Genomic DNA, 72,089 nt, shown 5'->3' with positions numbered 1-72,089 from the left:
AAATGACAGCGTTAAAAACGTACATTTTATATTTGTTTAATGAAAAAAAAAATTTTTTTTAATTGAGTTGAATTCGGAATTTATTTTATAAAGTAGTTTGACAAATGAATATTAATTGTCGACTGAGAAACGTTAAGAAAATTTCAGAATTATCCATTTAACAACTTATAAAAAATTAAAAAAAACTCCAAATATATATTTTTATCAATATATATTCAGTATATATATATATATTTCTTAAAAAAAAATAAGAAAATTTGTTAAAGCATTAGTTTTTCCTAATTTTACAATTTTGAAAAAAAAAATGATTGAAATTAAAAAAGACATTGTAAAAATAATTGTAAATAAATTGAATATATTACAAAAATAGCCTAAGTTAGAAAATAATAAGTGATGCTTTAAAAATTACCCCACGATTTTGTTATAGAAAGATTTATTATCTTAAAGAAATTCTAATAATGGTACCGAATGTGAGACAAACCACGATCATTTAATACCAATATATTTTGTATTGTAAAGAAAATACATTTTTATACCAACAATTAAACGTAACAAATATTTAAACGTTAAAGTGGTATCTTAAAAATTAAGAGCTTATTCATTTCTAATATATTGTCAAGAACAATGAATAAAAATAGTTTAACGATGCAATTAAAGCAAAAATTCCCACCATAAAAACTACGTTTTTGATTTGCTTCAGAACAATCTACTGTTTTGTCCTACAACCACATATGAAAGTGTAAAGCAGTTTTGCCAAATTTCCAACATGTACACAGAATTTTTGATTGAAAAATAAAAGAAATATCATATTTATCTACATTAGCCAAAGCCTACATAAAAGGTAAAAGATTTTATTTATTTCTAATTATGTATGAGTTTGACACCCCCCCCCCCTGAGGCTTTGAGCGGGGGTTTATTCCCTCTCATGCCCCTTTGGCTACGAAACTGGCCACAACTACTTAAACAGTCAGCTGTCATTAATTTTAAAAATTTCCCAAATGAACAGTATTTAAATAATATTAAAATAATTCTGAATAAAAGCGTATACTTTACATTGGAATCTTTTCTATCTGAGTACTTTTTATATCCTTTTAAAACTACGTACACGTGCATAAAAATAACATGCATTAATAAATAAAAGCTTGCAGAGAATAAAATTCTATTCATTTTCAAATTTAAAAAAAAATCCAAAGGCATAAAACAAGTTCACTAGCCTAAATAAAGTCCTCAATAATGTATAAATTTTATTCTCAAATCAAATCAATTCCGATTCCAAATGTTAACGAATAATAAAAACATGACCTTTTGTTATTGAAGTTCTCTGAAAAAGAAATTACATTTGCAAAAGACGAATTTAGAGAAGGGGGGGGGGCAACAAATACAAAGTTGAGCAGTCGTCATGGCAACATCTCTCATTCATCTATTTTTGGTGAGAAATCGATAGTAAGCGACAGACCACCGTACTCCGCCCCATTTCACCGTTGCCAAAAAAGAAAATTGCAACTCTCCAGGGAGTTTTTCCTTATCCATTTTTTCCGGGAAGGAGAAAGCTGGATATTTTTGTTTTTGTCATTCTAATAAAGTCTGATTTCACTTGAGATTGATCGACAAAGGAGAGTTTCGTCTTTTGATGTTTTTCTCTTAAGGTCATATTTTTTTTATTTTTAATCTTATTATTTTGAAGTAATATAAAATTTTATTTGAACATTTTAAATTTCTGTAAAATAATTATTTAAATTGGGCAGAAAATATTTGAAAAAAATTCTGCGCAACATCTATTTTTAAATTAATTTTAGCACGACAACTCTAATACACGACAATTAAATAACTCACATACAAATTTATTCCATTTATGCCAAACCACAAACATTAAAATGATGTGAAAAATGCTTTAACGAAATAATTTATAGCACATATCACATGCAACATACAAATTAAGTGAATAGTTCGTGCTATTAATTACCACTTTAACCTTGAAAAAGTACTTTTTACTGCAGTAATAATCCAATACAATTAGGGCTGAATTATATATATATCTGTCTCTCTGTGTGTAAGGAAATTATTTCATAATTCATGATAACTTGCTTTCGAGAATATTCAAATAACTATTACGACCAAGATTTTTTAAACAATTTTTAACTTATATATGGGGCTTTTTTAAACCTTAAATGAACAGTTTATAAATAAGAATAGTAGAGTTTAGCATCGACGCAACAGCCTATTGTGGGCCAGTGGGGTCATGGAAGTTAAGGCTCCACAATTTCGTGACTGATGGTATGATGGTGTCGATGTGGTAATCATTGCGCACTGGCCGCTTTCCACTCAAGCTGGTACCCCAAAGATCTGAAGTTGGGGGCTTCAAGCAGCCACCAGTCACTGTCCGCAGTCCAATGCCTTAACTACTGAACCATCGTGGCTCAATTAAGAATAGTAAGAGTTTATTTTATTCCTTACCGAAACCAGCTATAAATGAAATGGTTTTGCAACTGTTTTTTCTTCTTTTCCGTTTTACTTTGAGCAATTATTCTACTCAATATAATTATTATATGATAATGAATAACATAGGGGGGTCCCCAACCCTATGCCCGCGGGCACCATGGCGCCCGTCGATCGATCTATGTGCACCCGCTGCTTGTGCCCAACGATAAAATATTTCAGTTCTCCATTTTCGCAATAAATGCTATGCAAATACATACTGAGGTACGATGGCTCAGTAAAGGTATACTTGATAGATCAGGTACTTGATAAAGGTACTTGATAGATTTCTACATTTAATTGGAGAAATAAAAGATTACCTTGCAGCCAAAAATCAAAAATTTTTAGAACTAAGAGATCCTTTTTGGCTAGCAGATTTGTCTTTCATAACGGACATAATGGAAAAACTAAATAATTTAAACTTGGAGAAGCAGGGAAAGGACAAACATAAAGCAAACATGATAGAGGCTATAAACTCGTTCAGAGCTAAACTAGTTTTGTGGACATCACATTTGAAAATGAAGTCGCTTGTGCATTTTCTAAACATGAAAAAAATGATAGGTGACAGTGAAATTGACTTATTAACATTTGTCATCAACCTCCAATTGCTTCAAGATCAATTTAAAAAGCGTTTCCAACAATTTTATATCATGGAGCCTTTGATAACTTTTTTATTAATCCTCTTACCATCCAAATAAACGTAACCGTAATAGCAACATACATTTCAGAATTTCTTCAAGCAAAGCGAGAAAAATTGGAGATAGAAATTGTGGATCTTCAGAATGACATTATCCTCAAAACTATTATATCACATGAGAAATTCTGGAATATAGTTGAAGGAATAAATTCCATTCTTGAAAAGAGCATCATATTCTACCAATTACATAGCGCTCGCCAGCGAAATGCCATGCCAAACACCACATTGATTGTATTTTATAAATAATTTTTATACTTCGTACGTTTTGAGAGCAATTTAGTAATCATTTATTTTACACAAGAATATTAATATTAATTATATTCATATGTTAAATTAATTTTTAAAATAAAATTTTTTGTGCACTAGTGTGTATGTCTACCAACTATAAATTTATCTTGAAAAAATTAATGGTGCCCGCCATTCGACCGATATTTTGGTATTTGCCCTTAGGTACAAAAAGGTAAGGGACCCCTGACATAGAGTTACCACAGTCTGGAAAAAAATTTTAAAAAAAAGGTAGAAAAAATAGGGGAAACACGGAGCTTTAATTAATTACTACCGGCCGAAAAGCATTTGTGTAATTTAAATAAAATATGCAGAATGACCAATTGAATTTCTAAAATTTAAGTAAAATTAAAGCTTATAAATTTTCCAACATTCTCACTATAAAACATTTGTTCAAACTTCTTTTTTTTTCTCCAGTCTGTGGCCATTCAAATATTACGTAAGCAGATTTTCGGCAATTTTGGATTTCTCCTCCCCCTTACCCCTCCCATGCTTAGTTAAGAGATATGTAATCTTCTGCTTCTGGTTTTTGCTTTGACTTTTACTGCAGCAGTCTAGTCTTAGGATTAAATTCAAACAAAAATATGTAACTTTGCGTCAAACAAAGCTTACATTTTAATGCATTTTGTAAAATTTTGATTAGAAATTCTTTAAGAACCTTATGTGTTTTCCTTTTGTGTCAAAAATTGTTGACCTTTTAAATTCTTCGAATATTTTTTTTTATTTATTTATTTTTGCTCCCCGGATTCAATTTTTATTCTATATTTAAAATTTTTCATGTATAATTCTTTCCGAAAATTTTTTAATTTGTTTCTAAATAATAACCGGTAAAAGTGATAACTATTTTTATAGATAGTTCACTTTTATCGATTTACTTGGTTATTATTAATAATAACAGATGATAATTAATATTTATTGATTAGTTACAGTGATGGTAACATATGTTAGAAATATTTATAAGGCGTGGTAGTAAAAATCATTTTAATGAATCCCATTTATTTGAACAAAAATGAGATTTCAAAGGATTAATTTTGCTGCTCATCTTCTTAAAAAATATGCGAAGACTGCTTTTACACTCTGTCTGTGAGATAAAGTGAAAGAAAGTTTACAGCAGGTTAATGTAAATTTATTTTTTAAGATATATAAATAAAAAATCAAATTTGTAAAAAATTTGTTTAACATTTTAATAATTTATTCATATGACGGTGTCTTTTCTTGCTGTTAAAAGTTGTGTTTTCCTAGTTAAATCTTCCAAACAAAGCTTACTTCCAAACAAAAATTTTTCAAATTTGCACCTTCTTTGTAGTTATTTCGATCTAAGAAAAACAGTTATTCGTCATTGAAATTTCTTTAATTTACGAAATCAAATATTGATAAATGTTTGAATATGAATTAAAAAAAAAAAAATTTCAAACTACTTTATTTAATTTTATATATTAGTACAAATTCAATTCGGATAACCTAACATATTTTTTTTTTTTTAGTAACTATTAGACTTTTTTTTAATAATACATATATATGTAATATCTGTGTCAAAAAGTAAAAAGTTCCTTGATTTTCTACGTTCCATAAAAAAGTTCTCCACGAAGGCTAGGTTATACCACTGATTAATCCAGGAGTTCCCTTGTCTTCCTAGTTAGGTTCAAAATTACAAGGTTATGGAGTTGAACATTGACTACGATAAATTCACAAATGGGTCAAATTCTTAAGCCGAAAATAAAATGTTAACTTAAGTCGTTGTTACATTCAAAATTATCAAGTTACTTAAAGGTTCTTTTTGCATTTTATATCATTAACAAGCGTTGTGTTAGCGCAACGTCAGGGCGGAATAGGTAAACATACATTTAATTCTTGGCAACTGAAAGTGATGCTGAGCTGGGAAAAAAACCTCTAAACATCGTAGATTGTTTCTTTTTTATTAGTGAGTTCATATAATAGCAGAAAAAATTTTATTTCTTATCAGCTAATTTGAATAATAAAACTGTAATTTATAGAATTGAAACGGTAGCTAATGGATAAAGTTCCTTTTTTGCTATATTTACTTTTAAACGATGCAAAGATGCGTTTTCCATAGCTTAATAACCTTAAGATTTTTTAATTAATACAAAAGTAGAGGACAAAAAAAAAAAACTTTTGTTAGATTTATGATTGCATATTATCTTTTCTACTTTACAAACCTAACAAAGAAAGAGGTTTTATCATCGCTTTTGGGTTCGGGACTTGTAATGCATTGATTAAATATTGATATCAAAATAAAAATGAATGATGAAAAACAAATATCGTCAACATGACATCATGCAGAGACAGAAATTATTTACCGTGAAGAATTATTATGACAATAGATGGCGCAACAAGTCTGATAGTCTAGCCCATGTATTCAGACACGAGACACGTGCTCATTGAGTCTACTCAGTGAAAATTCGATATTTTTTATTTTTATCTTCCAACTTCCAATCTAGAACAAAACAAAAACAGCAATGCTGTTTTCATTTCTAGGAAATTGATAATTCATTCAAAAATCACATTATGAAAGAATTACAAAATCACAATAGTAAAATGTTAAGAAAAGGTAAAAAATATTTCCAAAGCACTCAGACTAAAATTTCATTAATAATAATATTTTATTAAATTATATTATAAAATGCGCAACAGATATTTTAATTATTTTATAATCTTTTTAACAAATTAAATTATTTTATTATTACGATTATTTTCATTTATTGACATTAAATTCATATATTGGTATTCATATATTTCATAATTCATATAAAAGCTTTTAATTTAATTCCATCATAATAATTAAAAGTCTTTATTTAAATTTTATTTAAACTTAATCACGAATTGAGTTAGCCTAAGTGTATAACAGATTCAAACGTTAAATATGTTACATCAAAATAACGTTAAATATGCGGCATCAGTTTTCCGGCTATTATTTTTTTTATTTTTTATTCGTGATTTCCTAAAATAATTTTTCATAACAGTTGATAAACTATTAAATTAACAAATTATTAATTGTAACACTCTATGCTAATGTTATCTGTTAACTAATTTACCCGATAACATTATATAATCTGAACTAAGAAGATTTATGGAAAATAATTTTTCATTTTTATTATTTCAGTAGATTTTTAGTATTATTATTATTATTTTTAACTATTTGTGTTCGAAAACTAAACAATTCGTCAGTTGCCACGATTCTCCGATATAATGAGACATTCATGTTACAGTTTTAAAACTTAACTAGATCACTTAACTTGTTGGTATTTAACTATTTGCAATATTAACTTGCTTCACCGATATTGCAGCCATACTTTTATAATAACTTTGAACAATACTGATCAGATCACTCAAATCGTTAGGCTTTAGAAATTCATATAATTAATATTTTGAAAATTATGTTCAAGCGTATTAGCCTTCTAAAAAAATATTATATTTTCTTCCTTTCCAGCCTATTATGTTTGTTCAACAAAAAATAATTCCGACTAGCATGGCAACTGCATAACTGTCAATTTAGGCGCATTTTGGGAAACTTTTTATTTTTATATTTAAAGTGGCAGAAAAATTTATACTTCCTATTTATTTTTCGGATTTAAAAGTTAAATTTAGAATGATTTTTATATATAACCCCCCACAATATTTAAAAAATTAAGTATGTGTATGTAAGTGCCTGAGAATTACCCGATGTTATTTTTGAACAAAAAAGCAAAATGTAACGTAAAGCAAAAAAAGCGAGAAAAAAATCATAAGAAAAACACTTAAAATTACAATAACTTTCGAATAAATTGGAATTTCAGAGAAAAAAAAATAATAAACTCTATAAGTTTTGTAAACAAATATATGCAGCATATTGAATTTCTAATTAGTATTTACATTCTTGCAGCCTGTAAAGGTAATGTAATAACTTCAGACAAGTGTAACAGTTGATAATTCTCGAATTAATAAAAGCCTTTTTTTTTCCCTAGTACTTTTTTTCCTCTGTACATTTTTCTGCAAACTAGCGTAATTTTGAGATTTTAAGTCGTATATTTTATGCGCAGCAAAACAAAATGTTACATCAAGTTGAACACCGAAAACAGCTGAGGGGTAGGACCTTGCGATTTTTTAATACAGAGAAGAACAATAAATTAGACACAATGCTGTTTCGGAGATAAATTGTATCCTATTTTAAATTTTGCAAAAAAAAAAAATGGAACTGGTTTTATTTCGTGTTTTAAATTATCCTTAAAGATGTACCTTGTAATAAAAATGTCCATATTTTATTCTTTACCAGTGTGCAAAACTTCAGGAAGTCACAAACTAGATTAGCACATCTTTGTGGTTAATTCATAGTGCTGAATAACCATTATTATAGGAATAATAGAAATCGAAAACGAATATTTTAGATAAACTTGTAGTTTCATTTTTATGCAGCAATATTTTATTCGAATGAAGTTAGCAGAACTAACTTTTTTTTATATTTTATTTTTCCCCATGAAGATAAAAACCAGGTTAACGTTTCTGCTATCTCTCCACAATTGTTAATAGAAGGAAGAAAATTCCAACAGAAAATGAAGACACCGTGACATTTTAAAAAATAATACTCATTATTATTCAGAGTAGTTGCTTTTCTAAGCGAAACAGGTTTTTTTTTTTCCCACCAGAAAAGAACCTTGGAAAAGGTGGGTAGACGATTTCTTTTCCATTCAATTTCACAGGACTCGAATGACAACATTATTTTCCATTTCTCGATCGTTTGCTTTGTCGTGAGAGTTTAGTTGTAGCCTAAAGACAATAGAACGTCTTAAAATTATCTGTTTTTTTTTCCCTCTCTCTTTGTCTATAAATCACTCAAATTCGTTTTGCTACCGATTTCCACAAAATTTCTTGCTGATTTACGACTTGGAATAGTGAACAGGTCTAAGAAAAATGGTGAGAGTTGAGTTGCGCGGTTGAAAATGGCTTCCAAATAAATCGTGGTTGGTATCAATCATTTTAAGTTTTATATTTTACAGTTGTAAAAATTTCGTTTTGTTTTTTTATTCGCCACATAAGAGGATGACGATTTTGAGTCCTTGAGTTTACGGGGCAATGATTCGTCATTTTGCACGCGATAATGGCAGGTGGATGGGAAAGTAGGGAGGGAGAAAGTCAAGTCATAAATGGCAAACTTCCGTTTTTGGCCGTCAAACGTGTCGTCCGAATGATCTAATAACACGAAAGAACTTTTTCCCCTCTCAACCATTGTTTGAAAACGTTGTTGATGGACCGTCACCTTTTGAAAAGAATGTTTGAAAGTGTTCTTTTCTTTTTGTCTGTTTAGCTTTGATCTCCGCTATCGAACATAAATAGAAAAACTGTGTATCTGTATCTGTTTGAATGAAAAATATGTTTGATAATCACCCGGGAGAGTTAGCACATTATACTGAAAATGTATCCGACCTCGTTTCGAACGTTCAGGATGGTTGAAGTTAGAACAAGAACTACCAACCGTTATGCAATGTGATAAAAAAAGAAAAAACTATCGTTGGAAGCAATGCAATTGTATTTCTTTTGAACAAATTTTAATTCTCGCTGATGTTTCCAGCGATAAAAAAAATAAAAGGCAATTGTTCTACCTCGCGTGAAGATGAATAAACCAGCAAGAAGGCACTGATAACGTATGATATTGAGTAAGTGACCTTTTGACCTTGGAAGACTCAACAACACTTTATTGCGTAATAAACTTTACGAAATGTAGTGTTATGATGATAAAAATATTTTTGTAAAGCTGTATACGTAATATGGAAGTTTCACAATTTCCAGAAATAAGAATTACGTTCAGAAAACATATAAGACATGAATCAATCATGCTCTGACACACCCTTCAATGACCTTGAATTTTTTTCGTAATGAATTGTACGTTTAGGTATTGTTTCATTCCAACTTTCATCCTTCCTTTTAATAAAAAAAACGTAAGTAATACGTCGATATGTATATATTATATCGATTAGATAAACTATGTATCAATGTAATCGAAAAATAGATCTATGAAATCAACCTTGGATAAAATTATCATACTCGAATTAATTAGGCTTAACCTAAGAATGATATACATAAGAATGATTTACATAAGAATTAGGACGATCGAAAGCTTGTTTAGATTATAATTCTTACGATTTGATAAAAGAACACCTCATCTAACATTTTTCTCTTGGATTAAATTCCTTGCATCACAGTGAACTTCGCACTTAAATAAATAAATACAAAATGGCGGCACGTTCATATTTTAATTAACGTAAGTTTCGAAATTTCAAATATATATAAAGACAAAAAGGAATAAGAGAAAAGATAGATTACCGAAGAATTCTATTTTAATACAATGTTAGAATGCACGCTTTTTAGCGGATATAATCATGTGAGATGACTAGTCTCTTTTCCTTATTTTCTTTTCCGGCTTTTTAAGTTTCTCTTTTTAAAATATTTTATTTATTAGCAATTTTTCGACTTCTCATTACAAAATGTATGTATTTTTTTCCATGTCTTCGTATATTAAACTCGTATACATATGCATACACACGGCTTCCAACTACTACTACGATTTTTGCAAAACATTTTTTTAAAGTAGTAGGCAATCAAAGACTGAATCGTTCAAACTTTGCGAACATTTCAAAAGCCTCATCAATAGGGAGCGCTGGAACAAAGTGGTATTTATGTAAAGTTTTTCAATAATTTACTTATAGTGGTGTTGAAAAATAATTTTAAATCAAATTTACAAAACAAAGAATAATACATTAGAAAAACTAAACTTAGAATTCACTGGAAGAAATTTTCCAAATAATCGTAGAAAAATGGCAACGTTTGTAAGTCAATCGGGAAAGTTGGAAACTACTCTTGTCAAGATCAAGTACTGAGTATTCTCTGTTTTTGAAAAAGGTAGTTTCTAAAGACTAAATTTATGTAAATTTTAAACAAAAAAATATATTTATTTTTTCTTTATAATATATACAACATGCCAAGAATATTTAAATCAAATTAACAAAACAAAAAATAATACATTAGAAAAACTAAACTTAGAATTCACTGGAAGAAATTTTCCAAAGAATCGTAGAAAAATGGCATCGTTTGTTAGTCAATTCGGGAAAGTTGGAAACTACTCTTGTCAAGACCAAGAAAATATATTTACTTTTTCTTAATAGTATATACAACATGTCAAGAATATTTAAATCAAATTAACAAAACAAAGAATAATACATTAAAAAAACTAAACTTAGAATTCACTGGAAGAAATTTTCCAAAGAATCGTAGAAAAATGGCAACGTTTGTTAGTCAATTCGGGAAAGTTGGGAACTACTCTTGTCAAGATCAAGAAAATATATTTATTTTTTCTTAATAGTATATACAACATGTCAAGAATATTTAAATCAAATTAACAAAACAAAGAATAATACATTAAAAAAACTAAACTTAGAATTCACTGGAAGAAATTTTCCAAAGAATCGTAGAAAATGGCAACGTTTGTAAGTCAATTGGGAAAGTTGGAAACTACTCTTGTCAAGATCAAGTACTGAGTATTCTCTGTTTTTGAGATAAGTAGTTTCTAAAGACTAAATTTATGTAAATTTTAAGCAAAAAAAATATATTTAATATTTCTTAATAGTATATACAACGTGTCAAGAATATTTTCCCAAAGTTGTAAGTTAATCCGGGTAAAGCTGCATTCTTCTAAAGTAAAATAATTATGATCAGGTCAGATAGAGTTTTCTAAAACAAGTCCAAGTAACGCATTCAACCAGCTTCTCCCAGATAATAATTAAAAAAATACATAGATACAAAGAGGAAAGAAGTACATACATCACTACATTATATTCAAAAAGAACATTAAAAAGAAAAAAAACTATCTCTTTTTTTTCCTTGTATGTATATCAACTTCATCATCATTATTAAAAATCAAAAAAGAAAAAAAAAGTATACATTCACACGACCAGTTATTAAATACATCTCATACTATTAATACCCTACAGCACTCTTCAACCTTGTGAGTGGTCTATTCAAACTCCTGAAGAGTTCAAATGTTTAAACAGGTAACTGCCTTGCTGTAATCGCTTTAGTTGTCAAACTTATGATTTATCTAACGTATCTATGAATTCTGGCATTGCTGGAGGGTTAGCAGATACATATAACTATTTTACTCTTTTCTTTTTAATGGTTGGCATAAAACTTGTGTGGCTGGTTTTTTCTAATTTAGATAAATTTCACCCTTCAAGGCTAGCTGTTACTTTAAAATTCACAAATTCATTATAAGTATTTGAAAATTAGTTTTATAGGAGACGTCGTGTCGCCTGACCTTTTGAACCCTTTGCCTCCATTAAAATTTTCATTATGAATATTGAAAATTTAATTACATTTAGTCAGTGAGTGAAACCGGTTGTATGCGTCTAGTGATAGACCAGCCCCGAAAGGCCATGGAAATTTGAATGGGGATAGAAACTACTCTCCTGTCAAATGTACAGAAAAAAACAGATGACCCCAAATAACTTTTGATCTAATTATCGGATCTAATGATTACACGTTAGGACTCATTCTTAATGGTCCGAGGGGGTGACCTCAAAGAAGCTAATTAATTCATGCAAATAATATTTTAAGGTACAAGATGAGACACAAAAAACGCACTTTATCTGAATAAACATACCTTTTTTTCAACGGATTCGGATTCCTAACCCCAGAAATATAAAGGGTAGCCGCAATCTGGAAAATATAGTCCCCATAGTTTGGTCATATAGTTAGTTTTTTGCAGTTTCGAAAGTTATCAGTCACTGAAAATGAAATTTAAAAATCGTCTGCAATTTAAAATTTTTATATCTTAATATTTTGCAGTAGCTACGTTAATTTATGATTGTTAGTTATTATATGTAAAAAAAAAAAATACCTAGACCCTAGAAATATAAAGGGTAGCCGCAATCTGGAATATATGGTCCCCATAGTTTGGTCATATAGTTAGTTTTTCGCAGTTTCGAAAGTTTGCAGCCACTGAAAAGGAAATTCGAAAATCGTCTGCAATTTTAAATTTTTATATCTTAATATTTTGCAGTAGCTACATTATTTTATGATTGTTAGTTATTATATGTAAAAAATATATATATATTGCATTACTTTATACGATTTATTGCTTGCTTTAAATAGCATTTGAAAGTTCTTGGGTGGAAAAGGGCACATTATAGAGTGAAAACAATGCAATCAATGATGATATTATGAACTCAGTGATATAATTGCATGTTGGGTTATCTCAGATTTGGAAGTACACTAAATAATAATGGACTAAAAAAACTAACGGTTCAAAAGACTTTTCGTGATACGAAGAATCGAAGAAAATAGGTTCTGAGAAGTTCCAATCCTCTCAGTTAACCAACCGAAAATTGTGGTACTAGAGTTTAATCCACAGTTCAAAGATCTGTGATAAAAAAGAAGAAAAAAAGGCGCACGCCAATTTATTCTCCTCTACTTCAGAAGACAATGAATAAAACATACGGTTGAAGGACAGAAGAAAAGAATCATGTTGTAAAACCTTAGTCTAATATGGAAAAAAAAAAGATTCATTCTTTATCCTACATTGTTCTTTTTCCCATTAAAGCACAGCGTTATAGTAAAAAGGGCAAGCCTTTTATTGTATTCCAAAAAATAGTTAAAAGTTGTAAAACAATTATTACGTTTCGAGATAGTAACTATTTCTGCTTGAAATAGTTCTCAAAATGAGATATAGATGGCAGCACAATATCACGTGGTTAGCAAATGTTTATTTATGTAATATGTTGTTTAGTTCTCTCATGGCAATTCCAAAGTTATTGTTTCCCCGAGAAGGATTCCCTTTTATATTTTAAAATATAAAAGGGAATCCTATCCATCTCGTGGAAATGTTTTAGAAGATTTTACATGATCAAACTGTTGGCACAATTTAAAAGATCATGCTTTTCTTTTAGATATGGTGTCCTTTTTAACCCATGCAAAATTTGGATCGAAGCGAGGAAGTTATTAACTTCTTTCTAGCTTTAATATCAGGAATTTTAAAATCATTCTAGTGGATTGCAATACTTATTTTAGAATGTTTTTTACTCATTTAAGTCGTTGCAAATTTTGCATGGATGAAAAGAACACCATTTCTAAAATCTTCAAAGAAGTTCTTTCAAATCGTGCCAACAGTTTTGCCATGTAAAATCTTGCAAAAACATTTGCTGCTAAAATAAAAATTGATTATATAGAGTTAGAATAGAAGCGTTGCCATATTTTTGTTCTATCCATCTATTTGTAAGTCTACTTCTCACTAATTTATTGTTAAAAACAGATGTATTCATTCCTTCCGAAAATCAACAATAAAAGAAATGTTGTCTACCAGTTCATTTTATTTTCTGTCTCACTTTTAGACCTACCCAGAAAAATAAAAAAACTAGTAGTAAAGACAATTTTAAATCTAGATAGGAGTAAAGCAGTAGAAAGTACCACCTATATATAAATTTAATTCATTCATAGGTAGTGGTTATTAAAATCACTCTAAATTTAATATATTAAACCAAGAATGAAACAGATAGGCACGAGTTTTGCTAGCACTTTAAATCTATAAGAATAAAATAATTCGTGTGTGGGTGTCAATGTGTATAATAAATAGATCAACAATCATTATTTAAAGCCAAAAACTTTTTTTAAAAAAAAACGAAACAAATTTGTGAAAAAGCACTTAATATGTAATATTTAAACAAACTGGAATTCAAAAAAAAAAANACAACGGCGTCGGTCGGTGCTTACGATTTTTTAATGTAGAAGACAAAGTGGTAGTTACGAGAAGAAATAAAACATAAATTTATATTTCTTTGATACAAATTTTATACAGATTTTTTAATTTTGATTATTAATTGCTGATCAACAATCCGCAATATTTAAAATAAAGCAATGCAATCGATTCTTGATGTTGAAATAAATAAAATTTGACTGTTAAAAATGGCAAGAGAACAAAAGAAATTCAATTCTCTGAATTGAGACTTCCATAAGGTAACCAGACGAAAATTGTTATACTATAATTTTAATCCATAAGTTCAAAGATCTCTAGAAAAAAAAAATGGCGCACGTCAGTTTATTCTCCTATACTTAAAGACAATGAATAAAACACGTGACTGAAAGACAGTGAAAAGGAGAGTAAATATGCCATAAATTATAAGTCTAGTTTGGAAGAAAAAAATATGCATTCTTAATTCTATATTGTTGTTCTGATCTTTTTAAAGCCGCCCTCTCTGGCAAGTAAGTGCATTATTCGAATTCGAAATGGGTTTTGACATTTGCTCGCCATTGTCAATATACAAAAGATAAAAGCTTTAAAACAATTGAGTTATAGTGAAGAGTTAAATTGAATTATGGGATAGTGCTATCGTAGATATGCCATCTAACTATCGACAAATTTCAACTTATATTTGCTTGAGATCTTTTAAGGACATAGCTTTCGCATTTCCTAAAATGCACCAGAGATTTGTAAATGGTTGTTTCAATATTTATAGAGTTTTTCATGAAGATATGATATAGACTTATTTGTTTGTTGATTTTATTCATGGTTTTAAAATAATAATAATAATAAAATATATTAGATGATCAATATTTTTTCCCGTAGCCATTCATCATTTCATGGTTCAAGTTGAGTTACTGGCAAAATTAAAGTCTTTTTTTTTTTTTTCATTAAGACTTGTTTAATGTATGGATGGAATAAGTTTATCTAAAAAACTTTTTCTGCCATTTTGCAAAATTTGAGAAAAATTTGGTTGTGTTTTCATATCACGAAAAATTAAAAATTCGCATATTAATATAATTACCACCATTTTTTAAAAAAAAACTTAATTCTTACACCTCGCGTTTTTTCTGAGACGTCAAATTTTTTTTAGCTAGAGATAGTAAAGTTTTTGTTTAAGTGTATGATTCCTAGTTTATCAAGTTTGATATCAAATTATATCGCTCACCGCTACAGATAATTTACAAACCCTTTACAAAAAATGACTTTTATCCAGCCATCTTGTGATAAGCCTGTATAAGAGTAGTTTTATAAATTTTCTATCATTTTATAAATTCGGTTTTCAAAAATAAAATAGTTGACATTCAAGGATTTTTAGTGGCGAAAAAATTTTGATAAAGTTTGCCTGAACTATTTAGAAAATTGTTATTTTTATAGGTAAAAGGCACGGAGCTTCCTATTGAAATTTAAGCTCTCTAGGTAGACAGAAATTGGCTGAAATTTTGATTCTACAAGGTGATAAAATGGCTAGAAATTCGGATTTTAGAGATTTATAAAACGATTGCCATTTAGCACAGAGCTCCAGTAGAGATTTAAGAGGACGCTTACACATCGGACGAAACTTTTAATCGCAAATTCTACTTATCCTCTATAAATCATAACCATAACTAATTTAAAATTTAGATTATAGAATAAGGGAGTTCCGGAAAACCTTAAGTAAGAGCCGTTGTGGCTTAGGAGCGCTCGTCCCTCAATGGGGCTAAGCGAGTTCAAATCCTAGCAATGAAAGTTCGATACGAGTTCCGCACCCAGCTCGCACCGACCACAGTGCTGACGGAAAATATCCTTTGTGGTAGACGGATCATGGGTTAGAGTCTCCTTGCCGTCACGCAACCGTATGAGGTTTTCGTGATTTTTCTCCCCATGGAACGCAAACAGCGGCTTAGTTCCATCAAAAAATTTTCCACGAAAATAAAATTTCTCCCAATCCAGGAGTTTCCTTGTCTTCTGGATTGGGTTCAAAATTACAAGGGATCTGCTTTTTAACGACGGATATGATTAAAAAAATAAACCTAAAATAAATCATGAATTGCTGAAATATTTGTTTTGAAAAATGCAAATGAATTATGGTGGAAAAACTGGAAATTATCTTCCCATAATTTATTTTCATTTTGATAATTTCAGTATTTGAAACTTCATGTCTTACTCTAGGTTTAACTGAACTCATTTTTTTCTGTAACTTTGAATTTTTAATTAGAAGTGAAAGAGAATTTGTGATGGAAAGTTACTCCCGTGATGTAGCGTTCTCTTAAAATAAAAACGTCGTAAAAAGAAGAAAAAAAAACTTCGCCTAAGATAAATTTACATATTTGAAGAATATTTTTTTTTTTTTTAGTTATTTAAGCGACACGTAACAGTAAGTATTTTTCTTTCTAAGATAAGGATTTCAAGGTCGCGTCTTCTTGCTACAACTTGAAATAAATAGCCTAGTCTTCAGTTAGTTAACTGATGTATAATTAAGTGGAAGAACAACTTTGTTGTTCATAAAAAACGCTGCTATTATAAAGAGCAATAAAAACAAAGATCTCATAAGTCCTTGAGACGACTGGGACAGTTTTTTTTCTTCTTTTTTTTAGTTATATATATATATAAAATTATTGGCTAACTGTCGCGCTATGCTGCTATAGAACTGGAGCTGCTGGGAGGATACTTGATTTAGGCTAATGCTTTTGCTTACCAGAATCCCGGCAACATTATGTATGTATAAAATAATGGCGATAAATTTTTTCAGCGCTGAGTATTCTAAATTGAAAATATAAATCAATGAGTTTTCGAATATTCTCCTAGAAACTTCTATATTAATTGCTTTTCCCTCTGCTCCTAACTAAAGCCAGAGAGAGAGAGACATTGATTTCACTACGATTTTTATGTATTTTAAAATTTCACAACCAAACTATTGAATAAACACGAAGGCCTTACTTGTAATATGTTTACTAATTTTTAAAAAGACCATCTTCGGCGTCTGTAAACGCGTCTCAAACATTTATGCCATTATCCACAACTCCAATTGATATTTTGTATACCTTGCTTAATAATATTGTAAGAAATTCCAAATTCTTATAAGCACAAGCCCTTGTCTCAAAGATGGATCAAACGGAAAAACCCATTGGATTCAAGTCTGGTGGATAAGATGGCCATTCTCGTGGCGTAAGAGAGTTCGGAAAATGTGTCTTGCACTATTCTTGAGAGTCTTTGATTAAAAACATAAGGAATTACCCGGAAAGCTTTTACGCACGTCAGGACTCTCACTAGTATCAATAATTTACATAAAAAATTTTAATATAATTTTCAAATTAAAAGCTTATTTATTTATTTTTTAGCATTTTAATAGTTTTTAAATTTTAAGGAACTTTCAACTTTATGAAATAAATTATCTTCAGGCAGATTTATTTTATAATATTAATTTCCCAATTGTTTTCACCATATTTAATTAAAAAAAATATTCTAATTATAATAAATTAAGTTTTTATAATTAGTTAATAAAGTTAAATTCTAATAAAGTTCAGCATCGATTGATTTACAAAAATTAGTGCAGGGTGATATCGGAATTATAATATCAATATACATGGAATTATCGGAATTTTAACATATCCGAATGTCGGAATTATAATATCAATATGAATGGAATTATCGGAATTTTAATATATCCGAATCCGAATGTCGGAATTATAATATCAATATACATGGAATTATCGGAATTTTAATATATCCGAATCCGAATGTCGGAATTTTAATATCAATATACATAATATTTCAACGTACAATAGACATCAGAAACTATCAACATGCGCATTTTGCGAAATTTCTAGAATCTAATTAACATTGATGATGTTACCTAATTGAAAATTTTTAACGCTCACAATAATATCGCACTCGATAATGATCGTTATAAATATATAATACTCGCAATATATTTGTATTCATTATTTATCGTTGTCAATAATTTTCACGATGTTATCATTGTAGATAATTAGAATATAAAAGAAAGATATATTACTCACGATACATCGAGAGAATACTTTTTAAAAATTATCGTTATCACGATTCTTAAAAAACATCAATTTTTCACGATATATTTCATACTTTCAGTTGGCCTTGATCGTGGCATTATCGTTGTTAATAATCATCGTGCATTCGGTATTTTTTAGTAGAAAATGATATTCACGACATATCGTGAGAATAATGTAATCGCAATGAACAAAAATATCAATATTTCACGCTGCATCCCAAAACTCTATTCGCTAATGGCATTATCGTTCTCGATAATTTTCGCATTTATTAAAATATCATTGATAATTTTCGTATTTATTAAAATATCATTGATAATTTTCGTATTTATTAAAATATCATATATGTTGTTCATGGTGAGCACACTTTTTAATACATCATTATCACGATGTTTAAAAAAATACCGATATTCCACGATATATATCCCACATTTCTAACTGAGATCTAACCTTGAAACACGAAGTCAACGTACAAAGGAAGGTAAAGTGATCTTATTTAAAGGTGGAGCATGGAAATAGTTTTCCTGCGCATTTTTGATGAAATTCAATTATGACATTCTTTAAGGTAGGTGTTCCGACCGCCAAAATCATTTCATCAAACCGCCAACACTTCCTACATTTAGATACATAATCGCTGCCTATTTTATAAACTACGTAACCGACGACGTCTATTCTTTTTCCTTTTTTTAAGATAGAAAGTGAGTTACGTGACCTCAAACTCAGGTAATTTCAGAGCTGATAGGGTGTGTCCAAATAAATTGCTATTCAGTAAAAGAAGTGTTCTGTTCCATGATTCTGTTAACTAAAAGGTAAATAAAGGAAGAAAAAAAAGTTTAAAGTTAGCTGCGTTAACCTACAGGAATCGGGCGTGTCTTCGATTTTGCTGTTTTCATATGTTTTTTCTCTTTATTTCATCGTACATCAATGTCAGTTACATCAACATAAAAATCGTTTGAGCTCGTGACCGGATAAACCGAGTTGCTGCACTGCATTTAGAATGAAGAGCGCTCACCGGTTCGAAGCAGGTGTGCGGGATAATTAGAACGCGTTTCTTGACCAATGGTCAGATGAAACTTGCTATGCAAAAAAATGTGAATTTAAATTGAATCATAATTATTGGACCTTGAACCAAATCAGAATATCGTTTAATTTTAGTGGTATTGTGAGCGGTAAAATACGGTTGGTTGTTGACTGGTTGCCTAACCAACTCACTTTGCTGACTTCTCTAAATGATTAAGATTGATCAGCACAGCTTACGAATGCCCAGCAATCTAAACTAGTGCTAAAGCTCCTCGAAGGAAGTTTTTTTACATTTAACCCCTAATCTACTGCATTATGAACTGCAGAAATTTTTTTCATAAATATATATTTTTTTCAGCTGCCGTATTGATAATTAAAGAATATACAAGTAAAAAAAATCTCCCCGGTGCAAAATTTAACTTGTTAGAACTAACTAATTAAAGTGGTACTTAAAAGTACCACTTTAATTAATTAGTTTAAAGTGATTGGTACTTATAAGTACCGTCAGTAGACAAAGGGTTAAACTGGACTGAAACCATTGTGAACCGACGTGGCCCTGTCATATTCTATATAGAACAAAGTTCACCAAACTTATAAGGATTTGAGCTACCGTACCCTTTTTAAAATCCTACTGTGTGCTACCGTACCGTTTTTAAATCTTACTGTGTGCTACTGTACCATTTTTAAATCTTACTGTGTGTTACTGTACCGTTTTTAAATCCTACTGCAAGGTACCAACTGAAAAAAAAACTACTCACATTTCTTTATTTTTTTTTTCTAATTTTAATGATTCAAATCTTACGTTTAGTGTATCAACTTAATTGAAGAATCAAGCTTAACGAACCGAAGCATTAAACTACAGAAAATGTTCTCGCAAGCTACTAGTNAGTAATATTAAAATAAACGAATATCTATGCAAATTTTATTTACTAGATAACTTAAGAAATGGCTCATTCCAAGTGAGATCGTTCAAACTAAAATAAAAAATATATATTTTTGCCGTTTTGCCAGAAATAAGCTCCGGTTGACTTTGAGTGATGACGTCACTTCCGTAGCACGTACATCGGCTACTACTACTAGCATGGAACATAGAATTGGTTAAATGATATTAAGAACGAATCTAAAACGATAGCACCTTGCATACCAATAGCTGTGATAAGGATCCGGGCATGGCACGCGACACCATAATTCAAGATGTGAAGAAATAATTTAATGAAAAATACTTTAAATGTACTGTAAAGGAAGGGCCACGGCAATAAAGGTACCTTAGTTCACATCAACAAGAATAAAAATTACACAAATAACGTAAATTGTTACAAAAAAGGCTTTACCCCAATAGAACGTGACAAAATGGCTTAAAAACACTCGAAATGCGATGGTTTTTCTCTAATCGTCATTTTAAACCAAAATATCAGATACAGTAAAAATTGAATGTCACAAATGCACTAAATATTGCTTTGATATTATTTGAAATTTAGTCATTATTAAAAACGACCTTCTAAGCTGAGCCAATTATGATCCAAAAAATATTATATAACTAGACTCCAGAACGATTATGAAACGAGAACTATTACCAGAAAAAAAAAGAGACATTTCAATGCCATTATGAAAAGACAAATTGTGATATAACAACGATTAATTTTGTAAGTTAGAAACTTCAGATATTATTCATCGTCTGCAGACTATCGTGTTACATAGAATTAATTTATAAATCGTTTTATACCTTTCTTTTTACTATTATTTTTTTCCCCTTTTGTTTTATTACGTTTTTCATATCTCGTTATTTTTCCCATATTTTTGCAGTTAAAACTGGTTCATAATGAGTCAATATCCCGGGATTTTTTTCCTTGGATTCACGTGAACTAGTGACTCGTGTTTTTCTCCTTTCAAGTGAGTCACGTTCTCTTCTCATTGCCAGATTTTCCAAATAGTTTATTCGTTTTGACATTTAACTTCGTTACGTTTCCTAGGAGACAGATAATGAGAAAATTTATTCGTCGAATTATGTGAAAATGCAAGAAAAACGTCTCTCGAGCTTCACATAATGGCAAAAAAATATGATTTTTACTTAGAAATACGTAGTTTAAAAGTTTCAAAATTTTGTTTCTTCAATCTTTTCTTACCACTTCTTAAAATTTCCCCTGTTGTGGCCAACCTCGTTAAAAACTCTAAAACAAAAAATGGACACTGGTACTTTTTTTTTAATAAAAAAATATTAGTTTTGTGTTTTCATTTAAAATAATAAACACAAATGCTTAGTTTGAAATATTAAAATCGTGAAATTTTAATTTTTAGTAAAATTTAAGCGGTAAATTGTGCTAACTTTAAATTTTCGAATAGAATGACCTTATTAATAGCTAGTGTTTCAAGAAATATATTTGTTTTTCAATGTTGAGACAACCATATGCCTAGAAGATATTCAATCTGTCATTTCCTGTTTGTTTTACCAACTGACTCAGTTTCCCACATCGAAAACGGAAATATACATGCAGGCGTTACGTCTGCAACCATGTCTGTCTGTCTGAAAACCCTTTTTCACAATGAATCTCATTAAAATAACTTTGAGAAAATAAATAAATCCGTTTATTTGATACCAGCAACTGTTTCAAACGGGCGATTTTTTATTTTTTCAAACATGTAAATTTGTGCCAAAATAATACTTAGTAACCGTTTTTTTCCCAGTGTTCTTATTTCGAGCATTCTTAAAAAAAAAATCAAGCAAAATGGTTATAATCTTTTCCCCTCAAATATATAAATTTGTTGCATTTTGTACTTAAGCCTTTTTCATATGTTTAATTCCGAGCATTCTTTTAAATGTATGGTTATAATTTTTCTCTCTCAAATACATAAATTTGTAGCAAAAAATAATTAACCATTTTTTTTCATTGTTTTAATTCCGAGCATTCTTTTAGTGTTTAGTTATAGTTTTTTCCCTCAAATATATAAATTCCCAACAAAATAATATTTAATTATTTGTTTATTGTATTAATTCCGAGCATCTTAAAAATAAGGTTATAATTTTTTCCTTAATTTTCAAATACATAAATCTGTAGCAAAATAATGTTTAAACCATTTTTTTTTCCATAAGGATCTCGGAATACCGAGATCCTTTAAAAAGCATGATTATAATTTTTTCCCCCAAACACATAAATTTGTAGCAAAATAATACTTTTTTTCACTAAATTTATACCGAGCATTGTTTTAAAAGTATGTTAATAATTTTTTTTTTCTTAAAAAAATGGTAGGGCAAGTGTTACATTTCTAACATTCATTTTTTAAAAAAAATAGAATGTACTGTCTAACCAAAAGATATTAATAAAATAAATATTTACTTTTGAAGTTAAGTAAATATTCATTAATAATCAGTTAGCATTTTACTTAATTTTTTCTTTCAGGATCGTTAGGTATTACGTGAAAAATAATTTAAGGTTGTGTTTATTCGTTAATTTAAATTTTTAATAAATTATTTAAATTTTTGATTCGGTAATTGTATTTTTTAAAACAATTTTTCGCAATTAAATTTTCTATTTAATAATTTAATTTTTTAGCATTATTTTAATTATATAAATAATTTTAGTCCGTTATTTAAATAATCTTAAAGCAGAGGGTTAATATCTATAAAGCTATCTGTAAATCATCAGGTTAATAAATAAAAACCAAAAATATAGTAAATAGTTTATTTAATAAATTAATTTTATTTTATTTATTTATTTTCTATTATTATTTCAAATTTTATTTAATATCGAACGAAAAGTCGATTCTTATAAATTCTTCAATTTCAAAATAAAAATGGATGCAACGCTTTTTTTTTTNTTTTTAAAACAATTTTTCGCAATTAAATTTTCTATTTAATAATTTAATTTTTTGGCATCATTTTAATTATATAAATAATTTCAGTTCGCTGTTTAAATAATCTGAAAGCAGAGGGTTAATATCTATAAATCTATCTATAAATAATTAGGTTAATAATAAATAAAGACCAAAAATATAGTAAATAGTTTATTTAATAAATTAATTTTATTTTACTTATTTATTGTCGATTATTATTTCAAATTTTATTTAACATCGAACGAAAAGTCGATTCTTATAAATTCTTCAATTTCAAAATAAAAATGGATGCAACGTTTTTTTTTTTTCTCTCTCTCTTTTCTTTAGAAATAAAATAAATATATTTTGTTGTAAAACTTATTCCGAAGTTAGAAGATTTCAAAAGCGCAAATACATGAAATTAAAAATAGCCCAGAGCAATTGTATTCTTTTTCCAAAGTCGCCTTAGCAATTTAGATTACAGTTATGAAAAAAATAAATTACATCCACCTTTAAAGCTAGAATGTAATGTGAAAATTGATTTTCTTACATTTCCTTCACCAACTTATTTTCAAAAATTTTTATTTTTAAATTCATTTATGTTCGTAATATAAGTTAAAAAAGAATTCCTTGCTTTGCTCGCTGGTTTATATTTATATAAGAAAAGCTTTGACTTTTTATTCTTTGACTTGAAGTCTTTCATATTTATTTATTTTTCATTTTCTTTTAGAAAAGAATTCAGGAAGAAACTTCAAAGAGAACACAAACCTATAAATAATTTATTTTAATGATTGATGTAATGAAGAAAATAAATCATTTAATTCACCAACTTTTTTTTCTCTCCCATAAATAAATATTCTCTAAAAAACTAATTGAAAATGTACATTTTATTCCCATACATATAAAATCTTTTCTTGTCTTCAAATATAATAATGAATTCACCAGTTTTCAGGGAGATTTTAAATTGTTCTTCCACGGATAGTTGTTTCTTTGTTTATTTCAAATCTTTGTGACTATAGTTTGTCTACGGTAAGAACTCCCCCCGCCACAAAGTCTGAGGCAGTCTGCTGCTATGGAAACAAGAATAGTTCATTCACTTCTCTTCACTATAGGGCTAACACAATAGACCAGAGAAAAATATTCCCTTTCTCTCCCCGACCTTACACCCCAATTTGAAATAGTTATACCCCGTTACCATAGTCACCGCGACTAGTTCAGACGAATGGCTAGGGGAGTTCTTATTTTAGACAAACTACATTATTACAACTAATTTCATTATTCTCCCTAAGCATTTTTTGAAGGGCGGTCCAACCTGCTTGCCCTTTGATCCAAGGAAATCAAATGCGCCCTTTTTGTGAAAATAAGCCACCATCCCTTAAAAACACAGCCGTTTTATTCATATTCCATTTTGAAAATAATTAATTCACTGCTTAAATCATAAATACTCGCTGGTAAAATTGCCTGTGTTCATAGGCTTAATTCTAATTACTGTTACAAATATTTACTTTGCTAGGATTGTTCTCAACTGGTCACTTTTCTACAAATATCTTTTTTCGGAGGAGGAAATATTGATAAATTTTTCAAGAGATTTTAAATTTTAAAATTTTTATTTGCTTTAAAAAAATACGCCTTTAAATGTTCATTTTCTCATACTTTTCAGTTTAAATTATGGAAAAAAGCTTTCAAGTTGTTTATCAATTAATCATTTTTTGTTAGTTCACTTTTTTTAAAAAAATATATGCACAGAGATTGCCTTTTATCATGCCTTTAATTATTTTTATAAACTACAAATTTTTCTCTTATTTTGATAATGAGATAGAATTAATTATCTTTTGAAATAAACACATAAAATAGTACACGAGGGTAATTTAAAAATTGTTGAGGGTAAAATTCAATTTTCGCACAATATTACTCATTTTGATAAATTTTTACGGTGTTAAATTACCCTTTCAAAACTCAAAGTGCCATTCTCAGAACGTAACTTGCCTTGCTAATTTAAATAAAAGGTCTCACATTTCTACAGTATTTTAAACAAGTTAAAAAGTTTTCTGTTTACGAATGTCAATATCGTTGAAAAAAAAGCATCGAGAAAAAAAAAAGGTACCTCGTTATTATTTATATGAATTTCTGGGGGCCAGATTTTTCAGTGAGAATTCAATGTAATTAATTATTTGCACGAAAGAAAAAATATATTTTTTTTAAAAATTATTTATCAGTATTAATTTAAAGTTAACGGAAAACAACTTTCTCCACTGAAATTTTTCTTAATTTCAATAATTACAGTTATTGTATTGTGGTGTAATAAGATACATATATAATGCGTTTTCAAATAGTAGTTTTTTTTTAATTGTATTAATTTGAAATACTTAATCCTATTTTGTCAATAATTTTAGTTCATCAAAAGATTAAGTCCTGAGAAACTACTGTGGAATCAACAGCCCAAAACGGAAAGCACATAAGTTGCCAGCGATATATTCGAAACAAAATATCTCATCATTTTCCATAAACAAACTTAACACATTCGATGTGAAAAATTCTATCATGAAATAAGTGACACTAGTACATTAATGTTTAAATTATCTTAATTATTGCTATCTAAATTTAAAAAATCACTATTCCATATAACAGATCAGCATTATTTTCAGCATTACATCANTTTTGAACTGTAGAAGTTGAAGGTTATGCTTGAGTGTTTTAAGGTTGCATTTTTGTTTTAATTAATGTATAAATGTTTATTCCCATGTTGGCATTTGGAAATGTGTGAAATTATGTTTTTGAAGATTTAGAGGTGCAATAAAAATGAGTTTTAAATGTTGAAAGTTTTCTGTAATTCATTGGATATTTGTCTACTAAATAACCTGGGTAACCGTTACTAAATTTAAATTTTGAGATCACAGCCAAAGGGGTAACGGTACATAAGTTACCCTTTCAAACTAAACTCAAAGTGCCATTCTCAAAATGTAAGAGCCTTGCCTTTCTAATTTAAATTAAAGGTCTCACAATTCTACAGTATTTTAAACAAGTTGAAAAGTTTTTTGTTTACAAATTTCAATATCGTTGAAAAAAAAGCATTGAGAAAAAAAAAGTCCCTCGTTATTAATTATATGAATTTCCGGGGGGGGGGTTCAGCTAGAATTCAATGTAATTAGTTATTTATACGAAAGAAAAAAGATATTTTTTTTTATAAAAATTTATGTGTATTAATGTAAAGTTAATAGAAAAGAACTAGAACTTCAAGCAGCTCTAAAATTATTCTTAATTTCAATAATTACGTTATTGTATTGTGGTATAATAATATACGAAGATTAAATCTTCAAATAGCAATTTTTAAAAAAAAATAATTTATCGGTATTAATTTAAAGTTAACGGAAAACAACTTTCTCCACTGAAATTATTCTTAATTTCAATAATTACACTTATTGTATTTGTGGTGTAATAATATGCAAAGAATAAGTTTTCAAATAGCAGTTTCTTTTTAAATTGTATTAATTTGAAATACTTAATCCTATTTTGCAATGGTTTTAGTTTATCAAAAGATTAAGTCCTGAGAAACTACTGTTGGAATCAACAGCCCAAAACGCCTTGGACCCCTGTGGTTAGTGAATATCATACACCTAGGAAACCTTTCATTCGGAAAGCACATAAGTTGGCAGCCATGTATTCAAAGCAAAATACCTCATCATTTTCTAAAAACAAACTTAACACATTCAAGTCTGATTTTTCACATTGCTTTGATGTGAAAAATTCTATCATGAAGTAAGTGACATTAGTACATTAATGTTTAAATTATCTTAATTATTGCTATCTAAATTTAAAAAAATCAAGATTCCATATAACAGATCATCATTATTTTCAGCATTACATCATTATTTTTGTAATGTAATATATATAAAACATAAATACCTTAATAGGCGAAGCTATTTTGTTCAGAAGAAGAAGAAAAAGAAAGGATCTTAGTATAAATGCCTTACTCTTGAGGCAAAATTATAAATTTAAACTACTATACCAGGGGTGGCCAAGCTCCTTGATAGTCGAGCCATTTTTCAAAATTTTAAATTTTTCGCGAGCCGCAATTAAATACATATTTAAAAGGTATGTAAAAGAGGTATTAAAATTTTTTTTTTTACGTAAACTATATTTATTGAGAACAAAAAGTAAAAGTACAAAATATGTGTATTGAATTTAAATATTAAACACATTTATTATACTTCTTTATAATTCTTTAAAATTTGGTGAATAATTGGTGTCAGGACTTCTCATTAATTCTTTGAGATGCTGGTTAGTTAATACTGATCGGTGTTTGGATTTCACGAATTTTAAAGTTGAATAAAATGATTCACATAAGTACGTTGTTCCGAATTTTGAAATAACTCTACAATCAGCCTTTTTTTATTCAGGATACTTCGATTCTGGTACAAATTTCCAAAATTCAGTAATCGACGTCGACTTATATTTTAATTGTAGAGCTTGATCTTCTTACATCTCTATTAATTCTAATTCTCCAGATGCTTTTTGTGTCATAATTATATTGGAAATGGAAAACTCACCTTGAATTGAACAACGTTGTACTTAGTCTTTCATATTTGTTCTCAGTAAATTAAAAGACGTTTTGAAACACATACGGAACGATAATAATTTTTTTTAAATATAATAGCACAAAAATTAAAAGGGAACTCGGGTACATTTATCGAGAGCCGCATGTGGTTCGCTAGCCGCAAGTTGACCACCTCTGTACCATACAATCTTGCCATAGAGAATTATCTGTGATTTACAACGGACATATAACTCAAATATTTTGAAAGTTATTGAACTTTTTAAAAAAAATCACCAATTTGGCTAGATTTTTCGAACCAGATGAAAAATAGCAACGAATAATTCTCATCCTCAATATTCATGATCTCAATAACTCTCATTCTAATATCGTCTCAATATTTTATGTGCTCAAATAATGCAGCGTTTGAGTCACTTTTTAGATACTAAAAAAAATCGTTTTTACAAAAATAAGTTGCTTTTTTTCACATTGTGAACCAGACTGGGTAAAGATATAGGCTTAATACGTCCAATAGTCGTAAATAACTGTTGCAAACTCTAATCAGGGTTGAAAATTAGCATATTATTCGCAAAAAAAGCTTTATTTCTAGAGACGGCATAGCCTTCGAAAAGCACCTAGAGGCGTAGTGACTGTCTGGTCTGAGGGAGAGCCCGAATCAAATTTTAAAAAATGCGAACGTAGGTTTTTTTTTAAAAAAAAAAATTTCATCAAGTAGGACATGTAACTCCCGATATATCTCCATTTTAAATAAATTTATACCCCATTTTTATTTTGTGATTGCAGCGTCATCTGTAAACAGAATTGCAAAAACCTGTATAAATTAAATTGGGGTATTTTTTTTCCTAAGACATCCAAAACTGCTACAAAAACTTCCCATTGTAGCAAACTCCAATATCGATGTTCAACTTGAACGGATGCATGCAAATTAGGTTATTAAGGTTGGAATTATTAGGTTAGTATGCAAATTGGGTTCGTAGTTTCAGTTTATGCAAAGGGTTTGCAGTTAATGCAATAATTTTTAAATTAGCAGGATGGAAATTAGGTTATTAAGGGTAGATTTATTAGGTATTATTCAAATTATGTTATTATGCAAATTGGGTTAATTAATAATTTTTTAAATAACACCATGCAAAATAGGTTATTAAGCTTGCAGATAATTTGAACCACATTATGGTTCTGTACTGATATTACGGTCCAAGGTTTGATGTCTATGCTTCATCATTTACACAACATCTAAGCGGCTTCATTTACACTTCAAGGGCATTTATGTATTTTAGAACAATTTTTCTCCAAGGATTGCTAAGGGAAACTTCCATGATTAACTTGATCTTTATCATGGCTTGGTATTAATGTACAACTAGAAAAAGCAAAGATGATTTAATTTAACACCATGTGAATTTGGTTACACAGGTTGCACCGAATTATGGTTTAATTTTGAACCAAAGTTTCTGAGAGTTCATTTACACTTAAAGAGCAATTATGTACTTTAGAACATTGTTTCTCGAAAATTGCCAAATAATTTTCTGAGAATGTATTCATTTGTACTTCATTTGTACTTTAAGGGTAATTATGTTCTTAAGAATAATGTTTCTCTTAGTATGCTAAAGTGAAGCTTCCATGAAAGAATTTTCTGAAAGGCTACATTTTCACTTCAAGGGCAATTTTGTACTTTAGAACAATGTATCTCGAAGTTTGCTAGAGTGAAAGTTCATCATTACCTATCAATGAATAAAAATCGACGAGAAATGTTTGGAATTTCTGGACAACAAGGTGAACTTGATAGATTTTTTCTCAGAAATATCTTATAAGATAAGCCAAACGATCTCCAACCCCTACACATCTCAACTCCAAAGTCACGATAAGATAGTAGAATAATCCATTTCAGACGATTATATTAAGGTACATAATAAAAAGAATCTTCTCTATGCCTTCCCGCCCGCCTTTTCCACCCTTTGATTCAACCTTGTTTCGTATTGAAATATACCTTGTTACAGAGCATGGCTGATAAATAGAAGGTATCAGGTCGGAGGTTTTTCCAAGGTTAGTTTCCAATGGAAAAGAATGATTAGCAAATTAAAGAAGAAAACAAAATGAAAAATAAAACTTGTAGCTCTCAAGGACAACCGGGTGCAATTTTGCGCCCGACCAATGTGAAGAAATGCGGTAATTCAAACGTGAGGCACGCGCTGTGTAACCTTTTCTTCTCTGTCTTTTCATTCTTCTTTCTTTTCCCATTTACATTCTTTATTTGTTTATTTCGTTTTGTAATTTTTCCATGTGCTTTCCCTGATCTTGACCTGTCAAAGACATTAAAAAAAAAAAGTAGTGTTAATAAAAAAAGAACCATAGCTTCTAGAAAGAAGGGTAACGGGATTTTGAATAAATGACAAGGAGAAAAACAAAATTGTCTCAAAGGTAATTATTGTGTATTTATTTATTTATTATTTTTTTTTAGAAAGCCGTATCCTTGACAGAGTGTGTGTATTTCATTATTTATAGCTCATTTTCTTTGTCCTTGGCGATTTTTATCTCGTTTCCTGAGCAAAGAGAACGTAATTCGTGCAATCATATGTTCGACAAATAATCGCCATTTTAACAAAGCATTCAGATACATTCTTTTAAGCGGTTTCTATCAACGCGAAGAATGTAATTTCTTTGTTCCAAATATGTTATCTCAACAATACAGTAAAATTTATTTTAAAGGATAATTGCGTAGGAGTTATTGTTTATGTCTTTGGTATGTGCGCATATTGATTTAGTATACACGCATTATTACGTGTATGTCACATTAATCAACTGCCAAAAGTTTAAAATGGATAGTAAAATTATGTTTAAATTAGTAGACATTTTTTTCTGTTAAATATTACTTCAATTTTCAGGGTGCGTAGCGTTTTTAAAAAGTGCTTAAAGGTGCTTATTTTCGATTTTCGTTTTCTAAAAGCTGCTTTTTTCTTTTGCTAAAAGCTGCTTCTGCTTTTTTCAGTGGGTGCTTTCTAAAAAGTGCTTAATTTTCCCTTTCTCAAAATGAAATTTTTCCTTTACTATGTTGATTTTCGCTTCGAATTATGCAAAAAGACACAGTTCACATTGTTCTATTCAACGTTTTCATATTAATTCAACCTCAATCTATTTCGGCGTACTGTCAGTCCGTAGCGTATGAAAACACCATTCGTTTTACATGAATCAAAATTTCATATTTTTTTGACAATTGTCAAAAACAATGCCAAAAGGTTTTTTTTTTTTCGACTTGACGGTTCAAACAAGATAAAACCGTCAATTGTCAAAAACTTTCCAACCATGCCTAATTAGGATATTTTTTAAAGTGCTCAAAAATATTTATTGAGTGCTTAAAAGGTGCTTATTTGTTGTTGAATAATTTGGCTATTCACTCTGATTTTAAAAATTAAAATTTTGAAATCTCTATCAGCTATATTATATTAATAAATTATAAATCACCATTTAAAAGTTAAATTAATCAGCATTATGTATTTTAAAATTTAATCAAAATAATATGATCACATAGTTTGAACAAAACTTAGTTAGAACAACTATCAATTTTAACCATTTCAAAAATCATTTGTATCGTTCGTTAATAAAACACTGGGTAAAAAAAGAGTTACTAGTTTAAACTATATATCAATTTTTTTTTNTTTTTTTTTTTTTTTTTTTTTTTTTTTTTTTTTTTTTTTTTTTGCGTTGAAAGGAAACCTGTTTAAAAATAAGAATGTAACGAAGCTAGAATAGGTTTTCTCAAAATTTAAACCTGTTTTTCACGTTACTTCATTCGTCAACAAATTATTGTCAAAAATGACAAAATGCAGCTTAAAAAAATTTAGATGATGCCTTTTTTTTTTAATCTAAGTTTTTTTCAATCGTCAAAATCTATGAATCCTGGACACTTATTGACTTTTTCAAACTGTTCGAAACATAACGTTTGCACTCAATGCGTTCTAATATTGCCAAAAGAAAGATTTCCTAAGGCTGCTGACTGAATATTTATTGCGCAACCAAATGGACCTGGAATTTTTTTCTGAAAATACAAAAAGTGCTTTTATCAACATAGCTGTAAAATTTAAAGACTTGGAAAAATTAATGTTATATAGTGTAATTAGCATTGTATGTTGTGTCCCCTAATTAATTCAGTATTTTAAAAAAATCTTTCCTAGAGAAATGTCGATTTTTTTTCAGAAATATTACTTGGAATCTCTTCTCCTCTAAATTTCTCAATTATTAATTGTGAGAAAATACAAATTTTACTTACAAAACATTAAAATAATATTAAAACTTTGATAAGAATATTAGGTCAAGTATCAGTATCATTAAACTTAATTGATTTTCAAATAGAAAATCGTGCTACATCGTTATGCATAAACGAGGTTATCGAGAGTTTCCGAAAATTTTAATAGAAAAATCGCTGGGAGAAATTTTATTTGTTAAGGTACATTTTTATAGAAACGTTGTAGGATAGAATTAGAATTATACACACACAAATAATGTGCATTGGTGGTCGCAAATATTTAACTATTTTTATGTTTATTCCATTTTTGCTGCCACACTATTAAAATCTTATAAGAGAACAAACCCTGTTTAAAAGAACAATGCAAATCAAGCTTTTTCAAGAAGGCAAAATATATTGATTTGCATAGTAAGTGAAAAAAAAGTTTTAGGGTATTGCATTGTGATAAAGCAGTGTTTCATCTTCAATGCCGAGAACAAAAAACCATTAAAATCCATTGTATTGAAAGTATTCTTTTTATAGACAACTATGTATGTAACTATTCTAAGTAAAAAAAAAAATGTTTTGAGAGAAAAAAAGAATCCGTATCTGAATATAAAAAGTAATACGATGATAGTAAACTGCATACATTTAAAAACTGAACCTTAAAACTCAAAATGAATTAATTGTATGCAGATTGTTATTGTTTCTTCGTCTGCGCCATTTACAAGAAAGCAATTACACTAAAACCAAAACAAAGTATACGCAACAAAATGATTAATGGCATAGCTTTAGCATCTTTTATAAACTGTTATTTCTAAGTGGTATTTTCGAATTTTTTTTTATTATTTTGTATAAAATAAAACCTCCACGGGTATTTTTATTCAAATCAAAATTAGATAGGAATCCAGCTGCGTTATAAATAATGGAAGAAAACATCTTTGTTTTGAAACAATTTTGATATTAATTTTTTTTTCTACTTGTTTTCTTATGTAGTTTTAAGAGTTCCCGGATTTTGAAGTTCGTGACCTTTTTAGGCTCTGCACAGCAGGTTCACTACATTGCTTTTAATCATTAAACCTGTTCGTATCCGGTCGGTTGAGTACTGGCTTTGAGCCTTTGTATCCTCACTTATCCCCCCCCCCCATGGAAATGTATAGAAAAGTTTTAATTCTACTATTAATGGGGAAGGGTAATGAAAATAAAAAATCATTCGTGATGAATGATATGGTAAAAGTTCAACTTGTTCTTTCTGCTTTTGTTTATCGTTATAGAATTTGGATTCCGCCCCCTCCCCTTAGACACAGGGTTCTATGTATTGGAACAATTTTAGCACTTAATAATATTTTAATTTTTTTTTTCTGTTGGTATCCCTTTACAAAGCGTTTGCCAGTTATAAAGTCTAAAAATATTTAAAAAATAATTGGCTAGTAAAAGCATGAAGAAAAGTTAAAATTTTAAAAAATAACGGGCTAGCAAAAGCATGAATGAAATAAACAAAACACATAGAGATAAACAATAAAATTAAAGCAGACGATAAAATTAGAAGACCTTTTTAGAATAACAGAAAGTTGTTGGTTTTTTTTAAAATATTAGTTTTGTTTTGGAATTTTAGTTTTCAGTTTTCATATAACCCGTTACGGATTTTTCTAGTTTGTTCTCTAATATTTTAACAATCCCGTTACGGGGACTTCATATTTGTTACTGTTTGTGAATAAAAGTTTTTTATAAGAAACAGAACTGTTATTTATATACGTAGCTTGATACGTTACACTGTGTAAAAATATAACTGCAGTTATCCTCATTGTTCAGAGTTTTTAATTAGAATGAAAAATTATCAGAAAGATAAGAAATCCAAAGCTTTTATTGCTCTTACTTATTAGCTGCAAATTTGAAGGGAAAAAAATGTAGATACAGAGCTAAAAAAATATTTTTTCGTAATAAATATAAGTTTGCAAATCACATTTCATTTAACACTAAATTTTTTGTTTGCATTAAAAGAACAGAAGAATATCTCTGCTACAGAATGTTTAAATTGTAAACCTATTGAACAACTTTTTCAAATTTTACATGGCTGTATCTTTCGACTATTGCATAGCCGTATCAAGTTTAGAAAAAGTGGATCATGGTAAATACAGAGAACTGGCCATTAAAATTGCTACAGAATGCAAAACAGCAAGCGTTCAGCGCTAGTCCTTCAATTCTATGCTTCCTCCCTATTTAGAGTGAATTGTTACCTTTCTTTTGCAGGTTTAGAAGTAGGAAACGCAACATCATAGCTTTTTTTTTTTTTTTTGGTGTAAGGGCCTTTGTCCGATATTTCCTACCCTGAAATTTTTCAAGTCCAAATTGTATGAAATTAGTAGACACCTCCGGGTAAAGAAAATTATTTTAACTACTGAAGAAAAATAAAGGAATAAATAATAATATTAAAAAAAATTGATACTAAGCTTGGAAAATGCAAAGCGTCGAAATGCTTTATAGGCATTTTGTTATTATAAAGGTAATATTTTACTATTGACCTTCCAAATTCTGAAATCTATAACGAATTCTGTTTGCTATATTCTTTTCAAGAAAAATACTGACTTGCATAATTTACCTTGCACCACCTAAGGCTCCTATACTATCAGAGCTGACCTATCAAGCAATATTGGAGCAAACAAGTTCGCAAGTTAAAGTTATGTTAGTATTAGCTATGTTATGTGCTTATGTTAGCTCTTTGATCCAAAAATAAATGATAAGTCGGCCTGTCTAATTCAGGGGCTCTAGCACCACCTGCAAAACATATGAAACAATTTACTGCCATAGAGAAGCAGTTTGGTATTTAAGGACAAGCGAGCACGCTTGGTGTTTTATAATCTATAGCAACTTATTGTTAGCTTACTTACTGGCCAGAACTGCATTTTCTAAGGTCCACTTTTCCTAAACCTGATAGAGCTACATAATAGTCGAAAATAAACTGTTGTATCATAAATTGTGACAAAACGCAAGCGAGTCGTATAAGTTAAAACGGTTAAAACTGAACGAAAAATTGAAAAAGTTCAATCGGTTTTAACCCTCATTTGGTAGTATAGTAAACATATTATTTGTATCTCTTTTTCAAGTAAACAAAAAATTTCCGTGTTAAATAAAATGTTTTAATAACAAACTTTTATTTATAATGGAAAATATTTTTAGAGTTGTAACGACTTTAAATTTTTTCACTTAAAATTTATTGAAAATATATCTTGAGAATTATTAATAATAAAGAATCATGTCTGGTGGAAATTATAAACTGCATCGTTCGAAAAGTTTGAAGTTGAACAGTTGATTACATAAGTCGGAACAGGTCGAAGTGTGCTTCACTGTCCTTGTTGTCACAATAACTAAATTATATCCTCTCAGAAACTTCAATGTTCTCTGAGTCACAGTATTTAAACTGTCTCACAAACTTTACTGTTTTCCGTGTCACAGTAACTATCTCTAAAACCCAATCTTTATCTGAGATTTCTGATTTTAAAATGACTCGACCGTCTCGGCACTGAAAATGCTTGCTGTAAGTTGTTAGAACGCCGATTTTTTTTTCTTCTTTCTCTTTTTCAACGCAATATTGATGTTTTTAATTTTCTTCTAAGCATTATCGCCTAAGGCATGATAAAAAGAACATTCATCAACTCTTAAACAACTTCTTACCCAACCCATCTTTATAAATCTTTTTACCTTTTCAAACACTCCTGTAAAAACCTTTGATTAAAAGTATAAAAAGGCATTCATTTTAAACACATCTTTTAACAGCACATAGACTTTTTCATACACCATGTGACTTCCAAATAAAAAAAAAACGAAAAAACATTATTCATATTCAGTGTTGCGTCAATCTTATTCCTTTTTTTATTGTGCGCATGCGCTATCTCATATCAGAACGACATTTTTTTGCTTGAGGCAGAAAACGAAAAAAAAAAAATTTAGATAAATAAAGAATCAAAAAAATATAGGTATATTTCGTTCCAAACCCTTGCGCTGTCTTATCTTTTCTTTTATGTGTAACTCATCTGCATATGCATTTTTTTTTATTTTTCATAAAAATTCTTTTCTTTCTATTTAAACAGTGTCTGGAAAAGACAACTTTCAATACTTTTCTATTTTCTTTCACTCTTCCATCTTTAATGCTCTATAAACGTTACTAGAATAAAAACTTAAAATAAATAAGTCACAACACTCTATGGTTAGTAAATTCGAAACACATGAATGCTCAAATACAAACTACTGCATAAAATGAATTAAATTAGTTAAGAAATATTGTTTACTTATCCTAATTCTGTTTTGTTGAATAAGGAATTGCGATGTTTAATCTATTAAAATTACACTAGCAAAAAGATTTGCTTCCAATAACAACGGTATCATTAATGAATAATATCTTACGCAAATAATATTATAGGTAGTCAGTCATATGTCATTTTAAACGTTTCGCATAATTTATGAAATCATTCAACCTAATATAACTGTTTTTTTCCTTAGGTAGAAAAATAATGAAATGATAGATAACAATTTAGAAAGACATTGTTTTCGTTTCCTGAAAGCACGTGCACAAATTAGTAATCCACATACATTTGTTATTTTATAACCGTCGTTGAACAGCCGACTCAATTTTTGGGTTTACCACTCCTAATGTTCAACTCAGTAGCCTTGTATTTTTGAACTCAATTCAGAAGACAAGGGAACTCCTGGATCAAGTATTGGGAGAAATTTTGCCTACATGGAGGACTTTTCGGTGGAACTAGACCGCATTTGCTTTACATGCAGAGGGAAACCACGAGAACCACCCACGGTTAGCCCGTCGGCAAAAAGGGACTCTAACCCATGATCCGTCTGCCACTGAGGATATTTTACGTCAGCACTGTGGTCGGTGCAAGCCGAAAGCGGATTCGTATCGAGCAGCCATCGCTGAGATTTGAACTCCGTTTAGCTCATTGGAAGGCGAATGCTCTATCCCCTAAGACATCGCGGCTGATATTTTTTATTTGAATAAACTACCACCATTAACAATTAAATAGTGTCTTTTTCTTCTTCTTTGGAATAACAAAATCCACGTTCAGAATATTTAACCGTGCAGACTACTATTTATTCTTTTTTTTAGTCCTCCGACTGAATAAAGTAGGTTTTAAAATAATTACCTTCAAAACAAAAATTGACGTGTTTCCGTGATTTTTAAAAATTACGCTACTTAAAAAGTTATCTAAGGCCTAAGTTATCTAAGTTGCCTAATGAACACATATTATATTTTCAATAAATTTTCGTTTAAAATGATGACAAGGGAAAGTCATTTTACGATAGTGATTAATAAAAACAATAATATTCAATCTATATGAGTTTACAACTTCTTATCAGAGAGAAGTCAAGGAAATTCGACTTATCCTCAGAATTTGAAAAATCCATGTTCGATTAACATTTCTTCCACGGACCGACTATCTTTTACCGACCACTGGTTTGCAGCATGGATGACCTACGCGTGGCATGAGGCACTGATGAGTGGCACCCAAAGATTTATCAAAAAATTATAAAGAAATTGAAAAAAAAATATATATATATATTATTTTAAAAAACTTCGTCAAAATCCATTTTAAAATAAAACTATTATACCTAATATTTATAGAATTTTGAAAATTTGTATCAAAAAGCAATTTTCCAAACATAAAAAAAAATATTAATATTAAGAAATATTAAATAAATTTTAACATCTATTAAAAAAAATTCTGTCATTTTGGATTTTTGTCAAACTAAAATATTCTTATATAAATACAAAGTGCCCTAAATTACTACTAATTATAAGTTGTTTTTTTTAAATAAATGTAGTTTTCTATAATCGCCAACATAAATATGTATTTTTTAAATGTAAGGTACTCCATGGATACTTTTTAAATACAAGTTACTCCCTTAATATATATTTTTAGAATATGAAGTGTTCTATTATCACCACAAGTAATATATATTTCTAAAATTTGAGGGGCCCCATCCATAATCATTACTTTTAAAATACAAGGTGTACCATTAATATATATTTTATGACCATTATATCTGATAAAAATAATTTGATTATTATATCTGATAATGGTTCTATGACCATTAATCTTCTTTTTCTTGGGCACTACAGCCTATGACAGGCCAAGGCCATCTTGATCTATTCTGTGCCATGGCCTTCCAGTTAGTTATTCCTATTATCTTTAGGTCCCTCTCAACTGCGTCCAGCCACCTAGTCGGTGGACGACACCTTTTTCTTGTACTTTCTGGTTAGAAAAAGTTACTTTTTTTTGCCGGGTTTTGGTCTTCAAATCTATAAAGGTGTCCCAGCCATCAAATGCAATTGGCCTTAATAACATGAACTAAGTCTGGTTGTTGATACTTTTTTATATGGCTCATGATTGCAAAGGGTGTGCCATTTGTTATTCTCATAGACTGTACCAAAAATTCTTCTAAGTATCCCGCTCTCAAAAATCAGCATTTTGTTCTCTTTTTTGATTAAGAGTCCAGCACTCACTACCATATAGGATCACAGGCCATGGGAGTGTTTTGTATATGTTAATTTTTGTCTTTTGTTTAAGAAATTTACTTTTTAGTTGGCATTTTAAACCAAAGTAGCATTTGTTCGCCATTGCTAAATGGCTATCGATTTCGGTATTTATGCCATTTTTACTGGTTACAGTAGTCCCAAGATATTTAAATTCAGCAACAGCTTCAAATTCATAATCATCAATATCTGATAACGAAATAAAAAATGCATGTTGTATATTTAATTTTAACATAAATGTTAATATTTTAAAAAAATAGCATTTTATGCGTTAATATTTTTCTTTTTTCGAGTTTAATTACTTCTAATGGGTTATGAAATACACCGATGATTTATCTAAACTATCAGTGAATTTATCATTTTTCTCGTTTTCTTGAGAAACAGGAAAACTACTCAATAACTACAAAGGGGTAAGTGACAACAAAAATGTATATTACAACATGAGATATACAGGACAAAAGGCTACTACAGCTACAACTACAACTACATTCTAAAAGCGTAGATGTCTCTTTTTTTTAACAAGATCTTTTTACAGTTACGGTTACTATTTAATTAACAATAAACGCTGCCATCTATCGGTGGTCCAACAAGTATTTCCACAATATTTGAATGTTCCAAAATAAGTTCTAATATTACTAACACAAAGGGGAAGAGATAAACAGACAGTATGCTGAAGTTATGTAACATAACGTTGCTGGGACAAGTTAATGTGCCATTGAAAATGACTCACGACTCAACAATTAACCGAGAAACTCAAGTATAAATCAGGCGTCGACGGTAAACACTTTCTTCACGCGTCACTTAATAGTCGTTTGCAAAACTATCATTAGGAATACAGTGTTACACTTTTTCAGAACAGATTCTTCTTTTTCTTAATGTTGCGTGTTACCATTAATATTTTTTTTTGTTCGATCACCGCTGCTGTGTTATGGAATTTGCAAGAAGAATAAGGAAAAGATATTATCCGAAATTTGTTTATGGAATGATCAAAAACTGAAAATGGCGATCGTAAATTTCCTATTCGAATGAGTTTGGAAAAATTTCAGGTTACGCGTCAATACACGCTGAGGAAGTAGGGGGAAATTCTGTTTTCATTAAAATGTCGGATTCAGTGATGGGTTTCAAATGTAAGATATATAACGATTGATAGTAACGATTATAGATAAAATAGATAGATAACGAATATAGATGGATGAAACTCACGTTTCTTAATATTTTCTAGGGTAAAAAAACAATAAAAATGTCTATTCTTTTGACGCTTTTAATAATTTTTATACAAACATAAATTGCCTCGTAATCAACGTCATAAAAATTTATATTAAAAAAAATATCAATAAAAAGGCATTTTTTTAAAAAAAATATATATTGCTGCTCGTTAAAGATAATGCTTAAATCCGTTTCTGATAAGACCGAAAAATTATCAAACGTCCCATAAAAAAACGACGATTTAAAAAGTAAATTAAAGAAAAACTGTTTACTTTATTTTGCTTCGGAAATAAAAATTTATTCTCACCAGATTGCGCAAAATTTCGTCAACAGAGGGCACTGCTAAATGAAATAACCATAATCTGCAGCAACAATCAAAATTAACAGATGCCGGTGCTGGTATTTTAATTGGTCTGAGATACATGAGAAAACACAGTAATATAAATTTTCTGTCTGCTGTGTCGTCTGTCGACGAACTGAAATGTTTGTCTTTTTTTGTTTAGTAAAAAAAATGCACTAGCTTTTAAATTTTTTTTTTTTTTTTTGGGTGCAGGAAGTATTTTTAGTTTTTATCACCGATTTAGTATGAAAAAAGTTTTCCACCTTCAATTTACATCTAAATGTATCTTTGAATAATTAATGAATTTTTATTTTGGACCAATACCGCTGAAAGAGATTAAGGTAAATGAAATAGCTAGAGCTGAAGATGAAGCACCAAAGACTAATAATGTTGTACTATGTGCAGTATTTTAACAATCTGTTCCCTAGACAAAGAATATAGAACTAATCCCCTCCATATTCTTGCTCTAATGCAGGGATGGGCAAACTACGGCCCGCGGGCCAACTGTGGCCCGCCGGAAGTTTTTATCCGGCCCGCGGATATAATTTTAATTTGCCGATCAGTGGCAATATACATAAACAATATACATCCATTTTCTTGTCAACTATTTAAAATTATTTCTGTTTTTTCTTTTTTAACAAAGTACTGATGACCTTTTTACTTTCTCTATTTTTGTTCTACAAAACATAAATTGATGGAAATAGTTAACACAGACAGCTTCAATTGGTAAAATGTTGAAAGCAGAAGTTCTTCATAGAATAGTCTTAGATTGGCTCTAACTAGCGTTTGTCTTTCTCGAGGAATCTAATATAGGTAAATTGTACTTCACATTTGGCAGACTACGCATTTTAAGATCCAACGAGCGGACAATCTAACAATCATCTGAAGCAGTTGTTTCTAAATATGCCAAAGTTTTACAAATCATTACCAAAAGCTAGTTTCCAAAATTTAATATTTCATGCCCAGAAAATCAGCTCTATGTTTGCTTAATATGTGAACAAGAGTTTTCAACTTTGAACCTTAGAAAGAATCATTTCAGAAGTGGACTAACAGAAAAGCATTTAGCCTTGTTCCGTAAAATAGGCACATCTCGCTTCGAACCTTAATATAAGGAACTTTTAAAAACGAAATCGCAATTTCATTCATCTCACTAAATATTTAAATTAAAACTTGTATATCGCTTTTTTTTTTAAAAAATTTTGAAAGTTTTATTTGTCCCACCAAACATATTTATTTCTCGATTTTTGGCCCTCGACCAAAAAAGTTTGCCCATCCCTGCTCTAATGCTTGCAAATTTCAAAGAGAGTGGAGAAACACCAGTATTTGGTAAGACCAAAGAAGTGAACATAGGCGAGACGCCGGATTTCGTTTTGTACAAGATGCATCAAATAATAAAAAAGGATCCCGCTTCCAAACTATTTTTTATAATAGTTTGCTCGATGTTTAAAATTTAATTATAAAAAGAGTAACTCATAACTATAAAATATAATACTTTTATTTTGGATTTTTTTTCCTAAATTTTTTTTTAAACAAATCGTGTGTCGATATAAGATATTAAAAAGGTTTACTAAAATGCTAGACAAAATTATTTTTAACAGTTTGGAATAAACTTTTACAAACGACTTATTAAAAAAAAAAAAAAAAGAGTTGTGCTGATGCAGTTTGCAAAATATTCAGTGCTCTCCATAACAATGTAATCCAAAATAAAATCTCAAAAAGTGTCCCAAAGTAACCTCACTTTGCGGATCATAACATAAGAATTTACAGTAAAATAACACAGCAAATGATGTAACAAGCGTAATTAATTATCAAAAAATTTGTTCTCTTCTTTGCTTTATAGTTTAGAAACATGCTTACGAATACAAATTTCATACTGAATAAAAATTTGGTACAACAAAATAATAAAAAATAAAATATATATATATTTTTATGACAGTGCTTTTTTTTATACATACTTTTTACAACATACTTTTTAAACTTTAGAAATATACGTATACAAATATATATCCTGATACAAATATACATTTTAACACTATGTGAAAATCTAATATATAATTTTCAACAGAATGATAAACAACCGTAAAGCAAAAATAATAATTAATTAACTAGAAAAGTCCATCAGTTTTATGTACTTCACAACATTTGTTTAATACTTAAGAAATAAGAATACTTTCTATATTCTCTGAGCGATTTCTTTATATAAAAGTAATTTTTGATAAAATGCGACATTTTAAAAAATTAATTTTGATATTAAATGACTAATCAACTTTCCCAAAAAGAAAGACTTCTGTTTAAATATAACAACGAGCTGAAGTTGATAAATTTTTAAAAAAATTTGAACCTTGAATCAAATTTTTATTTCTTAAAATTTTATTCTCGCTTTTGGGTATTCAGTAATGAAATATAAATAGTAATAGAATTACACGATATGTGATATACTATTTCGAATAAATAAAAAAATATTTTTTTAAGTTCTAAAAATTGCTTTAACTATTTTAAAAACAAAGAGCAGAACAAAATTTAAAAAAAGAAAAGTTTAAGAGAAGTCTTTTCTAAAAATTATTTTTTCAGACTTTATTGCAAAATGACATTCAAAACGCTGTCAAGGTCAAAGTGAAATGAAACACTGCTCAGTCCATTATTAGCCAGGTAAGGAACGCATAAGCGATTTTAAAAAAATAACAATAAAATAAAATAAAAAAATGGCAGCAAAAGGAAAATATAAAGATAAAATAAAAATGGCTGCGGAGGAAGAAAAAAAAAGAACAAAAAATAATAAATAAAATAACAGTTCATGATTACGAAGTGGAACCAACACAGCACCTGGCTTTTCCCCATCATTTTTTTATTTTATTTTTATTTGATTCATTCACCTTTTTCGTTTTCTTCCGAATTTAGTTCTTTTTTTTTCTTTTTTCTCTTTTCATTTTTTATTTTTCCCCTCTATATCTTTCATCCTGGGTTTATATCCATGACCTTTTCATGCATTCCAGTTTAACTCACAAAGATGCAGGAAGTTTTTGCGGAATTTTTTTTTCTACTCCAAAAATTCTCCCTCTCTTTCATCGTGATATGATGCACCCGTCTTCTTGTATAGCAATGTTATGCGCTTACGTTGATTTTTATTCTTCATCCTTCATCATATCATAACTACATTTCAAGGTCAAATAGGACAACAAAAATTCATCGCATGTTGCAACAAGACGACGAGTTTATTCCCTTCTTTCTTTATCTTTTGTTTTAATTTATTTTTTCCTCTCATTATTTATTGTTATTAGGTAATAAAGATTCTCAGCATGATTTATTTAAAATTCTTCATTACAAGAATATAAATATCCAGTAATAATAACATCATTGGATAGCAATGACAATTTTCTGTTTTTTAATAAAATGGACATTCCATTATCTGAGCACGAGTATTATCTGATAAGCAAAGAAAAAAAAAACGAATTACATTCTGTGTCTTAATATCTGGAATTATTTCAGTGTTTTGGTGAAATTTATGTAAATATGCTAAGTTTGAAACGTTATATGAAATTAAATTAATTATGAAAAGTAATTTCATAGCTTTTGTATTTTAAGGTCGTTCAAATATTACGTAAGCATTACGTCAATATTACGTAAATATTACGTAATTTAGGCAATTTTGGATCATCTTCCCTCTTATTGTTGGCAAAAATAAAGAAATCACCAACTCCATGTCATGTTTAGGTAATAAAGACGCGAAAGCTTCCCCTAAAGTTTTTTGCTTAAACTTCAACTTTCACTGTGGTAAACACATTTTAGGATTAAATTTAATAATGAAAGACGTAAATTTGCATAAAAAAATTTACTTTTATGTTTAATTTTATAAAATTTTGAGTATAATGCTCATTAGGAATGTTATGTGTTTTATCTTATTTTTTTCGGTAAAACTTGACATTTAAGACTCCTAGAAGAAATTTTTCCAGTTTTTTCTCTTACCAAATTTAACTTTTAAATTAAATTTGAAAATTTATAGAGCGAGTGGGCTTTAAGATGTTAAGTTAAGGATTGCTCATACCCTTCTTTCCCTTTTGTCAGTAAAAATAAGCAAATCTGAAACCCCTGAATGCTTACGTAATATCTAAACGGCCCTTCTCCTGGTTTTCCGGGGGAATTTTATTTTATTTATTTATTTATTTGTTATTCAAAGTGAAAACAAAATTAATTCTTTCATATTTTACTATCGATTTAATAAAGCTTATTTAAATCTGATTTTATCTACCGCATACATATATAAAAATTATAATTTATAAAGACTGTTTATAAAGATTTGCGCCATTTTCAAATTGGCACAGAAAGTGCTGGCTAAATATGAGATAAACTTGACTTTAACAGTCACGAATAACTGTTGCAAATTCACAGCAGTTTTGAAAACAGCATATTATTCGCAAAAAATCGTTAATGCAAGGTTTACGAACAAAGCCTACAAAAATCAGACTTTTAAAACATACTTTTTCCCGACACGATATTTAAAAGTTCGAACACTTTCGTATACAGTACATAAATTATTCGTTTTAGTAAAAGTTAAATTTAAAAAAATAAATAAATTGTCCTTCGCTTTATTACTTCCAAGAAACAATGCTTTGCCGTTTATGTTTTTTTATTTATCTGTTTAGTTATTTTTATTTTACCTTTTCGATCTTCACGTTTTGAAATAAAACCATTTAAAGTCTACATAAACTATGGTTTTCGAATAAAACTGATAATAAAATATAAAAAATCATAGCGGGGCCAAGATAAATAAAAATGACGTACGGGTTTTTGAATTAACGTCAAAATACGAGTTAGAGTATTGTAATGTGTCTCTTTGAAGGACATGTTCGACAATTTTTACAACTAGAATTCGAACAATTTCCGGTGGGAAACATCTTTCTTTCTTACTTTTACCTATCTTTCGTAAAATTACTTAAAAATCGAACACCACTGTTCATTAAAATTTATTGTTTCGATATTAACTAGTTATTTAAAAAAAATAGCTGTCATATCCCATTTTGTTTAGCTTATGAAGTTCCTACAAATACACTAATATACTATTTAAAGTAATATTTAAAGTTTCTTAATAAAAAAAAAAAAGTTGTTAGTTTAAGACATTTGGCTACAACAATTTAAAAATATTTCCTATTATTAGGTACCTTTTTGATTCTTAACAAATTGTATTCTCATCATTTCAAATAAAATAAAATGCATATTATGGTTGGTGATCCTGAATGCTTGATTTCTTTTAGAAGAATTCTAAAAATGAATTAATTCAGCTACCAGTTTTTTAAGTTTTTGAAAAAAGGTCGTGGGAACGATATTGCCCAATCCATAGCTGCTGGTGTTTGCGGCAATACTATGATGAATGCATAGATAGCACCTTTTGAACTTTTTAAGGAAGTATTTTCTTAGTGGCACTGAAATAACAAAAAAATTCACAATGGTAAGTTGATATTCTTTTAATTTTCTTTTATCATATAAAATGATTTTCCGCCAAATAAGTTCAAATTGTCTATTTGTTGGCGAAATAGTATAAAAGTTAGCAACTATGAGAGTACGTTGGAATCATTTCCTTGTATAACCAAAGCAACAATTTTACCTTGGTCCCAGTTGGGCTCAAAATTGGCTCATTGTGGGTCCCACTACGAATATGCACCGAGGGGCCAATAGTGGGATGTTTAGATTTTTTAATATTGTTCCTAGCATGGCCTACATTGGCCTATTTACAACCTTTTGGCTAAATAATGGATGCAAAATATCGGGTGAATCTGGCAATTCTATATCGGTCCAATATCGGAAAAATAACGGCCCTTTGAACCCTTTTGAACCAAGATTCATAAATATTGGTCCAATAAGGGTCTATAAAGTCAAAAAATATTAAAAAAATAATTGGCTAGCAAAAGCATGAATAAAAGTAAAAATATTAAAAAAGTAACTGGCTAGTAAAAGCATGAATAAAATAAACTAAACACATAAAGAGATAAACAATAAAATAAAAGCAGACGATAAAATAGGAAGACCTTTTTTAGAACAACAGAAAGTTGTTGGTTTTTTTAGAGATTGGTTTTGTTTTGGAATTTGAGTTTTCATATTACCCGTTACGGGTTTTTCTAGTTTGTTTTATAATATTTTAACTATCCCGTTATACGGGTACTTCATATTTGTTACTGTTTGTGAATAAAAGTTTTTTATAAGAAACAGAACTGTTGTTTAGATAGCTTGATGCGTTACAGGCCCAAGTTATTTTGCTGGTAGGAAAGTTAAATCGATTTTACATCATATATGTTGTTTTTGTTTTTTTAAATCGAACCCTCGTCTAAACCAAAATGCGACAGGTATGTATGTTACTAATTTATTTAAATTTGATTAATTTGAAATGATATAAATAAACAAGGATTTTTAATAAATTTTAATTTCACAACTTTTCCCAAAAGATCGCTTAACATAAAGGTATTTTAACACAGTATCCAAGTGTTTAGAATGCATCACGCATTAAATCTCTTAGATTGGAGAGCTGATAATTAATAAAATGCGGTTAAAGAGACAGTTAAAAAAATAAAAACTCCCGAAAAATATCACGATGCTTTATAATCTGTCTCATTTCCACTCGTTACGCAATAATCATGGGAAGTTAGGGTTACGAAAAGATGAAATTCAACTAACCTTGACGTTCGAAATGTTTAGGAAGTAGACTTGCCTTACCTTATTGATATGCAGGATAGTTAGCCATGGATAACTTCTAAATCTAAACCATTCTTTGTTGAGAATGGTTCAGTAGTAGGAATATTTAGACAATGGAATAAGTCTCTTTAAATAATATAACCTCGTATGAGTGTGGATATGTATTGTCCGTACATGTTACTTTCGTAAGAGAGAGCAAAAAGGTGTCAAAAAGTTGTTATAGAATTCGAATATTTTAAAGTGAGAATATATTCGCGTCATCGTCTTACATTTTAGATTGTTCCATGAGACAAAGGAAGGTGTAGAAACGTTTTCGTAGAATTCGAATATTTAAAATTGAAAATAGATTCGTTTAAAAGCTACATTTTTAGTTTTTTATTCTAACATAAACTCGTAAAAAATATATATATGTAAAATATATACACATGTAGTCGGACAGAGCAGGAAAACAGACACAGGACTTTAATGAAAGCAAATTAATTTTGTTTGATCATTTTCAAATGGATGACGAGCGAAAAGTGTAATTTACTCTATCGACGATTTTCTTTCTAGAAGGGAAAATCTTGCAAAAAATCCGAAAATGTCTCTGTTTAGGGAAAAGAGGGAAATCTTAGAAATGACTATTGGTTTATTAAATAGGTTGCGCGATTCCCACAAAGAGTAAAGGGAAAAACGTCTTTACTTTTAATGAATGCATACTTGAGCCAAAAATTGATTTAAGGACAGGGTGAGAATTTAAAAGTGTGAGAAAGTGTTTTGATTGGAATAATAAATTAGGAATTGTTTTACAGAAAAGAACTAACATAAAAAGATTAATAGAAGCTTTTTATGTTACATATTTATAAAAAAATCAAGAAAATATTTAGAAAATGAAAAAAAAAAGCATAATAATGAGAAATGTAAAAATGGTAGTAAGCACGTCAGAGTTTTAAAAAAAAATCCACTGAGTCAATCAGCAATCAGCTACGTGTTTCTGACCGAGCTCTGTAGGTAAAACGTATCTATGCGCTAATTTTTATGCATTATTAAAATTTAAACAGAAAAATTGATTCTTACGTTACCTGTGAACGTTAAGATGCATTTATTCTAACAAAAATACAGAACTGTTTGTTTGTAAAACCTATTCGCTTTTACCATTTCATTTCTTTCCAATTTATAGCTCGAATGGTTTTAACTATTCGTTGAAAGGGAAAAAATAATTTCGTTTTTTTTTTTTTTTGATTATATGCGAATAGTGTTTCATGGAACATCATTTGCGTCCCATAAACTGTAGTTCCCAATGATTTCCTTTTTTGAAAACAATTTATAAAATATGAAAAAAGGTAACTTGCAATTTGTATACCAACACAATTATTTTTAAAAATTAAATACTTATTGTCTGTTTTCAAAAGTAAAACTGAAAACAAATGCCATTTTTCAGACATAAAGCAGACTACATAGTTTCCTAAAAACTGCACAAATACAATCTCATTAGTTCACATGTTAAAAATGCCCATACAAATATACATTATAATAATCTTTACGAGTTTATAAATTTTCTCAGAAACCAAATACAATTCGCCTTAAATAATCGAGCTTTTTGAAATTGTAAGAATGAAATTTTCCTTTTCAATCATTAAAAATATTTCTCCATTTTAAAATGTGCCGCATGCCGCATACACACAATTACTTTAAAGGATTAAACAAATGGAAAACTTAGAATTTAAATTTTTATCCCCCTTAATGAGATTGTATTTCCTCATTAAGGATTTTATTTCATCGAATTCTTCCGTAATCACTTCCAATTTTCGATGAACATTTAAATAATTAGTTGAATTTTCCCAATTTAAATTAAATTTGGAAGGTATTTGAAGTGTTTAGTCTTTCACAATGGAAATTAATTTTAACTTATTTCGATAGATCAAAGCATTTTAAGAAAAATGCTATCGCTGAGTTTAAAAAGATTTTTCGAATTCTTAGTTTATCCTTTAATGAATAGTTACTGCTATCGAAATATTTTTTCTACTTCAATAATTAAAAAGCTTTCTAATAGTTAGGATGTAACATTTATTTTCAGAAACTATTTCGCTATTACTTTTTTTTTAATATTTCTATTCCAATATATCGATCTTCTATTACATATTACAGTGCTGCCAACTGGTATGATTGTTGGAAAATATATTATTAGGTGTTATTATAATCTAACTATATATAAAAATCCAATGATGGTGTCGCACCAGCCAATGAAATCTAAGGTATCACGTGACAGTATGAAAGAAGTAGCCAATCCAAGCGAGGATGCAGTTTTAAGCCAATCAGAAAAGAGAACGCATTCGCGTCAAAGCTTTTTGTTGATTTACTTTGAGTGGGTTTTTGCTGATTACATCTCATCTTATCTTATCATTCTTATGCCTATCCAGTGATTGATATCTTTTAATGTTTACATTTTTGTTGTTTGCTATTATAAAGCTTACTGAGGCTTGCTTACCTTAAAATGGTTAAATTTTAAATCACATTTATTTATTCAACTCATTTCAATCATTTGGAATTTCAGTATAATGTCTGACAGGACAGATCGCGATCGAGAATATCGCAGACAGCGGAGATTGGATCCCACGTTTCGTCAAAATGAACAAGAGCGTCGAAGAATAAATCGACAAAATAATCGAGAGCTTACTAATGCCCGCCAAAGAGAAAATCGAAGTAGGGCAGCTAATCGTCTTCGAGAAATAGATGAAAATCAGTATTTAGGAGAATCGTACAGTCGTACTTATGCTCTGCCGCGCATTTATATCCTTATATAAATGTATTAAAATTTGTTTGCGAAGCAAACAAAAAAGAATTGCGTAGCAATTCTCGGGGGTTGGCGAACGGTAGCGAGCAGGGGGCGGAGCCCCCTAGTAATAACTAAAATATGGATAATTTTCTAAAATTTATTATTTGCCAACACTTAAAAGCATAAATGGTTAATTTATCTTATATACGTAAATGTTTGAATTAGTGGGTTATAATTTTTTAGCATTAGTTAACAGTTTGTTTTTCTAAATTTTAAAACTAAGATTTGTCTGCATACATGAAAACGTAAATAGTTGCTGCTAATAAGACACATTTTTCTGAACGACCCTACAAATTTACAGCCTTGATAATGTGTAAAAATATTTCAGGCTTACGTATTAGATACTAAATATTCAGGTACTAACTATCATATGGTAACGAACGTTTTCAAAATGGTAGAATGAAAATCCCGATTTTTTCCCCCTGAAAACAATATCTTAGTTACTGAAAATGTTGCATAATGTTCTTTGATGAGGTCATTTTAAAAGCTTAACTCCAAAAACTCAAACTGATGTTATGTCGAAAAGTTTTCTTATTAACCACCAGGATGCGCTACTGAGATTTCAAACTTAGCCTCTAGCCTGCACAGAGGCTGGTTGGTTACATAACGCATTTAAAGCGGCTACAATCTTTGATTATTAGTACTTTAGTATAAATACCATTTTTATAACTAGTAAATAAAAATATATATAAGTTAGAATTAGAAACACAACAAAATGGGTATTGCTTAACAACTTTGTTAACGAAATAATAGATTAAAATCGAATATATTCACTTCACATTGTTCTATTCAACGTTTTCACAATTAATTCAACCCCAATCTATTTCGGCGTATTGTCAGTCCATAGCGTATGAAAACGCCATTCGTTTTACATGATTCAAAATTTCATAATTTTTGACAATTGTCAAAAACAATGCCAAAAGGTTTTTTTTTTTTTTTTGACATGACGGTTAAAACAAAATAAAACTGTCAATTGTCAAAAACTTTCCAACCCTGCCTAATTATGATATTTTTTTAAAGTGCTTAAAAATATTTTTCGAGCGCTTGAAAAGTGCTTAAAAGGTGCTTTTTTTTTTAATAATTTGGGTACGCACCCTGATTAAGATGCTAGTCTTGTTCAGTTTAATTTGAATTGTTTGATTGATTCGACGGAAATATTCCAGCCAAAAGCAACATTGTATGAAAGATAAAAATAAAAAAAAGAGAGAGACTATAAAGCAATTTGATTAATCTGACAAGATTACACTGCTAGAACAATAGTTTAAAAATGCATATATAGCTGCAACGTCTATACAGGAATAAAAGTTGAAAACACAAGAAATTTGATTCCTACTGTATGCTCTAAGCTTACACAGTTAATGAAGCATTTAATAAAGTAATAATGAACATTAATAACATGTAATAATTAGAACATTTAATAATTTGTAATAATTAGGATTCTAGACTCGTACAGTTGAACTTGGAATGGCAGCAGTGGTTAAACAATGCTTCAAGGAAGCATCCATGCCAACAGCAGCATTCTCAGTTACAAATGACAAAGAGAAGAAGGAATATATTTTTCTGTATACTTTGTAACATTTTAAAATACAAGATCAATGCTGGAACAATGGGTTATTATGATTTTCATAACTGCTAAATAAAGTAAGTTTAGAACGCGAGAATTGCGCCATTTTCTTTTTGTTCATAATACATGCCCTGAACAATGTTAATGAAAGATCAAACAACGATCGAATCTATTGTAATTAGAATTCCAGCCTCGTTCAGTTAAACTTGAATTGCCAGCAGTTGTTTAACATTTCGGGCGGAAGTACCCTTGCCTATGCCTGCAGCAATATTTGAAGTGACAGATGAATAAGAGACGGGGAAATTTCTTTTCTATATATACTGCAACAATTTTAAGAAACAAGATGCATAAATATTGTTAAAATGCTGAAAAATATTATTAAAATAAGTTTTAAAATTGTCAAATAAAATGTTTTATTATTATTATTCGTGCAGTATTCCCTGAACTTTGATAAGGAAACATCGACTAAAGATCGAATTTATTATAATTCGAATTCTAGTCACGTTCAGTTAAAGATGAATTACCAGTAATGGTTAAATCATTAGACGGAAGACAGAGTCTATAGCCTGCAACATTTGCAGTGACAAATGAAAAAGGGACTAGGAGATATATTTTCTGTATTTTTCATTATTTTGAAACATTTTTTAATATACAAGATCAATGCTAGGACAATAGTTTGAAATGATTATTCTGACTCGCAAATAAAAAAATGAAAGTTGGAAACGCGATGATTGTGCCACTTTCTTTTATTCATACTGCAAGCATTGTTAATGAAACTTCGAACAAAAGCTCGAATCTATAAATAAATAAAAAAATAAAAGTTGGAAACGTGAGGATTGTGCCATTTTTTTAAAAATTCATACTGTATGCTTTTAATTCTGCTAATGAAACATTGAACAAAGATCGAATCTATTATGATTAGAATTCCAGTCTTGATCAGTTATTGCCAGCAGTGATTAAACAATACGACGGAAGTATCCATGCCTGCAGCAACTTTTGCAGAGCGAATGAATAAGAGACGGGGAGAGTATATATTTTCGATTATATTTTGTAACATTTCCACGCAAAAAATAAGACCACTGGCTGCTGGAACATCTGTTGAGTGTTTAGAAGTTGTTGACAACAGAAAGCAGAATCGAATACTCACAGATTATACAACCGGACTTCCTGTAAATAATAATAGCTTTACAACAAGCATGACGTAGGCTAAATTTTGATATCTTTAGAACATGAATTAATTTTAAACTTCTTTGTTTTCTATCATCTATAAATCAAATTCGAACAAAAATGTGAGTAAACATTTCAAATGTAAGTAAAGTAGAATAATATTGTTCCGAGGAGTTGGTTATCTTTATTTGAAACCCAATTTCGTCTATTTGAACTATTTATATTTCTAACTTAACTATTCGTTTTTGTTCGTTAAGTTAGTTCTTTCATCCGTATCGCCCAAACAAAACATCCTTTTGGTAATGTTTACAAAACCATATTTAATGAGAGGGTTGCAGGAAACGGAAAAATTTGGTGTTCTATTTTGTTAAGATTCGTGTGCATTTTCAAAGAAGCAAAGGAAAAACCTCTTATGAAAAAGAAAATTTCAATTCTACTGTTCGGGTTTTTAATAATCACTGAAAAGATAAAAATAATGAGAATTTAAAAAAAATGAGCAAATATGTAGTCTGACGGCTTATGGTAACGGCTGAGAAAAATATTTACGTTTAGGTTATAATGATTATTTTTTTAGCCGGCAATATCTAGATATTTCTAAAAACATTCCATGTATAATCTGTTTTAAATCGCATTTGTGATCTAAGTTTAAAAAAAGAAAATTGAGGTTATTCTATTCTAATTATAGGTATTTTTAATTGCATGTTAAAAAAACATGCAATTAAACAGTGTTTTTATTTGAACTTTTAATATTCATTTAAGACAAATATTTTACGTATCTTTTATTAAATATTATATTATACTAATTATTATATTTATAAATATTTAGCCTAAAATAACTTTTTCGCCATCTGAAGAACTATTTTTATAAATGTTTTGACCTCGCTACAATTATTTATAACTGTTATGAGATAAAGTCCAGTTCAAGCAGCGCCCTCTATGATCATTATGAGAATGACGAGAAATGTCAACAATATGAAGAAGAGCCACAGTTTTTTGCGTCGTATTTGATGATATAATTGTAGAACAATATAATCTTTTTGATAGAATAATTTTGTCAACAAAACAGTTTTAAACCGTCAAATATACGGAGATGGCTCGGAAAAAAACTGGTATTTTTTAGAATGAATACTTTTTTAAATATGTTGAAAAAAAATTAGATCAGAAAACGCTTTTTATTTTCACAAAACTGCAGCTTTCCTTCACATTTGTGCTTCACGCCATTTTCAGAGATAGCATAGAGGGCGCTGGCATAAGATAAGCTAACCTTGACGTAGCAGTCATGAATAAACTATTGCAAACTCACGGCTGTTGTGAAAATAACTAATATTTTACAAAAAAGCGTCATATTAAGCGACACTTGAGCCTTTGAAAAATGTTACGCCCCAGCCTTTGAAAAATACCTTTAAAAAAATCTTCATTCTTATAAGTTAAACTTTTATAAAGTTCTTTTTTTTTTTTGGTCACTGTAATATGCTGAGAACAGAAATCATTATGAACAAGTCACAGTAATCTGTCTGCAAAAATTTTGCATTGCATTTTAATGATAGCATCTGGTCTTAACCTTAACTAACATTAAGTATCAGTTACACTTCAAAGTATATACTATTAAATTTTAAAAAAAAGTTCACTCAATATACAATGTCACGAACGCGTAATGTACTTGGCGCAACATTAGATGATGCCACAAATGACCTAATATTAGATTTTAAAAAAAAATTATAATGTACCAAGAAAATATAGTTCGTGGCAGGGGGGATATTTTTCCAGTCCTCACCAAGCGGTTAAGGTCAAAGTTACCCTTCAATAACGTGATGGTACTTATCGTCTACCGACCTCATTTCCATCCCATTTTCTATTTTTTTTATTTCATATATTCTTTGGGTTATTATGAAATTTTTATTTTTATTTTATTATCTTTAACAGACTGGTTCGTATCAGGCTCTATGAATCCATACACTCACGCAGTTCCTGGTTTTGTCTACTGGAAAGAAGAAGAAAAAAATCCAATAACGAAGCAGCAACAACAAGAAAAAAAAATGGCGTCGTCATAATAGCAATCCATTGTTTCTACATTCTGACTGCTCTTTCTTGTTTATATATTTCGTTTTTTTTTCTTCCAGCGATTGTTATCGTTTCTAATATATGGAAGAGGATGATGGAACAAGTTGAAACCCGTTCTTGCAGAGTACTTTAGAAGCGGTCAATCCAAAAAGAATAAAAAAAAGATACCTATTCTGTTGCCGTGGGCTTAGCAACTACGACCTTAATCGCAACTAGTGCTACCAGATTTTCGAGTGCGCAAATAATAATAATAATAAAACCAGCTTTCATCTTCTTTGTCTGGCTGTTCGTGTAAGCTACAGTAATTAAAAAAAGAAAAACTTTATTATTACATGGCACGGGAATTAATTTCGTTCGAATAGAACAGAATCGTCATCGTAAAATCATTTTTTATGGCAACGTGTTCGTAATTTGTTTTGGATAATAATTTTTATGATTGTTCTTAATGCAACATTAATTTAAGAGTTTTTAATAGTTGAAACTTGGTTTACTTACTCAGAAAACTTTTTCAATCATTGCTTTATCTCAAAATTTGTTTCATCAATGATCATTTATTACACAGTTCTCGCGGATTTTCGAGAAACATAATTGACAGGCTTAGTGATGACGCAGATCATGACGTCGACTGTCGTCCCCTCCCTCCCTCAGCATTCCAAACTTTGTCTTGTACATAAAGTGATATATGTTTCTTGTCCAATTTTTATAGCTAAATAGTTCATTAAACTATATGAATGGGCTGATTTGTATAGGTAATAATCGATTTGATACAATTGAATCATTGATTTTTGGTTTAAGAATAACTAAATTTTAAAAAAGGAATTAGTTGTTAGTTTCGATTTAGGATTAAAAATAGTTTTGGCTGACATTTTTTTAAAAATTTTCTTTTATGCATCACGATTCATAAGTATAAATTTTGTTTTCCAAAAAGTTAAAGGTTGTTATTTCAATTAGTAATTAGTATATTGCAAATAATCTAAGAGCTAATAATATAAATACTTAATATAATTAAATTAATTAAATTTTAAGAAAAGAATTAGTTATTAGTTTCGATTTAGGATTAAAAATATCAGCTTGTTATGGCTGACATTTTTTTTTTTAAATTTTCTTTTATGCATCACGATTCATAAGTATATATTTTGTTTCAAAAAGTTAAAGGCTGGTATTTCAATTAGTAATTAGTATATTGCAAATAATCTAAGAGCTAATAATATAAATACTTAGATGTGAAAGAATATGTTGAAATATCCACTTAGTTGAAACCCAAATGTACTACCATTTTTTCTGTAAATGCACTATATTTATGATCAGGTAGGTTCAAAGTACTAATTTTTATATTTTGTTTTGAGACTGCACATCTGCTATGCATTTTGAAACTTAAGTTGCAGCCAAGACAAGAAATTATAATTATTTTTCATAAGGTTATTTCTTTCTTAACGTAACTATATAAATTGTGTTGTGTGTAGCCTAGCGTGTGCGGGAATCGATAGAAATCTTTAAATCAAAATTCTAAATATTTTGTATTTATCATAATTGAAGACCAGCGAGGAAAAGTGATCATCTAAATGATTATGGAAAAAAAATAATAATAATAAGATTTATCGGGGAAAGATCTTATTTTAATCTGATCTAAGATCTAATTTTAATAATCGATACTCCAATAAATTAGAAATAAAACAGAACAAAGTGAATAAAACACAAATAATGATACAAAAATAGACGTTCTGTAACTTTATTTGTGCTTTATACACGTTGTTCTTCTTTATTCATACATCGCACAAAGCATATATATATAACCCTATCCTTATTTGAACATTTATTCATTTTGTAAAGTAATTAAATTTTTTAAAATCTTAATGGATAAGGGTAATATGCGACAAATTTAAATTTTTTTTTTTTAGAGAGAGAGAAGGAAGGTTTCAACGAAACACTCATCGACAAATTCAGAGAGCTAGTCATTTGCCAGCATTTTAAAACACCAAAAGAGCGAACGCTCAGAGGCGAACAGTTCAAATAAAAGTTAGAATATACAGTAGAAAGCTTGCAAACAATAAATGTAAGCTAGGCTAATCTTATACAGGTTACCACAGATTTACAGCGTAATCTAACACACACATTAAAGAGCAATATACATTTAACGATAAATTTGCTTAAATTCACTATCATTTTACTTTGAAACATTAGTAGCATTTAGCGACAGGCCCTATTTCGAACATAAACTTACATTAAAACTGTTAACTTACGAAAAAATTACTCGCTTAGGAAAATTGGTTCATCGTTGGACTATAGTATCTGTACCTTGAGCCATAATATTAGTACCTTGAACAATAATATTAGCACCTTGAACCGTAATATTAGTACTTTGAACAGAGCAACATTGAACCATTACATTAGTATTTTGAACCGTAATATTTCTACCTTGAACCATAATATCGGTACCACGTATTAGTACCTTGAACCATTATATTGATATCCTGAACGTATTAGTACCTTGGACTGTAATATCTGTACACCGTAACATAGTAATAGTACTTTGAAAAAAACCGTTATCTTTAATCACTAATATTAGTACCAAGAGCTATAATAAGGTGCAAATTTGTTGCTTTATTATGGTGTTAAATTAAACCGTCTCAGGTTCAAAACTTTCTAACATTATACAGACCAAAAATAATTGAAAATACAAACATCGTTTTTCATACATTTACAGCATTAAACGCCACTACTCGTAAATTTATTTACGTCTAGTGGTGATAAGATTTTCATTTTCTTTATTTTATTTTAAAGTGTGTTTTTGTAGATAAGAAAATGTGTTACACCCAGACACATGTTTTCGCCACTCTTTTTCTCTCTTAAATCGGCGTTTCTGATAAACACAGTAATCCATTGTTTTGTTGGATAAAAAAAAAGAAAAGAAAAAAAGACATAAACATGTCAAAGAAATTCCGAGTAAAATCTTAGTGATCTTCTTTTATTCCCTGTTTTCACGTTGACTGCAGTCAAATTGTCTCCGACCAACTGCTTTGATTTAATAAATGGCTCAATTATAATGCCACAGACCTCTTATATCTATCTCAATGAAGTCGAATTAAGAAAGTGAATTATGCGAGTCGCCGAGAGTTCAAAATAATTTCACGCTGAATGTAAGAGTTTTAAAGAATTGTAACATCTGTTTTTATGTTATTGTTTTTTTTTGTTTTTTTTTTTTAGTTTGTTTGTTTGTTGTTTGTTCTAATAATGGCTATTATCCATGAATAGACTTTACAAGTGGGTTTAACCTCTTTTGTTACTATAAATCAAGGTTACCTGTAAATAAAAATTCATTAAAGCTCTTGAGTTCACCAACCAGTAACGTCATCGACATAAACTAATGATTTATATTTATGTTTATCCATCGTACAAATGATTTGAGACTAATTTCAGACGAGAAAAGACTAATATTGCTATAATCAGACGAGATATAAAATAATCAGACGAGAAAAGACTAATATTGCTATAATCAGACGAGATATATAATAATCAGACGAGAAAAGACTAATAATGCTATAATCAGACGATATATATAATAATCAGACGAGAAAAAACTAATATTGCTATAATTAGATGAGATATATAATAACCAGACGAGAAAAGACTAATACGAACTAGAAAAGACTGTAATATTGCTGAGAATAAAGTCTACGGTATTCCGGGTATTAATAATGTGAGACTGTTTTTATTCTAGATCATGTACTTTAAGCTAACAAAAAATGAATAAATAAAAGAAAATAAAAAAATTACGGACTACCCTGAATAACTTTTAATCTAATGATCCGATTTTCGCGTTCTAGGACTCAAATCTTACTGGTTCGAGGAGATGACCTCAAATATGCTAATTAATTAGCGCAGACGATATTTTAAGTCACGATATCAGACAAAAACGTATATTCTCTGAATAAACATACCTTTTTTTTTCGACGGGTTCTTTTTGAAAATTCGATTTCTTAGTAACTATTCAACCGATTTCGCTCAAATTTTGTATTTTGGCGTGTAAAATTACATACTTTGAAATGAGGCAAAAATTGTATACTTTACAATTCAAAATTTTTTCCGCTATTATTTAATAAAATAATCATTATTTACTAAAGTGTATTTTTTGCATGTAATTATCTTTGGATAAACGAGTTTTTTAACTGTGTGTAAGCATTTTTCAATTCGCTTAAAATGTCCTCAAGGTATGGTGAAAAACGCAAAAAGTAAAATTTATGTTAAGGGTCCAAACTTTGGATCGCTCTCCTGACTAAACTATAGAGACCCTATTTCCCTGATAGCGGCTACCGCTATATTTTAGGGATCAGGAAAAAAATGCATGTTTATTCAAAGAAAGTATGTTTTTGTGTCTTATTTCGTAATTTTAAATATCGTCTACACTAACTAATTAGTATATTTGAGGTCCTTCCTCGAGCCATTAAGATTGAGTCTCAGAACGTAAAGATCCGATCATTAGATTAAAAGTTTTTCGGGATGGTGCATTTTTTCTCGCACTGTATACTCAATCAATGAAAAACAACTGTGGTATTACTAAGAACGAAAGTCTATGATCATCGATCACATTAATAATTCGGAACTGTTTTTATTCTAATGCCATCTGCATACCACATAAAAAACGATTTTAATACTACTAAGAATAGAATTCTATGATCATCCATGGCATTAATGATTTGAGAGTGTTTTTATTTTAAGATCATCTACATAGTAAATGATACTAAGAATAGAAGTCTGGGATCCTGCATGACAATGATAATTTGAGACTGTATTTATTCTAAGATCATCTACATACTAAATACTACTAAGAATAGACATCTGTGATCCTGCATGCTATCAAATTTAGCACTTTAATTAATAAAAATTACAAACACTGAAGTCTTATACAATTCAATATCGGAAAGACTAAATTTGGAAACAACTTTTTTCCTCGTAGAATTTTGGCCAAAAGCATTCACTTAAGGCACCGACGAGATTCGAACTCGTGACCTCCTGTTTACTAGACAGGCGCTTTAACCAACTAAGCCACGGCGCCTCGAGAGAACCAAGAAAATGCATGAAAAATTTTCTTATACAAAACAAAATCGGAGAACTGAAAGGAAAGACTAAATTTGGAAGAAAAAAATTTTCCTCTTAGAATTATGGCCAAAAACATTTACTTAAGGCACCGACGAGATTCGAACTCGTGATCTCCTGTTTACTAGACAGGCGCTTTAACCAACTAAGCCACGGCGCCTCAGGAGAAGTTCGAAAATGTAAGAAAAATTTTCTTTCTGAAAACTTGATGTAAAAAGAATATTTGGAAACTATTTTTTTTCTTTTTTTTCATAACCAAATTGCACTTCTTAAAGCACGAATTCGCGATTTCTTTCTTACTAAACAGGTACTTTAACCAACTAAGCTACGGGGAGGGAAAATAAAATGTATCAAATATTTTCTTATTAAAAATCAAAATCAGAATACCAAATTTGAAAACAATAGTTTTCTTACAGAATTATGGTCAAAACATTTCTCTAAGACACCGACGAGATCAGAACTCGTGATTTCCTTTTTATTAGAGAGGCTCTTTAACCAACTAGGCCACGGAACCCCAACAGAGCTTGAAAATGCATTAAATTTTTTAAATACAAATCAATATCGGAAAACTAAAAGGAAAGAATAAATTTTAATAAAATTGATTTCCTCACAGAATTATCACAAAATATTTTCTTAAGGCACCGACGAGATTCGAACTCATGATCTCCTGTTTACTAGACAGGCGCTTTAACCAACTAAGCCACGGCGCCCCGGTTGGAGACAGGATAGTATAAATTTCATTATATTAAGATTTTTAGATAATAATATTAACTAACTTTTTTCAACCATGAAATGAATGTTAAAGTGATGATGAATTATTATCAGTAACGTAATCACATCATTCTTATTACATAAATCAAATCACTTTTCTGTACCTATTTTCAGCTCAGCAAATAAGATAAGTCATGAACTTTGCGTTCCTTGCCTTATCACTAAAGATAAATTGCAATATTTATTTTTTTCGTAATTTTCTTGCGCATTTTGATGTAGAAAATAAGCCGTATAATTTGCTACAGCATAATTTTCAGTTACAAAAAAAAATTTCAGATTAGCAGCTTCAAAAACATGCGAAAAAATATGCTGATTGGAGTTCATAATTTTTTTTTTTTTTTTTTTTTTAACCTGGAATTATTTTAATGCGCAAAAGAAATCTGTGTTGCTGTTTTAACCCTTTGACGCAGATGTGAACCATTGTCCCTTTTACGCATTTTTTATTTTTTTTTTTTGATGCTCGCATTGCATCTAAAAATATATATTCGAATTTTGCCTTGTAAAAAAACAGTCTAATAGTTAATAAAAAGAAATTATTAGATTATCGGAATTATTTTCATACTAAATATTATATTATATTTATACTAAATTATAAGATCCAAAAAAAATTATATTATATTCAGATTCATACTAAATTATACTCATACTAAAATATAAAATCCAAAAAAAGATAGTTTGAAAAATAATTCATTCATGTTTAAAATTGTATCAATAATTGATTCTGGAAATTAAAAAAATTTCAATGACAAATGAATGTTTCTATTGGAACAAAATATCTGTAAAGAAGAGCGAATTTGAAAAATTATTGGCTTGAAGTTATATACTGTTAAGAAGACGCTATATCACGTGAGAAACTCTTCCAGTCAAATTCTCTATCATTAACATTAGTAGTTTACATTCCAAGTATAGAAAAAGTAAATCCAAGTAAGCCTAAAGTAAACGACGAATTTTCAAATGCTGAAAAAAATTTTGCTGAATTTTGAGTTATGCTATGAAGAAGTTATCCTGCAATAATTTGTTTGCACTTTTATATTTTGAAATCAATTTTGTTTTCAGTATTTGGAATTTCATTTGGAATTTTCAGTATTTGGATTTTCAATTGGTTTATTCTAAGTTTGCCTAAATTCACTTTTCTCTAAAACTTTAAATTTCGTATTTCCAATAGAGGTGAAACAGAATTTACAATGAAAAATTTCTCCCGCGATATAGCATTCTCTTAAGAGTAAGCTATCCCGAGAAAGAAACTTTACATGGCGAATTATGTTTCAATTCCACAACTAATTTAAAATTTTTAAGTTTAGAAAAATTTAGTTCAAGCAAATCTATAGAGTAAACGAAGAGTTATCAATTACTGAAACAAAATGTGAAAATGCAATTTGTAAATTTGAAGAGAATTGCGTAATCCTAAGTTATCCTCTCATAATTTGTTTTCATTTTTATATTTTTAATATTTCTTTTCAATACATGAAATTTCATAATTTACTGTAGATTAACCTGTATTTATTTTTCTCTAAACTTTATATTTCATAATACCAATGGAACAATGAAACAGAATTTGTTATGAAAAATTTCCATCGCGGTATAGCGTTCTTTTAGGAAGAGGCTATACCCTCACCCCTATAACTAATTTATAATCCCTATAACTATACCACCCCTATAACTAAGTTAAAATGTTAAGTATAGAGAAAGGTGAAATCAGTTAAATTTAGAGTAAAGCATAAAGTTCCAATTGCTGAAAAGAAGAAAAAAAAGTCAAGATGCAAACAAATTATTGGTATTTAAAAAAAAAGAAAATTCAGTATTTTAAAATTCATACCTTACTCTAGGTTTGCCTGAAACCAAATTTTCCATACTTTAAATTCTAAACTACTCATGGAGATGAAAGAGAATTTGCGATCAAACGTTTCTCCGTGGTATAGCGTTTTTTTTTTCTTCTTGGCAAAAGAATTTCAGAAAACACCCCTAAGCAAAACTGCTATTTACATTTTTCAACTCCCACATAAATCTGAAATTTATCTGATTGCTTTTTACCTCTTGAACATAACCAGCTCAAACTCACCACAGCAAGATGAGGAAAACATCACCGAAAATCATCAAATGAAAAAAAAAAGAAAAAGAGGAGGTATTGCGTCATCGCAATAATTTAACCCACTTTGTGGCCTGCTATCATTTACACTCCTTCAAAACACGAAAAAGATGAAGTAGCCTGTCCCAAGACATTCTCCATCATGAGGCTGCTTCAAAAGATGAAAGAGATACAAAAAGATAAAAAAGAAAAAGAGAAGAAAAAAAATCCATGCACCTGACATGACCTTTTTCCATACTTCGTGGACTTCTCCCTAGTTTTTTTTTATCCCTCTTTATTTTCCCTCCCTTACCTTGTTGTTGCACTTCCCTCCGGCCGTCTGCAACTTTTTTATTTTTATTTTATTATTTGGAACCTCTGTGGAAATGAGGACAGAGCCGGAATAACAGAATAAAGAAGAGAAGGGGAGAGAATACCCCCCATATCTCCCCCTCCCCAAAGCACCGACTCACTTTCGTTCAACCCCCCATAACGTTCCCAAGTGCAGGAAGAGAGGGTGGATAAAAAATAAAATAAAAAAATAGAGATGCTTCTATGAAGGGAATATACCATTTTCCCTCTTTTTTTTTCCTTCCCCCTTAGACTTCCAGTTCCTGGAAAAAAATGTTCCCTTGGTTCGTTCCTTCTTTGATGTAGAACTGCCCCTCCCTAAGCTGAGGGTGTAAAATGTCTTTGGGTTAGATCGTTGACCGTTGAAGTTGTTTGGTTTTGGATTAAAAAGTAGTCAATTTTGGAAAGCAAGAAGCAGGCTCCAGAATCGCAACTAATGGTTGATTAAATCAAATTCGATGCGTAACAGCAAATTTAGCAATATTTTATAATTTTGTTTTATTTTCAATGAGGAAATATAGATATTGTTAGTACCGCAACTGAAATCAATTTGAAATTATATTTAGAATATAATTGCGAATTTAGTTACATGATATTACACTGCATTAAGTATTGTATTATTGTAAGCATTACGTTTACGGGATAGTTTAGTTTTGCAAAATGTGAATTGTTGCAAAAAGAAAATCGCTTACATGTATAACTTCAAATTTAGCAACTAGTTTAGACAGTGTTTTAACCCTTTAAGCAGAATTTTTATTAAAACATAGTTTTCATACTTTTTTTTTTATTATTCTGTTTCGTTTTAGGTTAAAATAANCTTATTGCAGCGCGTGGTGGCTGCACCAAATACTGATTTCGGACGCTTAATTTGTTTCTTTTGTTTTGAAAATTTCATCATTTATTTGTATCAGTACAAGTCGTTTCTGCATTAAATTTCATTTGATTCTGATGATTCTTTCATGGTGTTGCATTTTCTACAAACAGCAGTTTATTTCACTGAGGAAAGCAAAAGCAGCCTGATGGTTGATTAAATCAAATTCGATACGTAACAGCAAATTTAGCAAAATTTTAAAATTTTGTTTTATTTTTAATGAGGAAATATAGATATTGTTAGTATCGCAACTGAAATCAAATTGAAATTATTTAGAATATAATTGCAAGTTTAGTTATATGATATTACACTGCATTAAGTATTGTATTATTGAAGCATTACGTTTACGGGATAGTTTAGTTTTGAATTAGGTGAATTGTTGCAAAAAGAAAATCGCTTACATGTATAACTTCTAATTTAGCAACTAGTTTAGACAGTGTTTTAACCCTTTAAGCAGAATTTTTATTAAAACATAGTTTTCATACTTTTTTTTTTATTATTCTGTTTCGTTTTAGGTTAAAATAAGGGGAAAATATTATATTTGGCTTTCTAATAGTTAATAAAAAAAGCCGGTGCCTTTTTCTGGGTTAAAGATAAAATCTTCCAAACATGGCTCGCTTCCAAGCAATAGTTTTTCAAATTTACATTTATTTACAGTTATTTAGAGCTAAAAGAAACATATATTCGTCATTGAAATTTCTTCAATTTAAAATATTAGTCCTTAAAACATTTTTGAATATGAATGAAAAAAAAAGCTTTTTTTCAAACTACTTTTTTCAGAATTTATATTTTAGTACTATTATAATTCCGATAATCTAACAGATTTCTTTTAGTAACAATTAGATTGTTTTTTATAATTAAAAAGTACCAAAATATATTATTGCTTGGTTTGCTTTAAAGGTATTTGTTTGTTTCATTGAGAAACTTTCCAAATATTAAATAATTGGAATTGCAATTTAATATTAAACAATTTAATATTAAACAATTTAATATTAAACAATTAAATTGTTTTTCAAAAATTAAACAAATAGAATATACGCAAAATTGAGGAGTGTTTACTATTAACACATTCTTCGTTGGTGAAATTTACCACTTAATATTAAACTATTACAATTTTATTAAAATGGCAAATTAAAATAAGTAATCTATTGCATGGCATTACATGAAGGAAGATTTGAATTTTCAGGAGGGCAAAAAGGGTGGTAGACTGTTCCTTAGGAAGAGTAAAATGAGGCGCTATAGAAGAACGAAAAGTTTTGAAAATATGCAGAGCATATGTTCATGTTCATTTTGAAAAGCTGGAAAAGGGGGGTGCCAAACCCCAAACATAAATTTAGACCCGAAGCACGGAAATCTCTATTTCCGTATCCCGACCAGGATATACATTATTTTTATTTTACAAAAGATGGCTCAACGAAACTCTAAAACATAAACAGCTACTATGTTAACGAATGTTTAGCAAGAGCAGAGTAAAAAAAAAAAAAGGTTTTAAAAACTTCATAAATTAGTTTAAATTTTTGTAGCGTGATACAAAAAAATTTTTTTGAGTTGTTGCGGAGTAATTTTAAAGCTTAAAATGAATAATAATTTTATAGAAAATCAAGCACAATAATATAAATTATAATATTGAAGCTTCCTTGTTCACAAGCGGCTCTTTGAAGGATTATTTGTGGCTCTCGATAAGTAAATGTACCCGAGTTCCCTTTTCATTTTTGTGCTTTTTTTTTTAAAAAAGTGTTATCGTTCCGTATGTGTTTCATGTCTTTTAAATTACTGAAAACAAATATGAAAGGCTAAGTGCAACGTTGTTGAATTCAAGGTGAGTTTTCCCTGCTCAATATAATTGTGAGATAAAACGCATCGGGAGAATTAGAATTAATAGAGATGCAAGAAGATCAAGCTCTACAATTAAAATATAAGTCGACGTCGATTACTGAATTTTGTAAATTTGTTCCAGAATCGAAGTATCCTGAATTAAAAAAGGCTGCTAGTCGAATTATTTCAATATTCGGGACAACGTACTTATGTGAATCATTTTATTCTTCTTTAAAATTCGTGAAATCTAAACACCGATCAGTATTAACTAACCACCATCTCAAAGAAGAGGTAAAAAAAATGTGTTTAATATTTAAATAGAATACACATATTTCGTACTTTTACTTATATGTTTTCATTAAATATAATTTATACAAAAAGAAATTTTTAATACCTTTTTTGCATATCTTTTAAATACGTATTTAATTGCGGCTCGCGAAAAATTTCAAGTTTTGAAAAATGACTCGCCTATCAAGGAGGTTGGCCACCCCTGATATATTATTTAATTTTTTTAATTAATATAAATTGTCTGAAAATTTTTTAAAAAAATAAGGAAATTTATAGACATCGTTTATTCGTAAAAAAGTGAAGATTATTGTATGCCAACATGTTAACGAAAAAAAAAATCTGATTTATTTTTAATTTAATGTTTTTCACGAAATCATCTTTAAGACTCCTACCTTGTGCTCTCGTGCATTGCGTGTAAATATCTATTTAGTTACATAAGATCAACATTTTGAAGGAACTACGATTTTGCATCAAATTTTAATTTATTGTTAGTAGTAATTATTTATAGCTGTAAGTACAGTATACTATGTACGTTACAGTCTACATTTTATTGAATGCAATGTACTATACAGTACGTTACAGTATACACTTTAATGAATGCCGTATACTATGCAGTATATACCTGAATTAGGTAATAGTCAATAGTAATTATTTAAGGAGGAAATAGGTAATGAATTCCTATTAGAAAGCAAACATTCGATCACTTTTTTCTATTTTATGATTTAACTATACATTTTAAAAAATTTTCTTCCCAATTAACCCTTTTACTTTAAAAATAAAATTATTTTTAACAAGATTAAGCAAAAATAAAATTATTTTTTTATTAAAAAAAATTTAAGTCAGTTCTTACTAAGTTCAACAAAGAAAATTTTTATTTAATTTGTTATAATACAAATAAAAATACAAATTATAACGATTGTGAACTAATAGTAGGAAATGTAAAATTAATTAATTAAATTTAATTAATGAATTAATATTTGAAAAAAACTGTCAGATGTCATCCACTACAGGTTTTAAAAAATGTTTTTGAACTTAAGTGGATGAATAAAAAGTATTTTATTAACGATTGAAAATTTGAACAAGATATCCCCTATGTATATCCAAGATATCTCCCTATATATATATATATATATATATAGGGAACTAATAGTAGGAGTACGAGTAATAAATACGAGGAGTAATAAATACGATTTCAAGGATACAACTTTAAAAATAAATAAATAAAAGTCATAACAATTGCTTTTCAATCTTAAAAAGTAGACTTCCAGAATATCACCCAATCATCTAACAGAAATTTCGCAAGCAAAACATTTATATCTTTTTGGGAGGGACCCACAGTTACGTATTATCAAAACAGTCCGAAACCTGGGGATTTCTGGAATTCCATCAACAAACTAACTGAACTGACCTCACCCTTAGGAGTCAAGGAAGGAGGGGCGACCTTGAACCTTGAACTCCGTACCTTTTTAAGAGTCCCCCCCCTCCCTTGTTTACGTTTGTTGTTTGTGCCGCAGACAGACCATATGGCATTTCTGGAATCGACTATACCTGGAAATTCATTGTAAAGTAGGGATTGCACACATTGGTGGCAAGACTCATAATAGAAGCAGAAATAAGCGCGGAATATCGTTGAGCCATTGACAAATATGCAATGATGTCACCTATACTAATCATATTTGTTTAATTCAAAACATAAATTTTAAAAAATTAATTAATAATCATTGGTAGTAACAATGATGTTAATTAATAAAATGTATAATATCGAGAAACTTAATTAATTTAAAACTGAATTAAATTGGGAATCGAATTAAATATTCCATTCTCTTTACCAGTTCCTTTGTCGTTTGACACGAAATTTAGAGACTAAAGTGTGTATTTTGAGAATATAGTGTTAAAGTTTGTTTAGTGCTTTTTTTAATATTGTTCAAGTTGTTTATTTGAATTCAACTGGACGGTCAAAACGAGGTGCTTTTTTTATTTTAAAATTTCCATATTTAAACTTGGCATGCCAATCGCGAGCTTTTTTTTTTTTTTTTGGCAGCTATGGCACCTTCTCCATGCTAAACACAAATGTTACGAGCAGCTTTTGCAACCCTGGAACTTAGAAAAAGAATGAAAGATCGAAAATATAAATTAACTGAAAAAAACAAAAACATTATTCCTGTAGAATGAAGCATATTCTTTCCGATAGTCTATAGACATTATGGCAAAATCATTTAATGATATGCAAATGCTGAATTTATGTACAACTCAACAATTCAATAACCAATTAGAATACTTGCCTGATATTGGGTCATGATGCTCGTACTATTATTTGACTACAAATATGTAATTTTTATTATATGTATCACAAAGTACAATTTTAAATTATCAATGGCTCTTGATGAAAAAGGTTTTCTACTCGAAAAAAAAATATATAAGCTTTTTTTAGCGTATAAAATTTGCCCCAAATGCGAAATTTCAAAAGAATGTATCGACTTATTTACTAGGTTGCAGCTTGACTTCTAAAAACAAGTTGATTTTTTTCAAAAAAAAAAAAAAATCTATATTCTTAAATAATATAATTAAGTAAAACTTAAAATTTAATACTAATTGGAATTTTTTAAATTATACTGTTAAATATAAGGTGCATTAATCTTAAAATATAGTAATAAATGTTATTTAAAAAGTACTTTTTTTTAAACTGATACTTATCCTATTATCCAGGTAATATGCTGTTGCCCTATTATCAAGGTATAAGTAGTATAACGCCTATTATCAAGGTATGCATAGTATAACACCTATTATCAAGGTATACGTTGTTCAAAAACAAGGTAGGATTCTGTTTCCATTTCTATATTTGTTTCTCAAGTTTCAAAATATAATTTTAATTTAATTCAAATAAAAGATTAAATACTTTCAATTTAAATTTCATTTTAATTTAAATCATGAAAATAAACTGCTGTTTGTAGAAAATGCAACACCATGAAAGAATCATCAGAATCAAATGNAATAAAGTCCGAAAAATATATCATTTTTAACCTTCAACTTATTATGAAATTTAAAAATGTAATTCTTAACCGTTTAAACATGTTTTAGCAAGTTTAGTGTAATGGTTAATTCCAAGGTAGAACTTGTTTGAATACAGGTTTGTTCATTGCCTGAAATAAATAAAATACTTAATGGTTACGTTACCTAACAAATTAAATTTTGACTTAAAGAAGCGTGTTCTAGTTGATATTTTAATATTGGAAAAATCATTTTTTTTTTATTGTTTGGGATGTCTTCTTGTGGGGTGGGGGCTTACATTTGTTTTGTAAGTACGATATACTTGGAATGGAAAGCTGAATTTTGTTGTTTTAAAGAACGGTATTGTGTCTTTAAAATTACTCAGTATAATATAATAATTACCTTTGAATAAATAAAAAAAACTATTTGTTTCAAATTTTCTAAATTATTTTAAATGTTTTCGTGGAAACTAATATTATAATAGAGAAGTAAATATTCCCAAGTGATTATAAAGAAAATCTCTAATTTATGAAAATATAACTGGTTTAGTTTTTAAATTCTCAGCGAATTTTTAAAGCTAATTCAGAAGACAATAATAACTTTTAAAGATGATATATCATATTTTTTTATTTTAAAGCTAACATCTCATTTTATAAATTGGTTTTGTCCGGGTATCACCAGAACTGATGACCACTGTAAATGTAAGACATGTAAACATAACACTATGTAAACAATGTTGTAATTTATGTAAACATTATGTTGTAATCTATGTAAACAACACTATGTTGTTTACATAGAGGGCGTTACCAACCTAATAACAGAAGTAACATTGCTTTTGTAGTATTTATTTCTAACATATTGAGACAGCCTTACGTGTTACAGTTAAGATACTGATCTAGTTCAGCCCACTACNACCTTCAACTTATTATGAAATTTAAAAATGTAATTCTTAACCGTTTAAACATGTTTTAGCAAGTTTAGTGTAATGGTTAATTCCAAGGTAGAACTTGTTTGAATACAGGTTTGTTCATTGCCTGAATTTAGTTAGACGGAGCACTAAATCTAGTGATCCAGGCGACACAAATAAACAAATAAAATATAAATAAAATACTTAATGGTTACGTTACGTAACAAATTAAATTTTGACTTAAAGAAGAGTGTTCTAGTTGATATTTTAATATTGGAAAAATCATTTTTTTTATTGTTTGGGATGTCTTCTTGTGGGGGGGGGGGCTTACATTTGTTTTGTAAGTACGATATACTTGGAAAGCTTAATTTTGTTGTTTTAAAGAACGGTATTGTGTCTTTAAAATTACTCAGTATAATACAATAATTACCTTTGAATAAATAAAAAAACTATTTGTTTCAAATTTACTAAATTATTTTAAATGTTTTCGTGTAAACTAATATTATAATAGAGAAGTAAATATTCCAAAGTGATTATAAAGAAAATCTCTAATTTATGAAAATATAACTGGTTTAGTTTTTAAATTCTCAGCGAATTTTTAAAGATAATTCAGAAGACAATAATAACTTTTAAAGATGATATATCATACTTTTTTATTTTAAAGCTAACATCTCATTTTATAAATTGGTTATGTTTGTCCGGGTAGCACCAGAACTAATGGCCACTGTAAATGTAAGACATGTAAACATAACACTATGTAAACAATAGTAGTTGAAGCTGACAGCTTCAACCATTGTTTACATAGAGGGCGTTACCAACCTAATAACAGAAGTAACATTGCCTTTGTAGCATTTATTTGTAGCATTTATTTCTAACATATTGAGACAGCCTTACGTGTTACAGTTAAGATACTGATCTAGTTCAGCCTTGATCGATACTAACAACAAAAAAAATTTAGCAAATAAAAAAATTCATTGTTGCTTTCAGAAAAACAGGTGTTCAATTTTTAATCAACAGTAAAAAATTGCTCGCATATTTTAGTTCGAAAATAATCAAATTCCAAAAACAATCTTCTTTAATCAAATTTACCATCAAAGAATTCTCTTCTTATTAGTACTTAATTTAATGAAATTTCCATGGAATCGAAATAAGGTATCTTTGAAAATAAGATTCGCTATCTTATAATGTCGAGGAAGGAATATAAATTAAACAAATAGTGTTCTATTTTACAACGCAGTTTATGTTTGTGCAAAACTTTCTTTTCAAAGAAGAAAAAAAAATACAAAGGATACAATCTAAAGATACAAAGGATTTCCTGAATGTTCGAAAGATGAGAGAAAGTTGAAAATCAATGAGGAAGCAGCGAAAGTAAATGGAATTTCTCTGGGTTCTTCTATGTTTTTCTTCTTTCTGCAACAGAATGCTTAGAACAGTTAATTTAAAAAAGGAATTCTGATAAGTGTTTCAGTGGCACACTTACGAAACTTCCGAAAGTTCTAGAAATTTTTATTTTGCAACGAGAACTTTATTTTGTTGTGGAAAGTAAATATTTTGTTCCAAAATTAACTTTACACCCATCTGTTAGTGTCGATTTAAGAGATAATTTATACAGATAAGCTCAAGAAAACGAACGATAATTAAATTAATAATTCGGTGCAACAGCACACAACTTATTTTCATAAGTGTTATAGTTATTTAGAAGATTAAGCAGTTTTGCTTTTCTTTCTTTTTTTCAGGAGGAGAAATATTTAACGCTAAATTTTTCTTGCGTTAGGAGAAAAAAAAGAGAGAATTAATTTATGATTTAATCGCTTCTAATTCTGTGTATATTTTCATGTCAAAAAACGGTATCAAATCAGCAAATGGGAAAAAAAAAAAAAAAAAAAACGACACTTTAACAATTATATGACTTTTACAAATGATTCGTTAAATTCAGGCTGTTTAGCCAGAAATTAATGTAATTATAAGTAATAACATGCATTCAGGATTTTTTTTTCGACGAAAAGCGAAGTTATATAGAAGTATGATACCGATAAAAAATTTCAATAAAATCTAAAAGAAAAGAATAAAAATTATTCAATTAAAAAAAAAAAAAATTATTGTGAGCTTATAAGGTTAACTTTAACACTTTTTAAAACGAAACTGTGTGTTGTAAAGGGTTAAAATATACATTACTTTCACGACCAGACACTGGCTTTACGGATAACAAGGAAATTTATTACAAAACCCAAATAGTTTTATTATCATATTTTGTAAAACTTTCTCAAAAAGCATTTTTCAAAAATTTAAACTTTGATTCTCGCAATCTATAGCATAAACATACTAATATATTAATTTCAGAACATTCATAAACATACTTTGGCCCTTAATAGGTGAAAGGCCCAAGGGTGAAAAGAACCTAAACATACAATACAATTGGGTAGCTAGCTGTTAAGGGTCATAAAGACACTATACCGCTGTAGAAACTTTTCTGCACAAATTTTGCTTCACCTACATTTAGATAAAAATTCAATTCAGATAAGCTAAGAGCAAACCATGTCATTTCAAATACTGAAAAGCATTTTCAAAATATCAAATTGCAAACAAATCATAAGAGGACAGCCTCCCCACTGCATAATTCGAAATAATCCTGTCTTTAGTTGTTTATGTTTTGAGATTTTTTTCAGATTAAGAGTTCATTTAGATTTGCCAGAACTTACGTTTGAAAACTAAGCATTTACTG

General features: G+C 29.1%; 1 long non-coding RNA gene and 3 other non-coding genes across 4 annotated transcripts; 1 reads left to right on the top strand and 3 right to left on the bottom strand.

Annotated features, from left to right (window-relative positions):
- The first annotated feature begins 29,542 nt into the window (after positions 1-29,542).
- Positions 29,543-54,955, top strand: LOC122269732 (uncharacterized). The gene is made up of 2 exons (XR_006225358.2): positions 29,543-30,038; positions 54,080-54,955. It is a non-coding gene; the product is annotated as an uncharacterized lncRNA (long non-coding RNA).
- A 4,241-nt stretch (positions 54,956-59,196) lies between these two features.
- On the bottom strand, positions 59,197-59,270 carry TRNAT-AGU (transfer RNA threonine (anticodon AGU)). Its single transcript has one exon. It is a non-coding gene; the product is annotated as a tRNA-Thr (tRNA).
- Positions 59,271-59,397: 127 nt separating this feature from the next.
- Positions 59,398-59,471, bottom strand: TRNAT-AGU (transfer RNA threonine (anticodon AGU)). Its single transcript has one exon. It is a non-coding gene; the product is annotated as a tRNA-Thr (tRNA).
- Positions 59,472-59,947: 476 nt separating this feature from the next.
- On the bottom strand, positions 59,948-60,021 carry TRNAT-AGU (transfer RNA threonine (anticodon AGU)). Its single transcript has one exon. It is a non-coding gene; the product is annotated as a tRNA-Thr (tRNA).
- Positions 60,022-72,089: the final 12,068 nt, after the last annotated feature.

This window comes from Parasteatoda tepidariorum, chromosome 4 (genome assembly GCF_043381705.1).
Source record: "Parasteatoda tepidariorum isolate YZ-2023 chromosome 4, CAS_Ptep_4.0, whole genome shotgun sequence".
Classification (NCBI taxonomy): Eukaryota; Metazoa; Arthropoda; class Arachnida; order Araneae; family Theridiidae; genus Parasteatoda; species Parasteatoda tepidariorum.
The sequence above is the reverse complement of the archived record's forward strand: the minus strand, read 5'-3'. Positions and strand labels throughout refer to the sequence as shown.